Genomic DNA, 72,089 nt, shown 5'->3' on the forward strand with positions numbered 1-72,089 from the left:
GTATATTCTGGATATGTGTATTAGGTTGGGTTTTTTTTTATGAAGGAAGGGAGAAGAAAGATTTATGGGTTAGTGTGTAGGTGCATAAAGAAGTAGAGAGCAGCATCACAGCAGGCGAGGGGCAGAGAGAGGCAGAGTGACGGGGAGAGAAGGAAGAATATGAGAAAATATGTTTAATATGTTTAAAACATTAAGGGTGTGCAGCATTGATGATGAGTTGTGGCCACTGTTACAGAGAATGTCTTATAACACACACACACACACACACACACACACACACACACACACTCAGACTGCATGGCTTATAAGGCTTACAGGCCCTGGGGCCTTGCTCTCAGGCCCCTCAACTGGAATGAACAAACCTGCCTCTCTGATTTATGGAAATGCAGATGGGGTTTTTATTATGCCTCCTCCTGACACACACGCGCGCGCACACACACACACACACACACACACACACACACACACACCCTTCTGGGTTCACTGGTGGGTGCAAATGTGTATTGGGGACCTAGAGGAAGGACAAGGGAGGGTCAAATACTGTAAGAAATGTGTCAACTCTGCAGTGAAAATGGTGATTAAATTATAGGGTGTGTGTGTGTGTGTGTGTGTGCTCATGCTTGTGTGGATCACTCTGTGAATGTGTGTGTGGGTGCGTGTGTGCATTCACACGCTAATTGTGTTTAGACATGTTGATATTTGATTGCTTTAATTAACGTGTGAGGATACAATAAATTATTCTGAAAAGAAAGGCAATTTAAAAAAGTTATTTAATCAGTAAATAATCCGTGAGCGACTATGCGTTCAGGTCAGCGTGTATTGTATACATGCGGATATTCATGGGATTATTTGTGCGTGTGTGTGTGTGCTGTTGGGGAAGAAGATCAGAGGTGTTAAAAAAATCCAAATACGATGATATGCGCATTTGTTTCTTTCAACAGCATATTTATACCTCCAGGTCCTGTGTGTCAAGGTAGGGGGACACGGTGGGGGGAAAGGAATTAGTGCATGGTTTTCAATATAAGGGAGGTAATGTAGCTGAACATAATCCTCTTTGTGAGAGATACTCCCACTCCTTGTCAGTGCAGGGAGCAAGGACAGAAAGTGAGGAAACAGGATAAAAGAGAGCAAGAAAGGAAAAAGCAGAGGAAAGAAAAAAAGGAACAGGAACAGGAAGAGCAGAGTTGTGCTGTTCCATGTGCCTGAGACACCAACACTTCACACACACACACACACAGACATATACATATACATATACATATACATATGCCGGCTGGTCCACAGACTTCTGAGATGCAGACACATCATTCATCTCCCGTTCCCGTGGCGACGCCTCTGTCAGCCCCTCATCACACTCACAACACTTAACTATAAGAGCTCTCACCTCCCTTCCTCTATCTCTCTCTCTCTCTCTCTCTCTCTCTCTCTCTCTCTCACATTCTTTCTATCACTCTCTCCGCCTGCTTTCTTATGCCCTTTACTATCTCGTGGCTCCCTCCTTCCTTCATTTCTCTCTTCAGTCCCTTTCTCTTCCCCATCCTCTCTCGAGTGCTTTCCATCCCCCAGTCCTTAGCATCCTCCCACATCCTCCCTCCTTCTCTCTCTCTCTCTCTCTCATCTCTCTCTCCCCCGCCCCCCACCCCTCAGCGTTTAGTGATTAATGTGAGTTTTAATTGTCATGCTCACTTTTATGCTCATTAAAGTGTATTATGCAGCAGTTAGGGTATTAAAGTTCAGCGAGAAATTTCATGCATACTGATGAGAATGCAAATGAGCCCAGCATGAAAGGATACTTGTGTGCGTGCGTGTGTGTGTGTGTGTGTGTGTGTGTGTGTGTTTGAGATGATCCCCAGGAGTGAGCAAGAGTGTCGTTATCACCCGCACAAGCCATCTTCGCTGAGCGGAGAGAAGAGTCCAGCTACAGAAATCATGTTAATGGGGGTCTGAACACAGATATGTTGTGAGAAATGCTGTATGGGCTTTATTCAACTGGGGGACAATAAAGTCAGGTAGAGATAAAAGTCACCTTAAGTCATTCAAAAGTTTGGCAAACATATTTTATTAAGGGTTAAGGTTAGATCAAACCTGCATAATGGCTTTTACCGTGGACATACAGAATAAAACCGAAGAAATGAAGTTGGGTATTCTTACAAATATTCTTACAAATATATGGTACTAAGTTTGAGAGTATGTATTGTATGCTGTGGGGAAAAAAACAGAAGAAAGAACATGTTAAGTTTTATGAAGCACATATCCCTGAATATAGACATATACAGCATATACACAGTTATATATTTATATTTGTTTGGTTTCAGTGAGGTAAAGCATGCATGGGGATTTTCCCAGAAGTTTCTTACTGCATTCAGTGGGTTAGAATAATTGTCAAATAATGGAAAGAGGGCATGGTTTATTAAATGAGGTGTCTTGATGAAAAGGTATGTAGTGGCAAAAGAAGATAAGAACCTTATTAACATAAGGAGCGGTTGAAATGTAAATGTAGACAGTACAATGGAATAGAAATGCAACCTAAAAGATGAACATACGCTCTATTGTTCAGAGCTGGCGCTAGATTAAATTTGCAGTATAGGCTATTCATCGGAATTAAAGTGCATTATTGTTTTTTATTCATTACTGGAATTTGTTTCTCAAATGATTTAAGATTGTGTCTACTGAAGGTTAATGTGTACATTAGTGTGTGTGTGTGGGAGGAGGTGGTGTAGGTGTGTGTGTGTGAGCCTTGCTGTCTTCCCTCAGCCCACCTACTGTTCCTACCATGCTGGGAGAATAGGCTCAGTCATTACTGTGGGGTAAAATGAGACAATAGTAAAGATTCTCAACCAGGGGGCCCAAATCATTTACACAGCATGGAGCAAGTGTGCTAGAATGAGGATGCCGGTGCCTCTGTGTGGCAGGACCAGCAGGTGGTACTATAACTGGAAATGGGAAGAAAAAAGAGAGACTAACTCATTGTAATGGCAAATAGCTCGTCTCCCAAATCTATCCATGCAAAAACTCTTTCAAATCACGTCTAAACTTGTCCTTTGATGGTCAAAAAGAGATATCAAACATGATTGGCCAGTGCTGCTGGGATTATTTGTGATTATGTGTGGAAAGCAGCAACATATGGTGGTGTTTTTGAGCCTTGCTGTTTGTCACGGGGACTTATATTCAACATTGAATGAAAGACCTACTACATTTTATTCTGTATGGTGTTACAAAAATCTCAGAAGAAACAAAGCATCAGCAATTACAGTGTATGTGTGTGTGTGTGTGTGTGTGTGTGAGAGAGAGAGAGAGAGAAAAAGGGGGTGTTATGAAACGAGGACGTTTATATTCCTGCCATAGTAAACACTAAATTAGACCAACAAAATACAGAAATCTGAACTACATATTTACATATGTGTGAAATGACATTACATTTACTGCCCACAGATTACAGCCATCTCTACTTCAGTTGCAATTAGTTACATCACATTTTTCAATCAATTTTGCCTTCCCCTTAGGCTATGAAATACCAGTGAGACCAGATTAGTTCCTACCCCCCTCTATTTTTAAACCTGCTGTAATATTTTCATTGATGTCAATCTTAAATGATCTATATATCCCTTTATAAACCCCTGTTGCTCAGGTGTAAGTAACTTACCCAAGCTATATTATTTCCAGGGTGGAAGTAACAAATTACTCCTATTATTTTAAGTGAGTAGCTTTATTGTGGACTTGTATATTTTGAACTCTGTAATTTCAGATTTACTTAGTTTTGACTTAAGTATTTTGCTTAACTTCCTGAATTACATCCCTTACAGAGTACAAATTTTGTCGGCTCTCCAAAATTGCATCAGAAGATCTACTCAAGCATGTGGGTTACCTTAACTAACGAACAATAAATGCTCAAATGTATCCAAGATCGCATGGTTAACATTATCCAAATAGCCATTCATCCAGCTACATTATTATTGGCTTGTGTTAGCATGGTTATTGTGTAGCTTGTTAGCTAGCGTTGCTGGCTAGTTGAATAGCTAGTAGCAACATCACTGTAATGTTATTGAATAATGGGGATGGGCATTTTCATTTTTTTTTTTTTTTTTAATCACAAATCAAACAATGACATCAATTTAAGTCTTATTTGTACAATGCTCAACAGAGGATAGAAGAAGTACAATATCACATAGCCTATTGAACTCTGTCCTCTCGTCCTATTTGCATTGGGAAAAATCACATGTAACAATGTCCTTATTTTTCTCAGGTAACACCGAGTACATATTATGTGAGCTAGTTTTTACTGTTACTTAATTTACTTCTACTTCTGCAAACTATCAGCAGCATGTAGGAGTCGGACATTTTGGTTCTCTTTCCATCCGTTTGTTTCTATTCCTCTTTATTAGCAGCGTTTCCTTTGAACGCTTGCACATTCCAGTGGCCCTTTAACGTCACAGAGGGCGTCTCTGTGCTCGCTGCTCCCTCCCCTTCAAAACCACGAGGCCCCTCTGTTGACAGGCCTTACAATCACCGCCCAGACGGACCGTGTTCCGTCCGGTTTTACTAGTTAACCAGCAGACCGTGCAGTTTGCTTCAACCCTCCATCTGTAATATGTATGAACACCAATCAGTAACATTACGGCCTAGTAACGTGGGAAGAGAATAAACATCACGTCACATTACGTCTATCCGCTTCCAGTGCTCTTCCCTTCTCGAACATGTTCTTACAAAGGATTAGTAGACGTTCGGGAATTCCACCTTCCATTCCTTATTTAGAACAGAGCGAGACGGACAGGCCACGCCCCTTTCTTAATTTGTCAACAAAGGGGTTTGACAAGAGCGGCGAAGCCCCGCCCCTACATTTCCATAAAAGGATGATTTGCCCATACACGGCCAACAATCTAGCCGAGGGTAACCTTTTCCCTTCCTTATCCCGTTCATATGGTGCGTTGACTTCCTCCGTCGATGTTAAAGCGGAGCTATCATGGCGGAGCGCGTACAGCAGCCCCCAGCCAAAAGGCTCTGCTGTAGACCGGGATATAATGCAACATGTAGACAAGGCCAGCGGGCCGGGGGGACGCCGTGCGGCGGCTCAGCGGCGAGCCAGGGCGGATCGAGCAAAACCCAGAGCCCGGAGTCTCTCCTGGACATCGCGGCGAGGAAAGTGGCGGAGAAGTGGCCATTTCAAAGGGTAGAGGAGCGTTTCGAGCGGATCCCGGAGCCCGTCCAGAGGCGGATCGTCTACTGGTCTTTCCCGAGGAGCGAACGGGAGATCTGTATGTACTCGTCGTTCAACACCGGCGGGGAGGAGGTCGGGTCTAGCGGGGAGAACAGCGACGAGACGCGGCTGCCTTTCCGACGAGGCATCGCTCTGCTGGAGAGCGGCTGCGTGGACAACGTACTGCAAGTCGGTGAGTGATGCGACCGAAATAACGACGGCGAATAAAAACATCCTGTGACAATAAATCGTGAAGAAAACACCAACGTCACCAGTGTTAGTAGTCGTTTATGTGAATAGCACTAACGAGATAGATAAAGCTTCCTGGCTGCTTGGTGACAGGGCTTCACAACAAAGGATGAAATGATCAGGCGACAGACAGAAGGCTACAAAGGGGCTTTAAATCCGCTGGCTGTATGAATGGGAATGCGTGAGTAGGGCATTTAAACCCTATTCCGCCTAGGGTGGTTCGAAGTTGAAATTTAGTCCAAGTCAAATGCCTTGAAAATCACGCTGTGATTTTGACAAACCTATTATACTTAGCACCACGGTGTACTTGCATTTCCCGTTTCAACGCCTCCGGAGCTCATTTGGAAACTTTCTTTCTCCACTGACCAGCTTCTGTAGCAGTTGGTTAGGGGGCGTCAGTAAATTGATGTTTATCTATCTATGTACATTGCTTTATTGAAGGTCCCCAACCAACCACCATAGAGTCTGGTCTGCAGACACATTCTGTTTCTCTGCTCAGCTAATATGAGCTGTTGAGTTGGGGAAGATGTGAATAAGTCAAGTATCCAGCCTCACACTCTTCTAGTTAATCTATTTGTTATTACTGGAACATCTTTGCTGGGGTGCAGAGTAACTCTTACAGGAGTAAATGTGCACTGTTTTAGTCTCACGTTAAGTTCATAGCCTATATCACCTCAGAATCTTATGAAATGCAGCATATACAAACTTAATCAGTTTTCCTGTATTGAGAATAGACCTTCAGGGCTGCAGCATGTCTGCTTGTTTATTTTTTGTAACCCACTGAAAGACACAGTGGAGTTTTTTTTTTTAGCAAAACAAGAACAGGCACCTGTCTGCTGAACTGACAGTTCCCTGTCTATGACAAGCTCTTCCTGCACCAGCAATGTGAGCAGTGATTCAATACCATGAGATTTTATAATGTCAGGCATTGCAATCAGTTGGAATTTTCTTTCCGGGTGTAGGCTATATTTTATGGGCTTGGAGCAAATTCTTTGAGATTTTAAGTACTAAGCACGCATATCAAATAGCCAGCGCTCCTATTGTGAGTTTGGTACTTTGTTCCTATTTTCATGTTCATTTGTGTCTTTTCAGTTTCCTGTCACCTCCAAGAGGAAGGCAAACAAAAGCATCTTTTTATTTCTCTTCACTGCCCTCCTTAAATACAAAAGGTTTGGGACGAGGATTAGGAATGGTGATTTAAAGACACAACTGTGTTAAATGGGCCTTGATTTGCACTAATTCACACCTAATTGGTTCAGTTTGTGTCTCTGTGCCAATCGTTTATCAAAGAGACTAAAATACCTGGTTGTGAGTAACTTTAATGAAGATGGCTTTCTTCCATGTACTTTATCATTACATGGCCTACCTGGGATCTTTGATTGTATTCCAGTCTGTCACCCTTGTTGTGAGTTCACTGGGTTTGGGCCACCTTTGGAAAGCATTCAGGACTGTAATCCCATTACTCTGCATGGTTAATTTGAATTGTAATGCAATCTGAAAACGTCAGTTTCTGCATGACCCATCTGTCTTCCCCCACTTTTAAATGCAGGAGGTTCAGCAGTGGTTCGTCTGGGCTTTGTGTACTCACTGAGGGGCCAAGGGATACACACACACACACACACACACACACACACACACACCAGCCGCTGTCCTGGCAGAATCATAGGCCTATATATTCCCAGATATTGGGAAAGATAGCTTTATTTTCTTCTGCAAAGTTCAAGAGGCTGTGTGTTTTCTGTAGGGAAGAAGCTGATGTGGAGTCGTTCTTCCAGAGAGTGAGGGGCTCCATCTGCATGCTTACAAAGGGGAATAACAGTAGTGCACACACAAGGAGGCTTTCTTGGCTGATTGCACCCCAGCCTGGAATTTGCTGGAAAAATGGAGCCGATAAGTGATAAATAAAAGATGTAATCTCCCCACGTGTGGGCTATACTTTAGGAGGGAGGCAGACCTGGAGGAAAATGAATTGGCACAAGTTTTCTCTTGACCCTCTTACTCCACAAACAAAACCTCACAGTCAATCAGCACAAAGAAAAGGGAAGCCATATTTTCTAGACAAAACTAGAATAGGCGAGGTGTGTTTTTCCACCTTTCCACCACTAAAGAATAACTGAAGTATGTTGCTGCAACTACACTCAAGAAAATATAGCAAATTAATAACAAGCAATGTTTTTGTGATGAGCTTTATGATATGCTTATTTATTATTATTAATCCCAGGCTCCTCAGTCCTCACACACACTCAAAATGAAGTAGCATTTAAATTTTTTAAATAGGCTAGTTTTATAGTGAAGAGAAACAGGAAAGATTGGGGAGAGACAGAGAGTGACAAAGGTCTCAGGCTGGATTTGAACCCAGGACATCACAGTTACATGTGGTATGCACTTTAGACCACTGAGCCACCAGGCTACCCCCCAATGTGGTATGCACTTTAGACCACTGAGCCACCAGGCTACCCCCCAATGTGTTGTGTTTCAGTCTATGCAATCAATTCAAAAAAGTCTATTCAATAAAATAATCTTAGTCGATAAAACAGTTGAGACCGCGAAGAAGACAGTGTCATGTTAAATGTAAAATGTAAAAAAAAGCCTAAGTAGATGTTCACTAAACAAAGCATGGACCGCTCCTTATTGAGTCTGCCTGAAGATCCTTCATTATCCTTTTAAACTCACCAAGGGAGACCAGCTCTTTGAGTTTTAAATCATTTTGCAATGAGTTTCATGCAGAGAGGGAGCGGAGTACACGAAAGCCTTTTGCCTAATTCAATTTGAACTCGGGGTCAGAAAGCAAAACCAATTCCTGTGTGCAGAAACAAGTCATTTCCACCAAGATTTCTGGAGATATAAGAGCAAAAATAATAAGGAAGCAAACAGAATGGCTTTATGGGGGGAAAAAAGAAAACGAAGAGGGCAGGCCGCTCAACATGAACGTACAATGATTAGTAGACGCTTAATATTCTGTAATAAACCTCATGATACAGTGTTTATGGCACAAAGAAAAGGGGTGGAGGCACATGAATGTAAGACATCTTCATAATAAAGCACTGGCATGAAAAGCGGTGGTGACCGGTCTTTTGTGACCAGTCGCCGCAAAAGAAAAACACAACTTCCCCTAAAATCAAACCACGATTTCAGCTTCAGTTTCTTTACAAACTGCTGAATATGTGGCCCGAAGGAAAAAGCCGTCATCAGTTATTCCTAAGCACTTAAGAGATTCAACAGTCTCAGTCCCTTTTGCCTGCAGTGGTAACAGTAGGAGGAAGATTTTTAAGGCTGTCATTTATTTGGGATTCAGAGGTTTCAGTTAGGCTAAGGTACACTGTAGATTTAACAGAAATTTGGAGTTTGGGCATATTTTGGCCTAGATAATTAATATTGACAATAAATACAAGATAGCAGAGCCACTGGACTCTATCAGAAAGATGTGATTGACAGTAGCATATGACCTTCATAGCTTATTAGATCCCAGTACTTTGATCAGTAGAAGAGAGTCCTTCATTTTTAACCTTTCTCCCTCTCAAAAATATCACATTAACTGCTTCATCATAGACATTTTTGAGAGTCAGTGATCTGGTGTGCCTCGGATGTTTATCTTCAGTGTGACACTCGAAAGGTCAAGAGCCACTCCGTCCTCCATTTCCATGTCAAGGACATCAGAGGAGCCTTATCTCGGGCCTTGATGACCACTTCGCTGCGTGTCAGATACTGCAGGTTTTCATCGTAAACATGACGTACATGCGGCGCTTCCTATCTCTGCTCATACGCATCAGTGTGTCAGGATGTATCGGCTTGAGTTGGAGTATAGGCTTCGGTGTTTGTGTGTGTGTGTGCTGAAAATGTTCGTTTCAGACAGAGAAGCTGCAGTCTGTTTCTCCCCCTCCACACTGTCAAAACAAGGAGAGCGTCCTTGCTTTTCAAAATGGGGGGAAAAAAAAGTAAAGTATAAACTTACCTAAAATATTTCCTCAAGCAAAAGCAAATACAGGGTTTCTGTGTGTCCTGGAACAAACCCGTGCTGTAATATGTTTGTTGCATGCAGGCTTTTTTTTTTTTTTTTTTTTTTTTTACATCTAGCTGCTCACACATTACAGTAGGTCAAGTTCATACCTACGCCCTCTCCTTCACTTTGGATTCCCTCTGCTCTCTCTTTGTCTAAGCCCCTGTTTACGCTGTCTGTTTCCATCTGCTTCTGCTTTATTAGGTCAAAGGTCATTCAAACCTCAATCCTATTAGTGTGCAGTGTTTGCTATTGATGGGAAGAGGGGAATTGCCCCCCCCCCTGTTTCCTCCTCTTCTTACTTAAGTGCTGAGCCAGGATTTAAAGGGATTTTTGAAGATGGGCAGGGCGATGAGGGAATTAGTCTTCTGGTTATCATGCTATGGCAAAGGTGCTGATATCAAATGGTTAACTCAGACCATTTGGATTAATTAACTTTACTGTATCTATCTATAGGCTCGTGCATGAGTAAAAACTAACTGTGTTGTAAAATGCAACTTATTAATAACTTATTGAGTAACCTACATAATACGGTAATCCAGTGGTTCTTATATGTGGAAGTTCCAAATTTATGGAATAACTTGAGAACATGTTTTAAAGAAGGCCTTATATTTAGTACAATGTTTTGCATAATACATATCTTGTTATTACCCAGAGCTATATGTTGGCCCATACTCTGTTACTCATAATACATCCTAAATAGTCTAAGCTTACCACTTTGGGAATGGGAAAATCTGGATATGTAATATTTCAGGGTTAGGTTTACAGACGTGTGTGTGTGTGTGTGTGTGTGTGTGTGAGAGAGACTGTCTGTCTAGGATTGAGTGTGTGTGTGTGTGTGTGTGTGTGTGTGTGTGTGTACATCGATACCGATTAAAACCCAGACCGTTCCCCAAACGGCTGTATATCAACATTGCGGACGTTTTGTACACAGAAGTGCAGAATTTGAGACTCGGCCCCCCAGTGGGTCCTGAGCCTGCTGCTTCACAGGCGGGGGCCCGAGGACTCGGATGGGGAGTGATAGTCTGCTGTCACTGGAGTCAGCGGAGACTGGCAGCATCGCTAGCCAGTGTTGCGTATCTGTAGCTTTCCTCACACTTTGTCATGTGATATGTAAGAGGTCTGTCTCTACGGTGGAACGCTTGGTGTTAGGTTTGGTGCTGGCGGCAGCGTGGCACAGTGTCACCACACAAGTGAAACCTCACTGGGCTTTGATGCACCTCTGTCACCACTGGAGTAACGCCCAGCCCAGACTCTGCTGCCCTGAACTCTGCTGCCTAGAACACTCTTACTTGTTATTGGCACACTGTGAGTAATGCATGTACATAAGACACTTGCACCCATTGAGCTGCTGTGTCCTCGGGAAAGTGTTACTCCTTCTGCAGTCGTCATTTACGCACTCCTGGTTTGTGATCAGCCCGGCCGGTAAGTGCTTCAGTCGGAGAGCTCTTGACATCGCGGTCAAGTAAGCGGCTCCAATTCTGTGATGGTCAACTGCTTTCCGCATAGGATGATACCAGACCACAGTACACAGGTGTGGAGAGGATGATGTCTTTCTTATGTGTCTTCAGTGCCTGTTATGGAGAATTCAGATATGAACAGTTGCAGCACAAATCTACGTCCACACTTTTTCAAACAATATATTGTGTTGAATAAAATCACAGTATGCATCACAGAGCTGAAAAATGTATTGTGATATTAGATCTAACTATAATTTACTGTTTTGTTTCCGACATTTTGAGATATATATATATATATAGATATATATATATATATCTATATATATATATGAAACCCAGTATAGTATATTGAGTAGATACAGTATGTGAAACCCAGCATAGTATATTGAGTCAGGCTTGTATCATGAGCTGCTGAGCATATCAAAGACCTAATGTGTGCTCACACACACACACCGCTGTATACATGGAGCCTCAGGCCCTTGTATACACTGATTAATGCCAGCTAGCTATCTCATCTGCAATTTTATGAAGAATCAATGAATCAACACATACCTACTGAATGATGCAAGGCTTTGTAAGTATGCGTGGGGATCAAACACACACACACACACACACACACTGCGCTCAGCCTTTTAGGTTGTTGATCAGCATTAATAGTGAATGCATGGCAGCTCAATATGCTTCTGCTCTACAAGATCAATTTTTATTGGAGCTACATCGGTTGTATGCTTTGAAATGAACACTCCACTGAGTTTCACAGCCCGCATGTTATGAGGCACCGGCTTAGATGCTAAGATCGCTGTTTCACTACAGCGACTGTACTCTTTAAATGAAGAAATCCAGCGACAAATCGATCATATCGTGGAGCGGACAGTGTGGCGGTGGAGGTGTCAGTGTTTCACAGCTAACTCTGGCTTAGTTTTCCTGTTGTTGCTGGTTGAAGCCTTGGAGTTCTGCCCAGGTATTTTCCAGGTCAGTGTCAGACACTCCAAGGAATGTAGCTGAGTTTTTCAATTTGGTTTCCACATGGCTGGAAGGAGCTGCATGGATGTGTACTCATGTGTACACACACACACACACACACACACACACACTCCCTGTCTGTCTCTCTCTTTGAATTGGCTTAGGTTGTATAATACGTTTTGTTCTTGGCATAGTAAGACCTTTACAGCCTGGGTTAAATCTTAATATTTCATAAATGGCAGTCAATGTGTACATGTGTGTGTGTGGTAGTTAATATTTGGTTAATCGCTCTCCGCGGCCCTGCAGAGTTGTTTAGCAGTCTTTCCATACCCGCCCACGTCTCGCTGATCTGTATTCTTCTACCGTATCCCTTTATCATTAACCTTCAACTCTGGGGGAGAGCGGAGGAGGGAAGAGGAGGGGCGGCGGAAGAACAGAGAGGCGGATGGAGGAGGAGAATAACTAGTTTACCTCGGTCTGCCCTCAATTGGCTCGATAAATTTTTATTTTTGTTCTTATTAGCGCCGACCCCGTGTAACCTCTTCTCGAACGCACAAACACACACACACACACACACCGATGGACACAAACAGACCCACGATGTTGCTGCTGCTTCGAACAACTAGTAAATACACCGCCGCCTCTCAGAGCGGTAGAAACCAGTAGAGTGGCCTCTCGTATCGGGGATGTCTAGGGAGGCTTATTCATCCCCAGACTCTCTTAGCAAGTCAAAGCCTGCCGCTGTCCTCGCCCCGTGGGAGTCCCGGGCCCCGTCGTGCGCTCTCTGAAGAGGAGTGCCCTTCGGACCTCAGCAGCTCTGCAAACAGAGCACTTCAGCAAATAAGTGGTGAACTGCTCAGAGCTTATCAAACGCGTCAGCGGTGCTCAAGATTGTCTGAAGTCGACGACGCCAACGCCAACGGACTGTTCTTGATCTTCTAGATTCTCGTGAAAAAGAGTAGGTAGTGTGTGTGTGTGTGTGTGTGTGTGTGTGTGTCGGTGAGCGGCGCGGAGTGATTGTCTTTATGTAGAGCAGCCGGCTCACCTCTCCCTGCCTGAGTGTTAATCAGAAGCTGCTTATGAGCAATGCTTACCTTTTAATGGGAACTTAAAGGTGTCATCCATCAGAGGCCGTTACCCCGGCTCACAGCTATAACATGCTTAATGAAGACTGATGGCCTGGTCCTCTCCTCTCCTCTCCTCTCCTGTCCTCTCCTGTCCTCTCCTCTCCTCTCCTCTCCTCTCCCCCTCCCATCTCTCCTCTCCTCTCCTCTCCTCTCCTGTCCTCTCCTCTCCTCTCCTCTCCTCTCCTCTCCTCTCCCCCTCCCATCTCTCCTCTCCTCTCCTCTCCTCTCCTCTCCTCTCCTCTCCTCTCCTCTCCTCTCCTCTCCTCTCCTCTCCTCTCCTCTCCTCTATCATAACCTCCCTGCAAGTTATCTATACAACTAGGCTTATGCCAGTAGAGAAAACACGTCTGACAATAGAGACACCAACATCATGTGTGTGTGCCCTGCTGTGTGTGAACCTGCTCTGCCAGATAACGCTGCTGCCATCTGTTCTCAGTCTATACATGCAAGCTTAACCTACATAATGGTGAGGCCCGGGGACAGAAATGACCACAGTGTTTACATAGCCAAACATACAAAATGCTCAGCCTGTGTGTGTGTGTGTGTGGGTGTGTGACATAATGTGAACCCATTGACTGCGAATGGACATGTGCATATTTCCCCCGTCCAGTCACCAGACCTATAATCAGTCGCTTCCTGCCTCCTGCTTTAACTCTTTCCTCTGGGATCGCCTCTCTGGATCCTGTTTCACTCTATTCTCTCTCTCTCTCCTCATGTTCTACCTTTGCATCTACTTCTCCATCGCTAATAACAGGCAAATGATCTCGTTCTCCTGGTCCGACCGAGATGGGCTCGGTTGTGACTCCAGCAGCACGCCCTTCCCCTCCCTTCAGCAGAGTCACCAAGTCACTCTGCCTCGTAGATATAGCACTGCTGTTGGATCAGTGCCGCGGTAATAGAATTGAATCGAGCTTGATTTGCTTATAAGAGGCTGTATAAATCCTTGTGTAAAAAAACAAAAAAAGAATATAACCAAGTACACAAACCCTTATCCACAACAGGAGCAGCAATATACTCTTATTTGGCAATTTTCTATTGAAGAATATGTACACAATGTATGGGTGCCATGCTCTCACTATTAAATTAATTGTTTATTTAACAAGAAAATATTAAAAACATTCTGGTTTGGAGTGATGTTTCAGAGCTATTCAAGAATATGGACAGGATAACCAAGTAAAGCTAGATTCTTATTTCCTCATGTGATTCTTTATGTAATGATGGAGGCGGGAATGAGGCAGGAGAACAGATCTGAATAGATTCTTCCAATGACAATTATGGTTTAATAGTTAAATTACGTCAATACAATAATAAAAAAACACCCCTTGTCCGACGATAAAAACTTCAGCCATGTTTCAAGCATCATCTTGAAACTATCCAATGTGCTCATTGTCCAGAGACTTCCAGACAAACCACAACCTTGTTGCCACATACAAAAAACATTTCCCCATCTTCCTCAGTATGTAATTACTTATTTAGGGACGTCACCACGAACAAGGCTCTTCATATGTGGCCATTAAAAGCTCAAATATGCAGTGGAGATATATACACACTCTTACAGACTGCTCCCCTCTCTCGCACTCTCACCCACCCACACACACAAACACACACCCCAGGGATGACACATGCTCACACAGGCCCTACAAACCTATCCGGTCTGTCTCGGCACAAAAGACTATGCCTGGCATGCACCTACAAGTTGAGTCATTGTTTTCATCTGTGAAGATGAATAATATCACTTTATGTGATCGAAACGGAATGCGTTGCACATAACCGTATTGACTGGGCTTTAATGCAGTTTGAAGCAGGAAGGGGAGGGGAAGGGAGGGGAGGGGAGGGGAGGGGAGAGAAATAGATGGAATAGATGGTGAGGGAGGGCGAGCAGATGAGTGTGTGTGTGTGAGCAGGGCTGAGTGCTGAGTAAAGCAGAGGGAAGAGGAAATGCTGAGCTGGCCTGCTGATGTCACACACCAGGCAAGCGGGGCCGTACCCTCTGGCCCCCGACCGCATGCGCTCACACACACAACACACACACACACACACACACACACACACACACACACACACACACACACACACACACACACACACTCACAGCCAGGTCCTCAGATCAGATTATGTTTCATTCTGGTGTCCGCAATGTTAATTGAGTTGAGATGCGTATGTGTATGCTTGCACATGTACGAGAGTCCATATGTGTGTGTGTGTGTGTGTGTGTGTGTGTGTGTGTGTGTGTGTTTGTGGCAAGGGTACAGCAGCAATGTCAGCTCTTTCTTAGAGCGCTCAGCATCGATGGGCTTTTATCATTTTTATTTACCACCAGAGTGAGAAAGGGGGATTAAGGTGTGTGTGTGTGTGTGTGTGGTATAGGAGTGAGAGTTTGAGCAGCGTCTATGGAATGCATGTCTAATGCTATGACTGGTATAATCATTACCATAATTCTATCCCCTAAATATTTCCATGTATGTCTGTCTATGTGTGTGTGTGTGTGTGTGTGTGTGTGTGTGGGTGAAGCCATCAGTCATGCTGAAGATGGATAGGAATTGGATATGCAAGGTGGCATGACAAATCACATTGCCAAAGGAACAGGACGGCAACTCCAGCTGGTAAATTAGACGCGGAGAGGAAAAGGGACGGTTGGTTGTAGGTGTTCGAAAAAAAAAAAAAAACAGGAACAGGCGGATTGATTAGGAGGGCCTGAGAACGAGAACGAGAAAGACGGTGAGAGACGAGGAGGGAAGGGAGGCGAGCGAGGCGACACCGAGCAACATTGCTGTATTGTTTCCAGTCCAGTCAGACCTGTCGCGAAGAAGAGTGACTGTATCCCCAGAAATGTTGAGCAAGCCGTATTCTCTGTTTAGCCCAAATAGAGTGGAGGTTGAGGGTACGTTACTCTGGTTTGATGCTAAGCCATGATAAGGTGTGACCTGCATCCTGTTTTGACAGCGCGGGCCCCTCCTCCCCGGTGATGGTTTAGGAAAGTATTCTCTCCTGCTAGAGGCGTGCCGCTGTGACGTTAAGCCGACAGTTTAACGGTTGTTCTCAGTCGGCCGGGGAGAGAGACGAGCCCAGGGTATGTTGTCGGATTAGTTGTGTCACACACACACGCATACCGCATGCACATATGTATACACATGCAGGCCTAATCTCAACGATTCAGTTGGATGCTCTGAGTCACCCTTTGCTCAACAGCATTAAGGAAGTGTTACCATTTTGGTTTTCAGTTTAGCACATCTCTGGTCTCAGTTTTATGTGTATGCAAGCTCAGTTACTCATTACTTACTGGTAAGTGGCCCAACACTAGAACTGCCATCCTGTCATTTTAAAGTTTTTTGTTTGCGTATGTAATGTAACTTTGTTCAAATGAACCGTGCTGGTCACTAGTCTACGGCAACATTTCAAAAGCCCTAAGACAAAGATACATGAAAATTATAGGAATACATATTCCAGCTTAAAGATAAATTTTACCTGTGCCATTTTTGCCATTTTTGTATATAAAAATTCACATTTTGCCTTTTATTAACCGTATCCATTTTTTTATTAGTTTCTTTTTACTATCTCTATTATTTAAGGTTTTGTCTTAGTATTTCCTTGTTTGCTTATGTTGAGCTCTATGTTACTTTCTAGTCATTTATCAACATGGTGAACAGTTTTATTCCTGTTTTCTTTGCTTGAAATATGTTTCTGATTCATAGAAATACTCTGATAAAACAAATGTATTACTGTTGTGAGCGTTCAGATTTTTTTTTTGCAAAATCCATGGAATTAGGTTTTTGTGGGTAAACATGACCATGAGCTTAACATTAACATAATTTCTATACTCCCCTCAGGCTGCATCACAACATGCAGCACAGTGAGTTGGTAAAATACCTCCGTTACATCTGTGACGAAGTGCAGCCGTCGATAAACTTCACCCAAGTAGGGGGAATAGTTTGAGCAGGCCGACTCGTTATGCCTTCAGACAATAATGATAGGCAAAAGTCAACAGTAGCCACTCGCTTGCACACACACACACACACCTATCATTGTACATCCACACACACCCACACACACAGGCATGCCGTTGTCAGGCTGTTTATGCACTCAGGGAAGCACCTGTTAGGAGTTCAGAGGTGAAAGGTCACACTGGTGTTCCTCATGAAGAGAAAACTACACCCTTACACTCCACAGCAGGTGTGTGTGTGTGCGTGTGTGCGAGACAGAGGGGGGGTTTGTTTGGACAGATGCAGAGTAGAGGACAGGACTTTCCCTGTGTCCTGCAGACCTTCTTATCGATCATTTTGCATGAGTCTGTCTTTCCATTTTCATGATGTTTCACAGTTGTTTTTTAAGCCTCGGTTATATTACTGTAACAGACTGACACAATGAGGAGCAGCTCACATGTGAACACAAAGGCTATAGGAAAATATCATATAGCTCAACATCTCATACACATTTTAATCAATGACTTTACACGTGATGAATTCTTCTTTTTGTCAAAGGTCTAATGTAGAAGTCATTTGAATAGATCTTGCAGGTTTTTATCTTTGAAATAACAAACGGAAAATATGGCGACGCTCATATTTTGTTCAGTATCCGGCGATAAAAACATGTCCTGCCCTATGGCTTATAATCTCTGGTGATGGTGAGTGGTGAGACAGTGGAGGGGAATGGTGAAGCAAAACGCCGTACCAGCTGGAGCCGCACCGCCACACTCCCACAGGAGCCAACGAAACATTCAGGATACTCTATGTTAATTTCACCCACATCCACCCGGAGCCTCAGCCTTTCCCAGTGCATTTGTTCCCACAGTGCTTCAGTGCCTCTCCCATCTGCCTCCTGCTAGCCAGCCTAAGTGATGTGCTGGCCCTTCCCACATCCCACAGCTCTGCTCCCGGCGTTTTAGCATCCAGCGCTCTGTCATTTAGCCTTATAGAGCTGCTGCTTTTTTTTTTTTTTTACCGTTACATCTCCCTCCCCAACTCTCTCCCCCTTTGCTCACTCTCTCTCGATCAGACTGGCAATAATCTATTCAGCACCTGTGAAAAGATTGTCTAATGACAGAGGGGCGATCCAAGTGAGTGAAAGCATGTGTTCGACTGGGTTAGTGGGCTACCAGTGATAACAGATGGTCTCAAATCCAGATCTGGAGAAGTAGGGTCACAGACATATCAATTAAGTTTGAACTATCTCTGTTTTTTTCCCATCGTTACTAGTTATTTTGGTCCGTATCTTAGCTTATAACAGTGCTGGATATCAAACGCTTGCAATTTGGAACATTGAGCATCTGAATCTCTCCTGTTGGCTGTTTTCACACCCAGCACCATGCAGGCCTGTTGAGCATCTATTCAGCTCCTGTGAAGGGAGAACAGCAGGTATAAAAGACAGTGCAGTACCTTGAATGTATCACTTCTTGTTGCTCTTTACCCAAAAATGATGTGTAGAATACTGTTAGAAAACAGCAGTTTAACGAATGAACTACAGTCAACCTTGTGCAACATGTGAGCAAACCCGAAAACATTTTCACTAGCCTGTATTTTAACTCATATCTATTGGTGTTGTATTGGTAAAATGAAGCTGATATCAGTGTGGAATTTCCATCTTGGCGACCGCCTCTACTCCATACCAGCACAACCAGTGAGGATTTTTCTGGAAGTCGTGCTTTCTGTTAGCGGTGGGAACGGGATGCACTTGGAGAGGAGAGGCGTCTTGGCCGGCCTGCCCGTGGTCCTCAGAGGCTAAACAAATGACTTGCACCGAGCACACGGAGGGGGAAAGATGCTCTCAAATGCGGGAAGAGAGGGAGGGGAAAATCCTCTATCTGTCCTTCTCGAAGCTCGTTGCCAAACCTCAGACTGATGGCCCCTCCTCGTCTCAGGCAAGAGACACGCATGTAGAAATGCTGAGACCGCGTGTGTTTTTCTTTCCCTGGCCCTCTGTGGAGTAGGCTGTTTACTCAAGGAACTGTGCATAAACTCGTGTGTGTGTGTGTGTGTGTGTGTGCCTGCTTGTGTGATTTGGCCACTGTTAAAGCTGTTGCATGTGGTGCTGTCTCCACTAGTATGTGTTAATTTGTAGTGTGGAATGGAAGGAGGCATATTTGGGTTGCACATCGCTGCTCTCTGATTCATTGATAACTTAAATACCTTTGGCCTCTTTTTGTCCCTCTGTCTCCTCCTTTCTCCTGCTTCTTCATTCTGGGCCTATTTGGTTCTCTATTTTCATTAGTCACTGTTCTGTCCTATTTCTCTGAACCTCTCACTCCTTATGAGATGCAGGCGGTGTCCTCTAAAGCTACAATGGATAGCTAGGGGTGTGCAACCTTTTTTTGCACAAGATCGACTTTCCCTTGACTATTAGCACCAGTCAAGCAGATTTGGTGAAAAATGTGACCTTTCATAATCAGAATTAGGCAAGCCTGGAATAGTAGTAGTAGCTAATACTAATTCAATATTCATAATTAAGCTATTGTTTCTTTGTAGCCTGCAGAGTTTTCTTTAAAAGCATACAGTCAGCCAAATGTAACCAGAATAGCAAGCCAAAGATTATAATAGTGTCTAGAAGCTATGAAACAAGCAATGTTGTGATGTACTTCCATGTTTAGCCTACTTTGTCAGATCGACTCTCACACCATTAAAACTGAGGGAAGACTCTCGCTCACCTGATAAGTGTCACGCTGTCAATGGCTTATTTGAAGACAAGTGCATTGCCAAAGTGAGTGGTAAAATTCTTGGCATCAGTATAATATAAAATCATTTTTATATTATTATTATTATTATATTATTTTATTAAAAAATGACAGCTTTTTGGAGACTTTAGATGCCATATTCATTGGCTCTTTTGTCTTTGCAGTATCTGGCAGTGAAAATAGGCCAAATATTTAAAGGTCATGCTTCGCATTCAATACAAGAAATATTGCTGTTACATCACTTGTAGGCAGCTGCCTCTTATTACATGTCTGTTGTTCTACATCACCTAGTATTACATAAAAATAAACATGTTAGGCACTTTATTAGACAGAAGTGAAGACCCTCAGCATTTTCACATTTTCAACATCCAATGGAATATCTGTTGCCATCGCATTGTTAGTACAGGGTGAAATGAAGTAGACTGCACTACCTGTGTTTTGTCATTTCAAAACTGATGCTTCCTCCAGCATCACAAAGTGAATGTTCTTGTTTCATATTTGTTCTGAAATGATTAGAAACAGTGTTAAAATAGTGTATGGTGTGTTGTTGGCTAGTTTAACCTTTTTAAGGCAGTTCTGTCAGCTAGTCCATGTTAGTGCAGCCAAGACATTTGTTAATTGAACACAGTCAAACAGTTTCCCCCTATGTGGACCAAGTCTTACAGACTGGTCCACACCTTTACAGAAAGCAGTGAAGTTGTCTTGCAGCTCACTTGTGCAACAGCTTTGCAGCAGACCCTCAGTGTGGCTCACAGTAGGAACATAGATAACAAAACAATTGTTGTTTTAATGATCATTTTTGAGAATACACACCATAGGGTGCCATCATGCAAGTGATAATGTTCACCGGCAAAAAATGAACAATAAAGCAATAAACAACAGCTGTTATAATAGTATTTGCACTAAATGTTCCAACTCTGTGGTATTGGTGATAATGCAGTTATTGTTGTAGCCCTAGTTTCTGTTTTTGCTTGTGTGGTCGTGTAAGAACTTGAAAAACACGGTGTGTGTGTGTGTGTGTGTGTGTGTGTGTGTGTGTGCGTGCTAGTTGCTGAATCTGACTCTTCCACAGCCTTGAGTCGTTATCACTTAAATATATTATATTAATAATAGATAGAAGTGTCGCCGCCACTATCTGTGGTGATAACAAGCACTTGGAGGTTTCCCCCGGTGAACTCACACAGTTAAAAAGCCCCAACTCTCTCACATTGGCAGATGGAGCCGTTCTTTGAGTGCCGTGCCTCTTTTCATGGAGGGGCCGGCTTCCTCCCCCGGTGCTCACTGCAGGCCTGGCAGGCCTCGTCGGAGCCTGAATGGCAGCAATTAGACACAAAATTTCAGACGAGGTCCCTTTATTGGGCAGCGAAATGGACACCATAAAACAGCGGCTTCAATGGCGTCCGCCGGAGGAGTCGTTTTGTTGTCTGAGTGACGGGACCATTTGCATTTTCTCATCTGTTGTAAAGGCGGCCTCTTGTTTTCCTGACGGAGCCGAGGAATTTCTGTCCAGTTGGTTGTGAACGATCCCTTCCTGCTTGGAGTATTTCAGTGCAGTTTCAGTGCTATTTCTAGATGTACCAAAGAAAAATGCTTTGGGGCAAAACTTACATGACTGAATTATAGACTGCTTCTACTGTTGACCTTATTCAGGTGTTGGACAGTAGAGTGGCTGTAGTCTGTTTTTTCCTAATTACAACTGAAGCCATTTTAAGGCTAGACTGGTAGCCTAAAAATTGGCTTTAGAAGTGCTGCCAGGTATGACCTTTCTGTTAACACACACACACACACACACACACACACACACACACACATGCGCACACACACATCCGGAGAGCGAGCGTTAATTGGTATGTTCATACTGTGAGGAGCGGTTGGAGATTGCTTAAGAGGGACACAGATTGACCCAGTTAACTCAAATCCTCATTGACCTAATTTTGAGCTTGCGTGGCAGAGCATCCTCTAGCTCCTTACTACACACACACACACACACACACACACACACACGCAATCTGCATTGCACCCACTGTCTCCTACAGACAACACACCTCCCACCTTCCTTTTGTACTCTCTCTCTCTCTCTCTCTCTCTCTCTCTCTCTCTCTCTCTCTCTCTCTCTCTCTCTCTCTCTCTCTCTCTCTCTCTCTCTCTCTCTCTCTCTCTCTCTCTCTCTCTCTCTCTCTCTCTCTTTTACAACTCGCCTTTCCCTTCATACGTTGTATTGTTGTCTGTGGATCTCTGTCCCTATTGGCTAACTGGCAGAGGTGCCTCAATGGGCTCTTTTACATGATTGGCTGCCCCGTTCATAACAGATGCAAGGGGGGGGGATTCACTGATTTTGTGTCACATTGTCGCACTGGATGTTTTTCAGGGGTATCAGTTACCATGGCGATGGATGGTCTAATCAATAGCCAGAAATATTTTCCTCCTCGATCCCGTCTTTCTTTAGATCGCGGCTACACTACGATCACAAAAACCAATCGGCAGGCTTAACACTGTGCCTGTTTTGAGCCGGTGTTGATACTCTGTGTGTAGCGTGAGTGTAATAGGAAGCTGATCTGAAACCAGTCATTAAGCACAGATGGTAATCAGCGCTTCATATCTGTTGATTGGTCGCTTGCTTCTCCTTCCTCAGCCCCAAAGGTACCTCTGTGTCTCCATGGGTGAGAGATTAGGTTCCCCATTGTCATCAGAAGCACACACACACACACACACACACACACACACACACACACACACACACACACACAAAGCACACCTAGGCTATAAGAAGAAGCCCTCACTCACGCTTGACTGGCCAGCTTTGGAGGCCGAGATGAATGGAGGACTGGGGTGTGTAATGGACTGGGGGGTTTTCGCTGGCTTTTTTGTGTCCTGAGCTCCCTGTTAACTGAAGGCTTTGGCCACAGCGCTGAGAACGACCCCCTGCAGCCACAGTTTGAGTCGGCAGTGTAGCAGACAGCCTCTGGCATGAAGGGTCCTTAGACTGAACTCTGCAGGGAGCTGCTGCTCTTTCACAGGCCGAGGTCCAAGCCTCGCTTTGGACCACAAAAACCAAAAACACCCTCGCTGTTTTGCGTTAAAGAGCCATCCTCTTGTACCGAATCCTGTACTGAAGGCTTGAGTTCACTACCCCCAGGCTTAATTGGCAGTGAAGGGTTTAGGCTTGGTTGCCAGGCCAGTGTATTATGTTGTGCTGGCAGTGAAGGAGTTAAGTTTGGTTGCTGTGCAGTGCACAGAGCGGTATTATGCAAGCTGTGAAGCAGAGAGACAGAGAGAGGAAGTGCATTACAGAATGCTGAGCTCAGGGCTTTGGCACGCCGCCAAGCATATATTCTTGCACGTGCACACACACACACACACACACACACACACTCACACACACACACATATATAAACACACACACCCACACGGCACTCAGCTGAGGGCATTCCAATTTTTCCAGCAGCCCAGCGGTCTCCTTCTCTGTTTAGCAACTCTCTCTCTCTTCCCTTCCCCTACTCACTCAATGACTCTCTCTCTCCCTCTCTCTCTCCCTCTCTCTCTCTCTCTCTCTCTCTCTCTCTCTCTCTCTCTGTCTCTCTCTTTCCCTTACGTCAGTAGTTCAGCTGTGGGCCAGGCATGACTGGGGCAGGGCTACGCAAGGGAGAGCCTCATGCTTTTGTGTGCGTGTGTGTGTGTGTGTGTGTGTGTGTGTGCGTGTGTGTGTGTGTGTGTGAAAGACAGGATGTGGACTTGTGGTTGTGTGAAGTGTGATGCAGTGTTGTTTCATATCTGCCTGCTCAGTAGCAAAGAAAGCAATGAGAATCGACTTGGCTTTCTCTATATCTATATGTCTCTCTCTGTCTGATTGTTTTCTCGTAGTCTTTCTCTCTGTTTCTTTTCTCTCTTTCTGTTACCCCTCTTTTTCCGTAGTTCTTTCCCCCACAACTCTTGTCTTCAGATATCAGTATTATTGCGATACCTGATTCAGCACATGAGATCCTCTAGGGCATTCCTAGCCTGGTTAAATGAATGATCACTCCCACGCCTGAACCTAGAGATGTCATTCCAGACTACCAGGAAATGCCTGATGACTAGTCTCACTGACATACAATAGCTGACTTCAAAACTTGTGCTGTGTTGCAACGCTAACATGAGACCTGAGCAGCTATATTCAGTAGCTGAAACGACGGCTTTTATAGTATATCTGACTAGAGAACTCTAGCTGATGGACTCTGATGGTTTCTGGTGTTTGAATCTGCTTTAGCTTTTGCCCACTACACACTTCTTTGAAGATGAATGTGATCAGCTGTGTTTTGCACTACTGTAAAAAAGGTGCTGTCAGCTCCCAAATGATTTATTTACACTCGCCAAAACACATGCTTTGACCCAGAAAAGGCTCTTTGGTAGGACGTTTATCAAAACATTTTTCTTTGGTTCAAAATATCATCTAGTAGTGTAACATTGGCTAATGTTGCCTGTCATCTGTCACTGTCTGTCATCATGGCTTAATTGGCCTTGCAACTGGCCAGGTTATGATTTTCTCAATTCATACGCCAGTTCATATGCATGATGCTAAATAAATCACTGGGCGGACAACAAACAAATAATATAATTATTTTCTTTATAATACAATGCATTTCTTCTCTTGCCTGAAATTTGGGTGCGTAGGAAGTATTCTCCTTTAATCCAGGACTGTGTGTGTGCATGCGTAAGTTCCCTCTGTGTGCTTGTATCTGCAATTTTTGTGTGTGTCTCCTTGTAAGACAAATTGAGTTGCATGTCGATAAATGCTTTTTTTCAGATGCTTTAGGTCAGTTTAAGGTGTTTGAATCAGGGCAGCTGCATCAAAGGTCTTTGAATCAGTTACTCTTTATACTCTCAGTGAGTGTTTATGTTAGTGTGTGTGTGTGGTACTCATGATACTGAGTGATGGTCTAAATGTCACAGGAAAAGTATCCTTCAATCTTATGGGCTGCTGTCTTTGTGACCCACAGTGAAGTGGTTCAGCTTGCCAAGCTGGCATAGACTCTCCTCATAACCACACACACACACACACACACTCATAAATAACCAGAGTAGGAGAGCATTGCTGTGCTTCACAGTACCAAACGCCACTAGATGGGTTCATCCATTTTGCTGTGACTGAGCCTCTGAGACCATCTATTATCACTGGTAGCCCACTAACCCAGTCAAACATAGGCTTTTACTCACTTGGATCGCCCCTCTGTAATTACACAAAAATGTTGGTCATAAAGAATTTAATTTGCCAAAAGCAAGATCCAGTACCACGTATAGTCAACATCAGTCCATCTGCTCTGCTTCCTCTGGACTGTCACAGTGTATAGCCCAGATATCATGTGAAGGTGCTGTTTTATCAGAGCTATGTTTATCATGAGTTTGGTTAAAATGGACAGAAGACCGCATACTGACTGCTAGTTGTGTGCACAAGGTCTGCTGCTCCTCATTGTTCTCTTTTTACTTTTTACTCTATTTTTGGTCTTCTTTGAACCTTCTCATTTTGGACATGGTGTTTTCCTGTTGCAGTGGTCTGATTCTTCTTCCTCAGCCCACGGACATTAGTCTAGGTCAGCCAGTCTTCATCTGAGAAATGTTAAGCTCATATGCTAGGAGTTTGACTGCATGGCATGGTCATATCCAGATCCAAATCTGGCTCTCTGACTCTCTTCACCCCCCATCCACCTAGAAACTCATAGGTTCTTGCATGTGAGCTCTATTGCTAAACCAGGAGAGGGGGAGTAGGTGGTCAGGTAAGCAGTGGAGGTGCTGTGGAAGGGAAATGAAAATGAAATGAGAATATTTCTCTCTCTCTCTCTCTCTCTCTCTCTCTCTCTCTCTCTCTCTCTCTCTCTCTCTCTCTCTCTCTCTCTCTCTCTCTCTCTCTCTCTCTCTCTCTCGACTGGAGAAGAGCTAGGTTGATCCTAGCTGCCAGGGAATGCCTTGTTTCATGTTTCTTGAAAGTAGATTACAGACAATCCTGGCTACAACGTTGTGAGTGCGCTTGTATGTGTGTGTTTGCATACAGCCAATTAAGTATGTACATCGGTGACTATGTGTGTGGCCATTTGTCTCTCTGAAGGTGATGATTTGCTAATTCTATAGATAGTCATAGAAAAATGGGGTTAAGTGGAAAATTACAGGAAAAAGCGTGGCCCTCATTTGCAATTCCCATCTCCAATAATGTGTTTATTTTATATTTTGTCTGCCTTTTTAGTTAGTCAGCAGGCTGTAAAATGGTAGAAAGGAATAACACTGCAATGCTAACAGGTATAAAGAGAGACAGATAGCACAGATAGTGAATTAGCTGTAACCCAGTCATTATTCAGATAGCCTGTGTGTATCTATTGCATTAGGCAGTTGTCTGAATCGACCCCTGTGAAGAACAGAAACCAGAGACGGAAAAAGATAAACCGAGGGAGAGATGTAAAGAGAGAAAGGTAGAAAGGCAGAGTATGTGCCAGTGGCGGCCTTCTTCTTCTTCTTCCAGCCCATTGATATTTTTGTCATCTAAAATGATCTGTTTTACCTCTTTAGCTAGCTGCTTATTGATTGTGAATGTCACAACACTGAGTCATCGTGTCAGATGATGGAGAGGTTTGTCTTTTCTCTGTTCCTCCGCAGGGTTTCACCTCAGCGGCACAGTAAGGGAGCCGGCCACGGCTTCGGAGCCCGAGCTGGTCTGCAGCGTGAGCGTCAGCTTCGACCGCTGCAAGATCACGGCGGTGACGTGCGGCTGCGGCAACAAGGACATCTTCTACTGCGCCCACGTTGTGGCGCTGTCGCTGTACCGGGTACGGAAGCCCGAGCAGGTCAAACTGCGCCTGCCCATCTCAGAGACTCTTTTCCAGATGAACAGAGACCAGCTGCAGAAGTTTGTTCAGTACCTGATCACGGTGCACCACACCGAGGTGCTGCCGACCGCACAGAAGCTAGCAGACGAAATACTGTCGCAGAACTCCGAGATCAACCAGGTCCACGGTGAGTGGGAGGAAGAGGGTGGAAAAGACCAGGAAGGAGACTGGAGTTTGTTTTTGCTGTATCACAATGTCTGTGGCTCAGAACTCACATGAATTTGCATGGAAGTACATGGACACACTAAAGTACACAGAAACATAGGGAAAAGCAAAATGCCGGTACCTGTGTTAGATTCCCTCTGTCTCGCACCAGTGAAACTCCGGCTGGGAGCTGCCATCCTGGGAGAGAACTCAGGAAAAACAAGCTATTTCGGAGAACAGGAGAAAAGCACTTTGATCAGGCTGCAACGCATTACACACACACATATATATACACACACACACTTAAATCAGGCCAAATCTGAGTTGAGCACACTGCAGGAATGCATGTGTGTGTGTATGCTTGTGTGTATGTTTGGGCCATTGCTTTGTTGGGGTTCTACAAAAACCCATTAAGTTCCACAAAGAACATTAAAGTGTACCACAGAGTACCATTAAGTACCACAGTGTGGAGCACAAAGTATCCTGAAAGGCTGCAGGGAATACCATAACCCAAAGTATACCACAAAGTACCTATTAAATGTTCAAATACCCAATATTATAGTAAAAGACATGCAGTATATATGTAAGCCCCCTTGTTTTTTAATCTTACATGCACAGATTATTGATTGCATGTCTTCTTTACATATTTTTATCATGGTATTTTCACTCTGTTCCCGATGATTTAGAGCAAATCAGCACTAAATCATATTTTTGAGCTGTAACATGGGCTTCTAGGGGCAGAAAATCGTTGTTGCGCTGCTCTGTGGGCTGAAACTTTACACTGTGTTGCGCTTCTGGCCACACCTCCATCAGTGATGTCCAGGCAGGTATTTACCCTTTGGCGGAGTCAAATGCTTTGCCATCAGAAAATTGAAGCCAGTGTTAGTTCCAAATTGCGGTCAGATCCACAGAAAAATAGTGAATTTCCCATGAATGTGATTGCAAAAAGGAGACAGAAAAAAGGCGATTTGACAGACAGGCAGCTCCCACTGACTGACAAACACATGGTCCCTCCATATATAACTCTATAAGCCTGACCCTACTCCTCTATATACTCCCATGAATGACGTTTTTATACCAGATAGCTGATTGCGTAACTTGACATGCAAGTCACATTACCAGACATCTGAATGTGACAGTCCTGTTAACGCCATGGGATGCTGCCAGCCTGTAATAGCTGTGCCTCCTTCCATAGAGGAGAATCTTTGGTCAGCTCCTGCATGTTCAGGTTCTGAAATATACTAGTATCCACTGGCAGGAGAGGAAATAAGACAGAATACAAGAAAACACATGTAACCCATGTGAAATACAACAGAAGATCTGCACACAAAAATGCTCCCTTATGAAGAATTTAATAAAGAAGTGATGTTTCGAGCAAAGAGCTCTTCCTCAGACTTACATGCATATAATCCACGTCTGAGCCAAGTCAAATAAGTCCAGAGACCTAGACCAGACTGATGACGTTTTGGACTTGAGACTGGTCAGTGACAACACTGAAGTGAACCCCCACACCCCAGCTAAAGAGCAGTAAACTCCATTCAGGCAAGGTGCAGATTGTTAAGAAAATTCAACAGTTACGTTTACTTTTACGTTTTCACATCATCTTTTAAATTTGGAAGACACATGGGTATATTGTTGAGAGAGAAAAATGAAAACTGGTGCTCCATATACAGAATTCTGCACTTTTGCAAGGTGTCGCTCCATGGATTTTCTGTCGCCATGTCAGAAAAACAGCCCTGATTACAGATATGAAGTTTGTCTGAAAGCAGTGTGTTGAATAAAAATAGCCTAAACTTTATGGATTCGGCCCCCGTCAGCTGACCTTCAGTAACGACTCAGCCAAAACAGTCTGTCTCCCTGAACATTTAGCAAGAATACACCAGCCAAACCTTTAATGGTACGATGGAACTTCAGAGTATATTATTGTACACGCTGGGGTGCCTTTGAGGTGCACTTCGGGGTACTGTGTGTGTTGTGTAAGGGTACTTAAGGGTTCACTTTGCAGTATGTTGGAACTCGGAAAGCTTTCGGGGTAGTTTGTGGTCCTTTGAGTAACTTTTAGGTACTTTTGTGGTTCACTTTGTCCTGCACTGTGGTAAACGTTATTGGATACTTTGTGGTACTTTGATGTACTTTGGTTAGGGTTACTCTTAGTTACTCTGGGGTACCTAGTGGTATGCCTTGGGGTACTTTGTGACATCTTGAGGTAGCTTGTGGTACTATGTGGTTCTTTAGGGTACTTTGAGGTACACTTCATTGTAAATATGTTTCGGGGTACTTTGGGGTTATTGCCAGTTGTTCTTGGTACACTAATGTCATTTTGTGTACATTGTGATACACATTGTAGTAGATTGTAGTTGCTTTTGTGGTACTTTGGGTACTTTGGTATAACCAATACAATTCATTGTCCTTTGGGTTCTCTGTTGTGTTATGCTTTTGGGGACTTTGAGGTAACTTTTGGGATATCTTGTAGTTGACTATGCAGTACATTGTAATATTTTGGGGTACACTTTGTGGTAGACTTTGGTGGATTTTGGTCCAACTTTGTGGTACTTTTGGGTACTTCACGTTTTTCATAGTGGTACAGTATACTGTATATGGTTCCTCATTTACATGTAGGCCTACACTCATAATCCAATTAAACTGATTAAAGCAATGCTCTAAAAACTGTCATGTAAATGCCTTATTCTGATTATATTTATCAGAGTACGGTCATAATTGACTTTTGACTTAATTGGTTGTAAGAATGATCCAGTTAACACACCTACATTTCTGCTCAATCTTTCAATGTATTTAGCCATGTAAACACTTTAGTGTGGTTTCATGCAGTATTTTAAATGTTTGCATGTGTCAGAATGGTCACAGAGGAAGTCGACACAGTAAGGATGCGTGCTGCAGGCAAAATTATATTATGAGGTACATAGTGGTACTTTGGAGTAGTTTGCGGTACATTTTGGTAGTTGGGGTACAATGTGGTACTATTTTCTGGTACATTTTGTGGTCATTTGTGGCTTTTAGTGGGGTCCATTTCACTTGAGTCTTATGGATCCACTCCTCCCCTGTGATATGTGTTGAGTGTTTAAAATGTGTAATGTATTCCTTGACATGTAGGCCAGTTATTTTTGCAGATTTTGCACATTTTCTGTTATTGATCAATTTTTAAGCTTAACCAGCACTGCATTAATGCATTAATGCAAACACAGCAAGCAATGAACTTTGTTCTTGTGCATACATATTCATGTGTGATGCTCTTCCTTAAAAAGCCCCTGTGATTTTCATTTGATTGTTTGTCAGTTTATTATTATTACATTTCTGCATATCAGCTGACTTACTGACTGCTCTCTGTCTGTTGTTGCAGGAGCTCCAGATCCGACGGCAGGGGCCAGTGTGGACGATGAGAACTGCTGGCATCTGGATGAGGAGCAGGTTCAGGAACAGGTCAAGCTCTTTCTCTCCCAGGGCGGGTACCATGGCTCGGGGAAGCAGCTCAACTTACTCTTCAGCAAGGTAGTGGCACACAATACAATTAACCACGCCTAAACGCCCGCTCCTCAGCAGGAGAGAATCTTCTGGAAATCATTACGCAAGATGCAATGCTATTTTATATAGCCTTTCACTACATGTAAAGGGGGTAATCATCACATTAGAAACATGGTATTGAATTGTGACAGTTGTACCGTTGTCTACTAGCCGTGGCCACCCAGCTCCTTCACCCAGTGTCTTCTCTGTCTCCAGGTGAGGGAGATGCTGAAGATGAGGGACTCCAACGGAGCCCGCATGTTAACACTGATCACAGAGCAGTTCATGGGCGACCCCCGACTGGCACTGTGGAGGCAACAGGGAACCACCATGACTGACAAGTACAGGCAACTTTGGGACGAACTAGGTAACAGCAAACACACACACACACACACACACACACACACAAAATTGATTTTAAAATAACTGAATCGGTATCCATTTATTTAAAATACAATCCACTAATTTGAAGTTCAATTTCTTCACAAAACATTTCATTTTGAGTAAAAATCAATTTCAAAGTATTGTAAAAACGGTTACCTGGTAACTTTATTCAACACTCACCGCTATTTCAATTCATTTCAGTGCAGGTTAAAAATAGCTTAAGAAGAATGCAGGCCCTTGGGAAAAGTAGATCATTAATGTAATCAGCCTGCCAGAGGAATGCCTGGTAGGGAGGCATGAGTAGTAGAAGCTAGTTAAGTATGCATGAGTAGCCAGGGTGTTCTCCTGTAGTTTCACTCCATACAGCCTATAGGACACTGCTCTCCGTCTGGCTTGAAAAACAAATCTAAACACGATCTTATCTAGTGTGTGTCTGTGTAACAGAGAGGAGGGGAATACATCTACCAAAGGCCAATACTGGTTTAATGAATCTGTCTTGGAGCCTCACGAAGACGGGAGGGATGTTTGAAACATAGTCTTCATTTTAGGGGTGAAATACAGGATTAATCCAGAGACTGGTTTTGTCTCCTAGAACAAAGAAGCTGCTGTAGGAACGGACCCGCTGCTAACTGTCTGATATTTGTTTTGCATACACCTCTCCTTGATCCTCTTCCTTTCAGTAATAATAATAATAATATGTATAATACTAATAATAATAAACAAATGATAACAATAAACTTTACTTGGATATCACTTTTCAAACAGAGTTACAGTTTTTACAGACAACAACAGCAATAATAAATAGTCAGTTATAAGTAATAAATAAGTATGTCATAAATTACATGCAGTATTAAAAATGAGTACAACAGGAATATACACCAGGATTAAAGCCTGTCTATAAAGACGTGTTATAGGAGGTGATTTAAATGATGAATCTTATGTTACTGATGCTCCTCAGGCTGGAAGCCTGGGCCCCGGACAGCGGAGGCCTGTTCATTAGGGATTCATAATGGGACCTGAAATCCCAGGTTTTCCCCACCCACATTACCTCCATCGACCTCTTGGGAGTTAAGTCAGGTCCCAGGAAACATAAGTATTACATAAATCTATGTAGTGTAATACTAAATCATCAGTGCATTCTGTAAAAGCAAAAGGACCAACAAAACAAAATGAATGTGTCAAAATGTTCTTACTCTGGTTTCTGGTGTCAGTGGTTCCCAGATGTGGTTGTGCCAGTTCAGGGCTATGTTCAGTTTTGTGGGACAGGTTTTTCTCTGTCTTGCACATAGAGACTCACACAACCAGTAGGCAAGTTGCGTGAGATATCTATATGAGGTCCATAGTCTGACAGTTGATAAATATGTAAACTTAGACCTAGTCGAGCCTGAAAAGCAATCAGTAAGACCAATTCATTCACAGGCAAACGGTGTAAAGAGACACAAATAGGTGTACAAGTCTCCCATTAAAAGGTAAAACGGATTTAATTGTTGCAATATTTATTATTTGGTAAACCAGCTTTTTAGTACGTTGCCCAGTTTAAACATGAATTAGAGCTAATTGCTCAGTGCACCATGTATCCAGTAGTAAGTTGAACATACTAAAAAATGGAAGGAAAAGGATTTTTCTTTGTTTGCATGGAAGTAGGAAGTGATCAGAATGACCTAAAAATGTTAGTAAAATTGTTAATTACGACACTGGACACATACACACACTCAGAAAAATCAGGCTCCCCGTTTTTATGTAGTTTGTGTGTGTTAAAAATATGATTTGTCAGGACAGAATTTCTGGCCAGGTTGCAGCTGCAAACAAGAAATCTGTTGAATAGTAAATCTTTTTGGAGAAAGTCAAAAAAAAAAAAAAAAGAAATCTGATTTGTTTGTGACAATGGTTCCTAGGGCAAATGATGTTGGTGGTTGACTGTGTTTAAATATTAAATATATTAAATATGTTCCACTAATGTGAAATGACACTTTGAAATTAGCCAGTAGGTTCCAATTTTCTACTTTCCCACCTTATTCCTCCCCCTGCTTTTGTTTTATCCCCCTATTCACTTCCCCTGTTAATCCACATCCAAAGTATTGCTCTCCCTGTCTCTTCACTCCCATCTGACATCACTCTCTCTCTCTTTCCTCTTCTCCTGGTTGTTGTCCTTGATGCAGCCCTAACAAAGACACGGAGGATAAAGCCTCTCTTCTCCCGTCCCCTCCCCCCATCTCCGTTCTCCCTCCCACATTCACTTCCTCCTTCTCTCACCTCTCCTCCCTTCTTCCTCTTCTCTCGCTGTGTTTTGTCATTCGTCTTCCCTTTTTTGTGCTTTTCCGTATTCACTGGTCATTCTCCATTTATTTCTCCCTCCCTCCTCCCTCCCCTTTTCTCGTTTCATTTTTACGTCCCTCTCTCTCTTTGTATTCCTCTCCCAATCTGTATCCCCTCTCATGTTTTAGCCAGTGCTGCAGGTAATTTCAGTAGGTGCGTGTGTGTTTGTGTGTGTGTGTGGGTGCAAGCGTTGTCCAGCCTTATTCTCAAGCCAAAAGTGGAATATTATGTTTATGTCTGTCTGTGTGTGCAAGAACAGTATTCAGCACTATGCCACTGCCTCTCATTCTTATATAATGAAACCATTCTCTATTGTCATATCTATTTTAATTTCCCTTTTATTTGGGTTTAGACTGATATGTATAACAGTCGATTACCTCTCCTTCTGTTCCAATTCTGTTGGCATAACTGTGACCAGTGTTGCACTATTCATTACTAGTGTTACTTAACTTATCACTCTCGGGGAGCAGTAATTCATTACACTACTTGTATTTCTTTTTTTCGTTGCGCCCCCATAATTGGCGATTGCTTCCTCTCTCGTCTTCAAAAATCATGATAACTCGGTTCCCTCTCCTGTGAATGATCAGGGAAATCAAACAGCATTGATGTGGAATGTTCTTGTTGTCCGTCAGTGGGAATACTTCCACCCAGAGAAAGGAAACTTTAGTGTCATTTTGTCATCCAGGCTAGCTCAGGGCCTGCGTCAGCTGAAAGAGAATCAGAAAGAAAATCGGGGGAAGAGGATAATCACGATTTCTTATAATTCAACGTCTACCTCATATTTTAAGGGGGTGATAACAACAGAAACCAATGTTTTGTGGTTGGTGACTGTAATATTACTACTGAAATTGAAATAGTAATTTGTTACAGTACACATTACTGGAAAAAGTACCAATATTACTGTAATGCATCACTGCCATACTCTTACTGTGATCCTGCATAGCACTGTCAGATAAGAGAAAAAGAGAAACCTATGTGACTGTTTTTATCTGTGTGTGTGTGTGTGTGTGTGTGTGTGCAGGGGCCCTGTGGATGTGCATTGTGTTGAACCCTCACTGTAAGCCAGAGCAGAAGGGCTTTTGGCTCCGGCAGCTTCGCAGGTGGAACAGCGTGGACGTCTGCCCCTTGGAGGACGGTAACCATGGCAACGAGCTGACCAACCTGACCAACGCTCTGCCCCAGGGCCCCCCTGGCAGCCCAGGTGAGAGAACACCCAGTCAAACGCAGACACGTCCCCTCTTTTATACCTCCGAACTCCTTCAATTTCCCCTTCTCACATCGCCACACACCATCCTCCCATTTTCTTCATCTGCTTCCTTACGCGGTTTCCATTTATTCCCGCTCTCTCCTGCCGCCTCTCCTCTTCCTCGGCTCGACTTCTTTGTGTTAAGTCTTCTCTCTCTCCGCCCTCCCTCTCTCTTTTAATCAAGTCTCGTTCCCCGCAATCTCTGTGCCTGCGAGCTGCTCTTATTAGCTTTTGTGTGGCTAATAGAATGAGCCCAATAACACAGTAGAGGTCCTCCAGCTATTACTGGCCTCTGCTCCTGTCTGTGCCTGCGCTAAATTAGAAAAAATAGACGCCTTAACATTTCTATTAGGCAGTAAGAAGAATGTTTTGAGTGAGATGGTAGCCTGCTCAGGTAGAAAACACAATGTGTTTTTGTCAGTAATGGCACTGAATTGTTGTATTGATGTTTTTTGCGTCTACTAGAAGGAGGTGGACTTTTACACACACACACACACACACACACACACACATGCATAATGCTGCAACTATCTGACTTGGGTGTGACTCTCTCCCAGACTCGCTGACTCGGCCTCACCGGACAGTGTTCACGCGGGCGATCGAGGCCTGCGACCTGCACTGGCAGGACTCCCACCTGCAGCACATCATCACCGAAGACCTCTACATCAACTACTGTTACCACGACAACCACGACAGCTCGCTCTTCGACGCCCGAGGGTGGCCCCTGTGGCATGGTGAGAGAGGGACGGGCAGGCGGAGAGGGACACGGGGTTAGAGGAGAGACTCATGAAATTGATAAGAGAAATAGAGGGAGGAATTGAAATGTCCCGTGTTTCCCCCCCCACAGAGCATGTCCCGACTGCATGTGCCCGGGTCGATGCTCTGAGGTCACATGGTTACCCCAAGGAGGCGCTCCGACTGGCCATCGCTATAGTCAACACGCTGCGGAGGCAACAGCAGAAACAGCTGGAGTTCTTCCGCACTCACAAGAAAGGTCAGCCTTGCCTCTGCTCATTCTTACATTTTAGGAGTCTGATGCTGTAATCCAGAACATTATGTTTTATTATTTGCTATTCAGTCTGTAGCTCTGAACCATAGAGAAAGTAGTGCTAGTTTATGTTGTTATTCATCCTTTTTTAAAATCATCTCACCTCTATTTTTTGAGTTCTGTAATTATTCTATCTATGGGCCCACAAAAACATTTTAAGATGATCGATTTAAGATGTTTTTTTTTAAAGATTTTTTTTTTTGCACTATGGAGCTACAGAGCTTTTGTGCCCATTTCGAATGTTATATCAGGACTAACTTTAAACCCAAGCCCAAACCACAGAATGCCATTTTAAAATGTATAACATGTTCATTGGCCTTTTCTGTGTTATTATTATTACTTTTAAGGGCATTCAACCTTCCAAATCTGCAAATCAAACATAAGCAGGCATACAAGTTCTCAATTTACTATGCTACTAACTTCCTTATCCCCTTACAATGCTCTATTCAGCATAGCACCATAGTAACACACCAAGGTGTATAAATAGTATGTTAACAGTGTGTGTGTGTGCTACTCTAGAGCTGCTCCATAAAGGCATCACCTCAGTCACCAACCTGGAGGGCTGGGTGGGCCACCCTCTGGACCCCATCGGCACGCTGTTCAGCACCCTCATGGAGACGGGGCGGGGCAGCGAGGAGGGGGGCGCGGCCTTCTTCGACTTCTCAGGTACACGCGCACACTAACGCACACACACATTTCCCTGAGTGCGCTTCTGACTGGAACAGCTACACTGCAGTGATTGCATCTTTCTGGTAGAGCCACAGGCCCTCAGGTTCCAATCAGCAGTGATGACACGGACGTGCTGATTGGCCTCCAGTCATCCTCCAATAACAGCTCATGAATAAGAAATGCAGCAGGAAAAACACTCCAATTAAAATGCATTAAATATGCAGGGAGCTCAGTAAGACAAATTTCACATCGCTAGGAGAAAGGACAGCCACTTCACACCCTCAACTGCATTTAGTCACCAGTCTAAAGTAGGTGACTATGATCTGTTCATGCTGGGTTGAAGGTACTGACTTGCTGGCTACCGCTTAAGAGAAGAACTAGAATCGTGAAAGTTTTCAATTAAGACTAATAGCATTGTGGTGTTTTTCCCTTATATCTGTGTGTGTGTGTGTGTGTGTGTGAGTGTGTATGTGTTGCTTCATTGGGGACTGTTAATCCTCCTGGGATGAACTGTGAGGCCTGCCAAGGCATCATTAAGCCATTAAAATACATCATTATCATCCTCAGGAGAATACACACCCTGGAAAAGAACACCAGAAAGAACAAATAGATCAATAGATTTATCAATACTCAGGTCAATCCACAGCCCAAAGGGACAATTTTCTTCCCGTTTCTCTCTCGCTGTCTCTTGCTCTTGTCTCCTCTTCTGCTACCTTTTCTCATCCTCATCCTTTTCCTCCGCTCCCCCAGGCTCCCTGGGTCCAGTGAAGAGGACGGAGCATCCCCTCTTCCCAGCGCAGCGCTTCCTGGAGGAGGGTGAAACGTTTGCGTCGCTCGCTGTAGAGACGGCTCTGATTGGCTTAGGGCAGCAGAGAGTGATGCCCGACGGCCTGTACGCCCAGGAGAAAGTGTGTCGCAACGAAGAGCAACTATTGGCCAAGCTTCAGGAAGTGGAGTTAGACGACATGTTGGTGAAGATCTTCCGCAAGCAAGCCGCTTTCCTGCTAGAGGGTGAGTGAAATGTGTGAAATGCGTATGTACACACGTGTTTGTATTGCTGTACTCGTGAGGACCTTCACTGACTACATTCATTCCCTAACCCATGACCCTAACCTTAACCCTCTCCACTACATGCCTAGCCTAAACCTAAATCTAATCCTAATTCTAATTTTAACCTTAAACCTAATTCTAAATGCTAATCCTAAACTAGCCCCTTGAAGACATGAGGAATGGCAAAATCTCCTCACTTTGGAGGATTTTCTTCACCCTTCTATCCTTGTGAGGACATTTGGTCCTCATAAGTATAAAAAATTCAAAACATGCACACAGAGGCATGCTTATTATTTACATACATGCAGTGAATGTAGAGTCACTGGCAAGCTCTGATGCACACATATGGAGGCAGTGATGATCAGCTGAAGACACTGTAAGGCTGTTGCTTCAGCCCATATGGATGGTTGAATGTTTCCATGTGATGGTCAGTCCGCAACCCATTACACTATCCACAGACACAGGAAGAAGCCCAGTTCCCAGGCTGTGTGTGTGTGTGTGTGTGTGAGATGTGTCTCATGGTTCAGGGCTGCTGGCTGAACTCTCACATATGGCTTCTGCTAACACTTTAGAGGCCACAGTTGTCCAATAAGTAGCCCAGTTGAATAAAGTAGACCAATATAAGTACATAAGGCATAAGGTATGCGATTACTAAGTGCACCGATGATTTCTTTCGTTTTCAAAATATCTCAAAGGGTTGCAAGGATCAAATAATTTGATTTGATTGATTTAATCAATCAATCATGATTTAAATGCATAACTGATGCATAACTGAGTACTGCTGGTCATGTAGACAGCTATGTGTGTTTAATCATCAATATCAAACCTAGATCAAACTTGATGAAGTATCAGACAGAGAAATTAGCTGATACACAAAGTCATTGTCCAGACAATTATACACATCTATCATGCTGCACTGCATTCAATTCTGAAATCTTCTTCTTAATCTCTCTCCAAGTTCTCTCATATATCTGATAATGTTTAACAATGTCTGTTTTTAATTGGCCTACCAGCAGTGGTCTCTAACAGTGTCTGTTTGTTATAGTTTCTAGGCCTAGCTGGTCCGCGCAGTGGTCTCTAACAGTGTGTGTCTGTGTGTGTGTCCTCTAGCTGGTCCTTACAGTGGTCTGGGGGAGTTGCTCTACAGAGAAAGCGTCCCCATGCACACCTTTGCCAAGTATCTCTTCACCTCCCTGCTACCTCATGACGCCGAACTGGCGTACAAAATTGCACTGAGGGCCATGAGGTAAGTAGCCCCCCAACCTCGCTTAGATAAACCAAATCTGTCCCCCCCCCCCCCCCCAGTCTTCTCTGTCACTGAGGAATTTGGTGGTGAGAGGAGGAAATAGAGAGCGGGTGGGGAGAAAGAGAGGGAGACAGTCATTTACCCCTCACTGAGTTACTGCCGTGGATCAGAGAAAGCATTTAACTTTAACTAGCTTCTCTGCCTCCTTTGAGTCTCATATTTGGTTTGTGTGACTTTGTTTGCATGTGTGTGTGAGTGTGTGTGTGTGTGTGCAAGAGAGAGAGAGAGAGAGAGAGAGAAATAGAGAGAGAGGCAGATTTAGGAGCTATCTGGGGCACTGTTTAATCACAAAGCCTCCTTTTGCTGGAATCCTCGCTAAATAATTCAACGCTGCTGAACAGGAGTTTTATAAAAATGTGTGAATAATAAATATATGGTGTTGGTTTTCTCCCTGACCGCCGAGGGTGTTATGAAACTTTATTTCCTCTCGCCCGAATTAAACCCCTTTGATTTTTATGATATGTAAATCTTTTAAAAGTTCTTTGCAATTTTCAGACTCGAATTACAAATCAGGGAAATTAAACTGGTGAAAGATGTTTAAAATCACAGCAGCTGTAGCAGGATCTCTTGAGTGTGGTTGTGGGGAAAGAAGGAATTGAGTCGTTCTTTCTGAGACCGTCGTTATTCTCAGCACAAATGGCCTAAGGCGAAGATCCACCTGTGTTTAGATGTGGAGGCACGCAAAGGAAAACTATTGATTTGGTTCTATAAAAAGAACACTGCACTCTGATAACTTCTTCACTCCTCGGCCTCAGAGCCGGTATGTGTATCTTTCAGTGTGTGAGTGCAGAGATCTGTACCTGTGTGTGTGTGTGTGTGTGTGTGTGTGTGTGTGTGTGTGTGTGTGTGTGTGTGTGTGTGTGTGTGTGTGTGTGTGTGTGTCCATGCTTGAAATAATAAAGGTTTCCTTCTGTTCTGTGTTCAGGTTACCGGTCCTAGAGTCCACTGGCCCCTCCGGTGACTTGTCCAGGCCTCACCATATAGTATCAGTGGTGCCCAACCGCTACCCTCGCTGGTTCACTCTCAGCCACATAGAGTCCCAGCAATGTGAACTGGCCTCCACCATGCTCACTGCTGCTAAAGGTAGGCACACACACACACACACACACACACTTACTCTTCTTTGCAGGTCTGTAATCTTTCCATAAACTGCTTTCTCTCAGTCCATCTATAAACAGTGCAAATTTTTCCATTTACATAACAGTTAACATTTACATTGCATTTGCATTTTAAGCAGATAGCTGACACTCTTTTCCAGAGTGACTTACAAGTTGGGAGTGCAAACATCAGGGCTTTAATGCCAATATTCCTGTGGCCATAGAGCAACCCTGTACTGTAAGAACGATGGCTAGGAAAATAAATAGAATAGAAGCTAAGGAGAGAGGAAGATGGGATTATTTAGAGTGCAAATAGAGAAGGGAAATCATTTAGTAAAAAGATGAGTTTTCAGTCTGACTCTGCTGCTCTCTCATTGGTTCATTTGTTGTGTTACCAGGTGATGCCCGTAAGCTAGAAACAGTGTTAGAGTCCATCCAGAAGAACATCCACTCCTCATCCCATATCTTCAAACTGGCCCAGGATGCCTTCAAAATCGCCACGCTCATGGACAGCCTGCCGGACATCACACTGCTCAAAGTCTCCCTGGAGCTGGGCCTTCAGGTAACACACACACACACACACACACACACACACACACACACACACACACACACACACACACACACACACACACAAACACACACACACAATCTAGCCTACGCAGTCCATGTCAAGCACACCGTTCTATCAGCTGATCTTTCGTCTCCCGTAGGTGATGAGAATGACCCTGTCTACCTTGAACTGGCGGAGAAGAGAGATGGTGCGATGGCTGGTCACTTGTGCTACTGAAGTTGGTGAGTTAACCTTCTATTAGACCACTTTGTCATTGGTTATCAGTCATTAAAGACTAATCATATCAAATCAAATTAATTTACAAAGCACTTTTTACAGGTCGAACAATTCACTTGAAAGCAATCCAAAAACTCAATTACGTATCACAGTTACAAGATATAAGGTGTGTGTGTGTGTGTGTGTGTGTGTGTGTGTGTGTTTGCATTTGGAGATGTGAGAGATTCCCTGAGAAACACCAGGGCAAACCTCACAAGACCTAAAAAGTGGATTTCAGAGGGCCCTCAAAGGGAGGGGAGGAAGAGGAAAGGAATGAGTGGAAAGGTAGTAATTATGGAAGATTGCAGGCTGTGCTGATTAAGTGGGTCTTACGTTTGGACTTGAATACTGAGACACAATGGCTGATTCCCTGAAGTGGACAGGAAGCCGGTTCCAGAGGGAGGGAGCTCTCTAGGGGGAAACTCTTCTCCCAGATGATTCCTTTTGAACGTAGGGGAATGACAAGGAGTCCTCGATTCTGTGAGCAGAGTTTGAGTGGGTTCACAGAGAACAAGTAAATCTGTGACGCAGTGTGGGGCCGGACCACCAGAATATGCAATCATTTTGTTCCAATACTGTGATCCAGTGAAAGGTCGAAGGCCATTGCGGTGACATGTTTCTGCTTTGTTTGAGTATTTTGTTAGCCGAGTTCTGGCAAAGTTGAATGTTTTTGAGAATTTGGGAGTTGGGACAGCCGTAGTCCACTGCTGTAATATATTGGAGTTGGAACAAAAGATGAAAGTGGAACAGAAGAGGGAGCGTCTTATCTTGGAGACATTTCTAAAATGAAAATCTGCTCTTTTGGATATTGCTTTGGATGTCAGTTGGAGGTCAAGACCAAAGATAAAGCTGAGGTTTTTAACAGAATGACTTGGTGTGACTGGACATCCATTTAGATTGAGTGAGATGTGATGGGTGAGTTTAATGGTCTGTAGGGTCTAAAATGAGCATTTCAGTTGTGTCAGCATTAAAGAATAGTTATTTGTCATCCATTTTCTAATATCTAGAATGCAGGATTTTTAACTGTGTTGTTTCACCAGGTTTTACACAATGTAAAGTTGTGTGTCATCTAACTATGAGTGAAAGAGGACACCATATTTATCGATAATAAAACCAAATGGAAGCATGTAAAGTGAAAAAAGAAGAGGACCTACGATTGAACCTTGGGGGACACCAAAATGAACTTTAGGCAGCAGGATTTCCATCAACTAGGACAAATTGGAACCTGAGACTAACACTTAATTGTCGTTTCCTTTCCTCCCCGGCTAGGTGTGTACGCGCTGGACAGCATCATGCAGAGCTGGTTCACCCTCTTCACCCCTACCGAAGCCACCAGCATCGTGGCCACCACCGTCATGTCCAACAGCACCATTGTCCGCCTGCACCTGGACTGCCATCAGCAGGAGAACCTGGCCAACTCCGCCCGCACTCTCGCCCTACAGTGTGCCATGAAGGACCCCCAAAACTGTGCCCTCTCCGCCCTGACGCTCTGCGAGAAGGACCACATCGCCTTCGAGACGGCCTATCAGATTGTACTGGACGCAGCGGCGACAGGGATGAGTTACACGCAGCTGTTCACTATAGCGCGCTACATGGAGCACCGTGGTTATCCTATGCGGGCGTATAAATTAGCGACGTTAGCCATGGCCCACCTGAACCTCAGCTACAACCAAGACACGCACCCGGCCATCAACGACGTACTCTGGGCGTGCGCTCTCAGCCACTCGCTGGGGAAAAACGAGCTGGCCGCTGTCATCCCCCTGGTGGTGAAGAGCGTGAAATGCGCCACCGTGCTGTCGGACATTTTGCGGCGGTGCACGTTAACAACCCCGGGCATGGTGGCGCTGCACAGTCGCAGGAACTCCGGGAAGCTGATGTCTCTGGACAAGGCTCCCCTCAGGCAGCTATTGGACGCCACCATCGGGGCCTACATCAACACTACGCATTCTCGGCTAACGCACATCAGCCCGCGCCACTACAGCGAGTTCATCGAGTTTCTCAGCAAAGCCAGAGAAACGTTTCTCATGGCGCACGACGGACACATCCAGTTCACACAGTTCATAGACAACCTGAAACAGATATACAAGGGCAAGAAGAAACTCATGATGCTTGTCCGAGAGAGGTTTGGTTGAAAAACGATCTACAGACCAATTCGCCCTTTTACTTGAGTCTCCTTTTTTATCCTTTTTAACTTGAAGCGAAAATCCACCCTAAAATAAAATTCCCACAAATCTTATTCCTCTGATTTCAGACTGTTGGGTCTAATTTGTTGAGTTCTCCTGAAGCTAAACAATTACAATTAAGACTCTAATCTGTGATATTATAAAGTGATATTCATTGAAAATGAATTGGAGATTGACAGAGATGAAAGGAATCACTCTCCTATTCATTGTCAGTGTTATAAAGTGTCACATGAGCACATCACAGATTCTTGAATGTCTGCATTCTAGCTTTGGAAGAGTCACAAGTTTTATCTGAACTGCCCAAGATGATAGGAATAAGATGTGAAATATGTTTTAGGATACATTTTCTCTTAGAGAAATGACAAAGTTAAAATTGAAGAAAAAAAAGAAAGAAAATGAAATGACTGTAAACAGTAAAAGCCACACTTGGTATTGACGTGTATAAAAAGCTATTTAGTTTGCAAAAAAAAAAGAAAATTGTCATGTCGTGGAGGTTTGTGTGTTTCCCTTTATATGTATGAAAGTGAGAGAAAAACAAACTCTTTTGGTTTACACTGAGTATATGTTGTCCAGTGGCAAAACGTCCACCTTGCACTTCTTTTCCCTCTGCTAACGCTCACAGCCTCAAAGAGAAGAGAAACGGCTTTAAACCAAATGGAGCAACTCTATCTGAAGTGACAAGTACCTCTTATTAAGGAATCCAGCTTTACTCCTCCCCCCGGTCCTCACCCATCTACTCCACGTAGTTAAAGTGTGTGTCAACAATTAAGAAAAAAAATCAGAATTGACAATCAGAATTCAGTTTCTGAGTCAATATTTCGGATTTGTTTTTATTCTCTTAACAGTGACCGCCATCTCCAGGCTGATTGTTTTGGCTCTGCAGTGTTGTTCATACAGACTTCTCACGTTAACAGAACATCCAGTATGCTTATATTCAAGACACAGTCTCACAGAAACACAATACAAACTGTCATAGTGCTCGCGCTTGTGGAAACTTAGCGACTGTCAACATACATTCTCAGGGATTTCTCTAAAAAAACGAAGGCAAAAATGAAAAAAAACAACAAACGAAAGCATTTTATTGTACTGTATATATCATAGTATATGTCTGAATATTGAAACAAATGTATATGTTAACTAATTTATGACAGAATATTCTATGTAATGCAAAATACTTGAAGCTGCAGTACCTTTGGTTTTTTTGAAACAAACAAGAAAAAAACATATCAGAAGACTTCAGACGTTCGCCTTGCGTTGCATCAGGGGCCGGCTCACATGGCAGTACGTGTCGGCTGGTTTGTGGACTGTGCAGGTGCATCCAATGAGCTGCACCGCAGAAACCGGCCTATGGCAGGACAGGGAACGGACGTGTATTTTGTATAGTCATGCGACATATATGTATTCTCCAGTGAACACAAAGGTGTATTGGGCACCAGGGGAAAGAAAGAGACTTTTTGGAGCAGCAAGCCTTGGGGCCCATCGCTTACAAAACTGCATAGCATCCACTAGACTCTACTAATCGGCACAAAGTTACGGTGAGGCGGAGTGACATCTGGCCTGACCGCGCCTCACGTCTCCTTCCACAAAAACAAACTCCATTTTATACCCAAGAAACATGTACATGCCTCTTCTGCTGACATCTCGACTTTGTGCAGGACAGAAAGTTGCTAAATGGGTCTCGACTGTTCCACTTTTTTACGCTTTTTATGTTTTTTTTTCTCCTTTTTCGATTGTTTTACTTTTTTTGTTTCTCTCTAGAATTCCTCACACAAGAACAGCCTTCTTTCTTGCCTTGTCTTAATGCTTTAAAATAACCAAATGGGAGTTCTAACTACCAAACTTTGTTCATTAAAATGAAAAAGCCAACCGATTTTGGTTACAACCTTAGTGTCTTTAATTTTAGCTGAATGGCTCTGTATTCTGTGCTTTAAAAGCTACTTTCATCTGTTTTTCAGTGAGAAATCATTGTCTTGTGTCTCTTGTTCCCTCCCTCATTAGAGGTCTGTTATTAGCTCCTTCGTTTAGAAACGAAATATGCTCCATTTTATTTATTATATAGGTGAACGATTGTACAACCATGTCAACATGCTCATGAAGTTGAAATTAAGATTTGATACACCAATATCAATTTATTTATGTAACTAAATCACTGTTTTATAAACTTGTTAATGATTCAACATTTTGTTTTGATTAAAATTAGTTTTTTGAGAGGATGAAGTCTACTTTCTTTCTTTATCATCGAACCTCTTGCTTGGCGTACTCCTTGATGAGAACAACAGAAGCCTGTGCTTGTATTTCTTTCCCTGTAACGTACCTGGGAAATGACTCTACCCATGTTACCCAGGCAGTATGTATTGGTGTGCTTTGGTCCTGCTGCAGAGTGTCTGGGTTATGTCACTTTTGATCTTCAAGGAAAGATCTAAGGTGCCCAGATGCCTGATGGGATTTCTGAAGGCGGCGATCTTCTTACACTACATGATCCACATGTGGGAGTCATGAGGAATACTCATCAGTCCTCTGTCCAGAAAGGGTTCACATGTACAGAATTTCACAAAATCTAAATCTGATTTTATTTCTTGCTGAACAGCCCATCTTTTCCTTCATCTGAAAAACAATGGTCCCTTATAATTCTAGTATATTTCCTGAAAGGGGCCTTTATTATTTACTGCTCGCTCAAATAAAACTACTAGGCTATGTCTAGTTCTGCAATTGCCAGATACACCATCAAATTGATGCCAAAGGCTATCAAATTCATAATGATAACAAGAGACAAATAAAGAATGAGGATAATAGTATAATGAGAGCAACAACAAGTTATCAGTTAAATACAAATTAATTTTGTCAATTTGCCAATCATACTTTCTTAGGCAGGTTGGTCCAAAGTTTAGAAGCACTGATCGCACATGCTTTATCCACCTTTGTCTTAAATCTTTATTTGGATATAATTAAAACACCTTTGTCTGTTGATCTTCATTTACTCACTACTACGCGTCAATACATATGGAGGGAAAACCTATAAGCTGGGGTCAAGAGATTGCTGCTTTAAAAGTAACCAATAAAATATTAACTGATTCTAAAATCAACTGGAAACTAAGGTAAGGTATACAGAATACAGAGTTAGTTCATCTTCTCCAAGTCAGAGAAGAATATCGGAGTGACCTAATTTTAAATTCTCAACTGTTAACTGTTTGCATTTATAATTCAGACCAGAATTAAAAATAATGTTTTCAAAGGCTGTCAGTTGCCAGATTTCAAATTTTACATTTGGTGTGACACAAATAACTACCTCAGATTTCTCATCATAAATTGAAGAAAGTTTTGAGACGTCCATCAATTGCCTGCATCAAATGTCTGCAAGACATTCTTTTTGAGATTTTCAGAACTATTTGCATCAGCAGCAAAGCAATGAAATGAAGAGCAAAGAAGATGCTTATGAACGACTTAAATAGCAGTGTCTGTAATTATCACAAAATCAATTAATGATCACTTCAAATGTGATCAGCAAAAGGTCAAAGGCTATGGTCAAGTAGAACTAGAATATAAAATTCACCATTGCAATAAATTATTTGTTCATGTAATCATTCATCTGTTTGTAAACAACCTTTTTCAATACTTTAAACAGACACAGTTTAATAAAAAGGTATTCAATTGCTGAGAATGGAGGGTCCAGGCTTGGCTTTTTAAGAAAAGTCTCTTGGCATGTTTGAAATATAATGGAGCAGAGCCAGTGGCCAATGAACTGTTTATGATAGAAAGAATATTAGAGCAAATGGTCTCCCCAGCCTCTTTCAGAAGTCTGACCGGTGTAATATCTAGAGAACATAATCAACATTTCATATTCTTTTAGTTCTCTTAGTGTGGCCGAGCAAATGTTGAAAGTCACTAGACCCTGTGACTGTAATGGTCCTTTCTGTAATAGAATCGGAAGATATTTTCAAATGTACTTCATCATTTGGGCTGTATGTAATTAGATAAAATCTTGGTACAAAACAAAACAAAACAACTGAAAACTTAATTTAAGTTCTGCTGAAGACAAAATGACCACAGGCACTGCTGGCTCTGAGGCCATATTGGACCAAATCACATTTTTAGAAATTACATTTGTGATCCTGTATTGATTTCTGAGAAGGGGGAAGGGGGAAGGAGGGGGGGGGTCCAAGGGATGGTCAAAGCACAGCATAGGGTTGGGACCTGGGACCTATTTCATCCAAAATCCACCGGTATACTAGAAAAATGGTCTAGGCAGCTGGCACAACTACATGCCTTCTGTTTGGATGTGGTGCTCACAAGGAGGAGGAACTGAGCAACTCTGGATCGGGGATGCAAGGCCCTGGAATCTGTGGAGGTGGTGTGAGGGAGGGACTTGATATCTCTGGAAATTTGATGCGTGGAGTATGACAACACTGGATTTAGGTCAAGGGAGGGACCTGCCGTGTCTGGAAATAGGATGGAAGAATAGATCAATTCCCAAAGGATCAATTCTCAAAGTCGGAAGTGGGCAGGCCGTCTGCTCTCTCATCCTTCCTTGATGAATACCAATATTCTTGCGGAAAGCCACAGAAACATTTGCATAAATCAGCATGAATACAAAGAGGAACGTCCAGACAGAATGAGTAGAGATGGCACTTCTTACTCCAGGATACTTTTTGGTTTTCTCTTGAGCGTTACTGCCTGCATTGCAGGGGCCAGAAGTGTTTTTAGGCTTTATATCATTGTTCCTGCTGTGTACGGTGTTATGTTCAGCTCCTCTAAATATATCTGCAGAGATAATTTTCAAGACACTTTGTGGTGCAGGACACCGGATTTTCCATAATTTTGCCGTAGCATTCCCATTAGATTCATGAAGAAAATATGTTTCAGACAAAATCTTAAATGCCATTAATGGCATCAGAGTTGGAAGAGCAGTTTATCAACGTAGTAAGAGAAAGAGAAGGAGAAGAGAAGAAGAAGTAAAGACATCGTCATGGGTAGGAGGATGATTGGAGGAGTACGACTCTTTGTTTAGTGAGGAAGGAGAGACTCCACAAAAGAGTAAAAGTGAGAGGAATATTTGAATTCAACATGCTGATGGTCTTATCGCTCCATTTCAGCTCTCTCTTGACAACAGACTCTCTCAGCATATCCTTCTTCTAATCTTCTTTCCTCTCCACCTTTAGTTAGTTAGTTCACCGATCACACTCAACCTCTTCATTGGAACTTCATGTTGATCTTTGGTCCAATACATGTGAATCCTTTTTCCTAAGTCCTCAAAAGCTTGTAAGTTCGACTGTTCACCTTGGATCATAACTGCCCCATTGAAATGCAGAATTATGTTTCATACAAATTCCTATGAATGTAAATTTGTCGAGCAGCAGGGCATAATGCTGTATTGTAATGAACATAGTAGACAGATATATCCTAAGAATCATATTGCTCTTGACAGTTCTGTTGCAATTTTTTGTTTTTGTGATAAAAATGAAAAATCAGCTGAACAGAAAAATATCTCTAAATACGAAATTGAATTGTTTACTATTCAATTTTGATTCTCTTTGAAATAAAAGTCGGAAATAATTAAATAAATCCAATAAATACCAATGGAACCGCCTCAACATCAGTCTTCCTCTATGTTGGTCAGTCTTGATGATATTCATTGGTCTTGTTCATAACAGCAACAACAACAACAACAACAAAAACTCAACAACAAAACATCCACCGGCATGAAGTCAAAATGTTTTTGATCAAAATTGTGACATTTCTCAGGAGCTTCACCGCTATACCTTTCAGAAACAGGCACATGCTCAGGCTTTCAATTATGTTGTGTGCTAGTTTTTGTCTGAGTGTGGATAGACTCACAGATTTATGTCCATAAGGAAGTCATAACTTCTCCCACCGCTTATTTTACTTCCCGGTAAGATGATGATGGAATTGGAAGCTTTCCTTATCCCGCTTCCGGTCTCTCATTGTCAGCAGCAGCCAGGGTCCTGCAGGCAGGAAGCTCTGGGAAGAGGAAGTTTTGTTAAGGAAACAAAGCAGCACTGAAGGATGGATATATGGTCCTATAGCTAAAGATAAGTGTTGCCTTTAGTTGACTGAATTGCTGTCAAGTTATTTGATGCATTGAAGCACATTTTGCCATCAGGTGTGTTGCATCATCTAGTCACACGACTATTGAATTTCTACGTTTTTGGCTGCTGAATGTTGAACAAACTTTATTCCATAAAGTTGAAAAGTTGAGATTCAGTAAATCGTTGCCAACTCAAAGTGGCTTTGCACTGTTTTGGTTTCCTACCTGTAAATTTAATCTGGTGCTGTTGGCTGTGATAAATCCCCCTTTCTGAACAGGAATCTCATTAAGTGACGGGGCCTCAGTAGCGCTTGGTAATGGAAGATAAGATTTCTCCCACAAACTAGCCCAGGCCCGCCTCTTCTATGTCTACGTTCTCGATGGCACTACCCTTGGCAGAGAGTCAGGCATTTGCAATCATGTCAGTCTGTCACGAGCCAGGAGGTCACTGCATGTTGGGTTTCCCCTCAGCATGAAACACACTCATTCATTCAATGGCTTTCGACTCCCGAAGCCAAACTCTGACATGTTTCGGGGTGGAAGCAATCTAATTCAGGATCTTATCAAGTCCACGTTCTGCTTCCTTCAAAGAGCGCTGTTATTGTATAAGTGAAATATTGATTGCTTGCAGGAGCACACAGTAGCACTCTGTTCTCTCACTTCTATTTCTAGCTTCAGCAACAGGTCTCCTACCTACAGCAGGATAACTTGAGGCTCTACTCTCACGCCAAAACCCTCACTAGCATCTCCATCTCTCCGCACTTAGACCTAGATGCCATTGTTACTTCGGGCTGTTTTGTTTCGGGACGGCATTTAACACACACACACATACACATGCACACACCAGAACGGTATCTACGTCAATCAGAGCATATCCTGTAGCCAGGCAGAAGATTATTTCTGTAACCCCATCTGTGTAACTGGCAGCAGAGATAAATCTTATCACCGTTATCACACATATCCTGGGTGGACCGGCCTGTGATGCCGCTCCTGCTGCCGTACCAGTAGAGTCTCTATCATCCATCCACACATGACGATCGCTCAGTCCGGACATCTGTTGAGCAGAATAAGATCCCAGCATTCAGAAAGACTGAAGTACGAGTGAGATCAGATATCTTCCACGCTGCATTTGAAGTGCTACTGACAAATGAAATGCATCTTGGGCTTGTTCTAGGTCACAAATCGTATTTGATTGAGCTGAATATCAAATATCAGTTTTTTGGAGGCCTGCTCGCCCCGCTCCTGATCGAGCAAAGCAGTTTAGATGCAAGAGGCAGAGAGTATTCATTCCACTATTATAACCAGAGTCGTGGTGGGTGACTGGCTCCTTTCCACTTCCTTTCTTGGCAGGAAATGACTGTTATAAAAGCGGTGTGTTAACAGGCCTCTGCAGCCTCGCGTTTTGTTGTGTTGCAGCAGTGACTTTGATCCTTTATCGGGGATCCGGCAGACCCTTAAACACATTAAACACATTATTATTGTCATTTACACTCCTCTTTCACACACATTAAAGCTGTCTCTTGGCCTGTATAAGAAGGGAATTTGGACTAGGCTGTTTTTAAAAAAAAATCTCATTAGAAATTCAGAAATGTTTTAATTTACAGTGTCCATCTTGAAATCCGCAGAAGATCCACATCAAGCCTCTGCTGGTGGGTAATAGAGGCCGCTCCTTTTAAATCTGTAATACCAATCTGCAATAAATCAGTGACCCTCTAAGGTGATAAAAAATAATGCTTTCCCTCAGAATAATGCACAGAATCTCTTTGCTTGATCACTTCAATAGCTGCGTATGATTCCTCCATATTTACAGATATTATCTCTCTCTCTCTCTCTCTCTCTCTCTCTCTCTCTCTCGCTCTCTCCCCAATTCATCCTTAGGAGATGTCATCGGATCGATTTATACAGTAGTCTATTGTTTGTGCTTCCTATGTTTGTAAAAGCTTTGGTATTTGTGCTCACCAACCTATGAACTTTTCACATTTCCAAGTGCTTATAAAGCTTTGCTTCTCTCACAACGCAACCTTCACAGGGTTTGTACTGTGGGATATAGGCCAGCCTTTCCTATGATCGATATTCTTGTTACTTTAAAAAAAAAAAGTCATCAGTTGCATTACTGGCTATGAAAACAGAATATGATGATTACACTCAGGGTGCTTCTTTGAAACTTAATTTATCCAGGGAAAGTTTTTCAGCAACACCCAATCTGGATTCAGCAACATGTAATCTGGATTTACAAAACAATAAAAACAACAAAGAATAACTGACATAATGCACGGTATTCCAGAGTCTGTACAGTAGCCCTGAATAGAGATATGGACTGACAAACTGACCCTGGAGAGGCAGAGCAGTAGATCATCGCCTTAAGGTTCTAGGAAGAAATACGAGGTTGGACAAAGCACCTTGCTGAAGATTACTAGACTGCACCAATCATCCATCAAGCTCAGGCCTGTCCTTGGAATACATAATGTAATGATAATCTGATCCAGCATGTAAATGAAGGCGCAGTGGGGTGACTGCAGGAGGAGCAGTCCACCTGCCCAGCAACACCTTCTGGCTAAAGCCCAAGTAGCTTTTAACTACAGATCCACAGTCAGATTACACACTCCTCAGTCCTGGCAGTGTTCTGTAGTCATGTTAGTATGATAAACTGCATTGTTTGGGGGTAGTTGGTATGACAGTTGTTGATGTATTAAGGGTTTGGAAGCCATTTGTGCCATTCCTCCTGTCCCCATTACCCCAAAACACCATAGACATACATAAATCTGTCTTTCTTAGATAAATATTGTATTATGTAAAGCTAGAAGTGGGACTTTTCTGTCAAGGAGCCCTTCATCAGACATCAGCTTGCTGTCTGCCTGTCTTTGTATGCGTATGAGAGAGAGAGCGAGAGAGAGAGAGAGAGACAGAGAGAGAGAGAGAGAGAGCCTTAAAATCATTTGTCAGTAGGCGGCCAAGAAAATGATAAGAAACATATGTACCAGATATAACAGATATAAACACATGCACACAAGATTAGAATAATTTCTGATAACTCTGCAAAAAGAAGAACTTCTAGGTTCTTCTTGGCAAAAAGCAGAACATTTATTCAACATAAAGAACAGGTAAGGTATTTATATCCACTCCTCACGTGTGCCTTTGTTCGAGGGTGAAGAAACTTCTGATGCACTTGTGACTGAAAACTTAAAGCAACAAAAGAAAGATTTCAACCTTTCAATATTTCTTTGTGCACTTCAAAGAGGAACCGCCCTCGCCCCGCATTTCATGTTAAACCTGTGGAATTAAACAAGACCCGAGAGTCTCTCTCCACCCTCCTAAATATCTATCGATATGCATCGCTGTGTATCGGGATATTTATGACCTTTTCTTTAAGGATGAAAGCACCATCACTCTCTTTGATTTCTTTTTTCCCCCTCTCATCACCCCCTTTCATCTGTGCCGACGAGGCTTGGGGATGGGAGTTGCTGTCATGTTCATTTTGGGGTCCACGGCCCATAAAGTAGAAAACCTCCCATTTCACGGCTTTAAAGGGAATCCAAAATGTCACAAGCAGGAACAATTGCTGTCCATAAAGTTTTCATAAATGTCACAGTGAGAGAAACAGCCAATAGCAATTAGGTATTTTCTGAAAGGCCACAACAAAATTCTTGTTTTTGAGGCACAGCATGAGAGAGCCTGTTGAAACATTTGCATTAACATTACTTGAACTAACTATACTAACAATAGGTTGCAGGACATTGATGATTTCTATTTCAATAAGCAGTAATTATTTTATGATGTTTATATTTCTTCTGACATACAACTAGACTTTCAGCATTTTAATATTTATCAATTCAGTTTGATCAGTTTTGATGTGTTACGGAGCATAGCAGAAAAGTTTGACTTGAATTATGGATGTCTTTATCTGCTGTATGTTTTATGACATTGTACCCCAAAAATCGGATTCCTCTCTTGAACATCCGGTTTATCAAGATTTACCATCGTAGGTCTGTGGATTCCGACAGCCGTTTCGTGCAATTTGTGCAATTTATTTGAATCAGAAATGGTTATTTCTCCAGTAGTATCATGAGTAATTAAACCCATGGTCAGCTACACCGGGGGGGGGGGGGGGGGGGGGGGCAGTGATGGCAGGCCAATCAGAGTCTCCCTGGACTGGAGGTGGGAATATATTTTCCCCAGTCTCCTAGCAACAGAGCGGGCCTCTCTGCTTGTTGATTGGCATTAACAAGTGGTGGTGATGGTGGGGCTTTTTATCCCCAGTTTTAAAGTCTCATCTCCTCACTGTCCCCTTTCCAGATGTGAATAATGATTTTAAAGATCTGAACACTTTAGATATAATTAGATAGAAGCAATACCTTGTTAACACTTAAGCACGGCCAGAGATTCATGTGATGTATTTGTTTTGGTACCCTCCTTTTTCAGAGTGCACACATTTATGAGTATGTCCTTTAATGAAATACAAGATGGCTGCCCTTGGGGTTAGAATGTGACTCCTCTTCCTCTCTGTCCTTTCTCCTCTGTTTACCTGCTCCCAAGAGAATATATGCGAAAGCTGAATCCTCCACTTTTATTGATATTTATGGCTGGGGTTTATAATTAAATACTAATTAATACCGCCGCAGCTTGTGCCAGAGCGGCGGTTTTCCACATCGTTCCTGTCAGATGATTAATGGGCTCCATTTATTAACTTACCTAACAAGCCTGGGAATCCAGCTTTCAATAGAATTAAGAGATCATTTCACTCCAACTCATTATCACACAAAAAGCAAAGGCCTGGATTTAATATCAACATTGCCCCTCTTGATAACGTTCAACCTCTCTGCAATAATTCCTCACCGCTCGGTGTAATAGATCCACTGTAAGATTTATGACAGATGAAGAAAAATTAAATGGACATTAATATATTGATAAGTTCATTTATATGCCTTTGTTAAAGCAGAGGCATTTTTACCAGAGGGCATCTATTAACTTTTTATTGTATTTTAGGGCGAGGGGCGGTCGCAGGGGGGGGTAATTAATGAGCTTGACCAGACTCGATCCACCATCTCACACTCAGTGGGCTGATTAAAGAGAGGTGATGTCTTGGGCATTGCTTTGCACTTTAGTAGCTTTAATGTCTGACCATGTAATTACCTGTTAAGGTGATTTTTTTTCCAATACACAGGATCTGATCTGAACTCTCCCTTGTGTTGCTTAGCGTGAGAACATATGTAGAATCTGAGCTTGGATGTTAGAGGAGAGAGGAGGTGAGAGCAGGTACAGTAAGTCACTGGGGTTATCAAGTGGGAACTTCCCATCACCAGTGGTGGAAAGAGTACTAGGATGTCCTACTCAAGTAGAAGTACTGTTACTTTGCTGATATTTTACTTAAGTAGAAGTAAAAATACCAGCGTAACAATCTACTTAAGTAAAAGTAAAAAGTAGCTTATTTAAAATATACTCAGAGTAAAAGTGTGGGTTAGTTTTTAGAAAAGAGAACATTGTTAGCTGTGATCTTTCCCATGCAATTCTAAAAGGACGAGAGGACAGAGTTCAAATTTAATTGGAAAATTTGGAAACTACAAAATAGAGTGCACAAACAAAGCAAAGCCAGATTACTCTGATACATTGTACATTGCAATGAATAATTTCACTGCGCTGCTGGACAACTTTGCCCTCAAAAAGGACGACTCTACACCAAACCTTACACATAGAGGCATATGCCACTAAGTTTCTCTCTTAATAATATCGGGAGATGCATAAATGGTGCATACTTTCTTCTCTTAGTCATGAGATGGACTTCCATTATTTTGAGCCCAGCTGGTGTCCTTCCTGCTCTGCTCACCTGTTTCAGAAGCTGGTGAACCTTGGTGTCCTGATGTAATGATCCCTGACTATGAATCTAAACAGCAGTGGAAGTGAGTACACATCTATAGCACCAAACTACACTTGCTGTCCAGCCTCCCCATTTACCTGGTAACATTGACGTCTGTATGCTCTCTGAACAGATCCTGGTAGACTTGTCTGCTCATGAAATAAACAAAGACACCAACAGAAGATTCTTCTGTTTCCAACAAGGGAATTACACTGACAATTTCAGAGAGACATGGAATTTAAATCCATACAAAATATTCCACTCCATAATCAAGAATGTAAGATAAGGACCAAATATACACATACTTTTGTCTCAATCTTCAGTGTAGCTTTTTGTTCTTTCTGGTCAGCAAAATGATCATAACCTCTGGTCTTTCTATCTTTTATGACCTACATTCTGCTCTTCCTCTCTGCTGCAGGATGAGAAAACCCTGCCTCTCTCTGTTCGTCACGAGCAATGTGTCACTCATTGCATGTTCCTTTACCTGAAGTGTCATTCCCAGCTTGAGGAGCAAAGGATGAAACAAGGCTTTGGTGTCGGCCTGTCAGATGCGGAAGACGAAGGCAGAGACACAGGCCGAGGTGACAGGAAGACCAAAGGAGAGACGCCGCCTCACGGGTGATTCAACACCCCCAACGCCTCTCACCGCCTGACACTCCACCTCAACCTGAGGGCTGCAGCAGTGATGTGACAGAAAAATATGGTGAATAGATGCAGATGTTCCTTACATACTGTTGCTTCCTTAGCCACGCCATTCTCCAGTGTTGTGTTTCTTTTGATTTCTGGAATCTAGGCAGTCTAGGTAGTGTTGAAATAAATCAGTGTGTCCCTCACCCCGACGCTACATTCTGAATCCAGGACACTTCACACACACAGCCTTCAGACTGACTAACCACTCAATCGCTAACCATCTATTTAATAGTCATAAACAGCACAGCGGTCCACATTAGGCTTCATTTAGAAGGCATGTGAGTGGGGGAGAAAATGCTTGACCGGTATTACGGTAAAAGTGATTACAGTGAATTAGTCCAACATCTGCTGGCGGTTAACATTTCCCTGGGAATGTGTTAGGCACATTCTTGTTTACAAAGCAGCCAAGGCCATTTTGAGCGACAGGAGTTTTATAGTTATAGTAGATCGGCTAGTGATGCCTTTTGACCTTTTGAGGTTAATACAGACTACACTAGGGATTACACATTTATCTGCTGGGCTTATACACAGTATGCCACAGATACCTGTGGTGACAATTATATGACCATACACACACACAGCCAGACGCACTCACATTCATGCACACACACCCACCCACACACACTTTCTCTGAGGTAGCCTTCATTCTCCACGTTATTACTTCAAATGATTTCTGACCCTGAAAGCTTAATCCCTGGTCCACATGCAGTCCAGAATAAAACACACACACAAACCTCGAAAGACCCACTGAGGTCCAAATCACCTGAATGTCCGAGAAAACAAACAGAGGAGGGGGTGAATGAGGCACTGGGGGGAAAAAGACGAGGGAGGGAAAGGATGAAAGGATGAGAGGAGAGGAGGCTATGTGACAAGCAGGGAGTGAGAGAGGGGGGGTGTGGGCCTGAGAAAGGTTATACTGAGTGTAATCAGGTAAACAATAGATAAAGGCAGGGGTGGAGGAAATGGTGTGGCAGATAATGAAAGAAGAGAGCAATTTGAATGAGAATTGGTGAGAGTTGGAGAACTAGAGAGGAAGAGGAGGATGTGCCAATCAGACAGCCGTATAGCAGGAGGGAGAGAAAGTGTGAGGAGGAAGAAGAGAGGACAAGAGAGCAGAGACTGGGTTTACCGAGGAAGAGGAGACGCACATGAGAGTGAATGAGATGTGGTTAAAAAGGGGGAGGAGCAAAAGAAAAGACAATGAGAAAATAGTCTTAACGCAGGAGCGCTGAGGCACGGAGTTTTGCCTCTCTGCATCTTTCCTTTCCTTTCCTGCTGACATTTCAGCCATTATTCAAAAAGAGACACACACACACACACACACACACACACAGACATTGCTTCAGGGATCACATTAGACCATATCTATTATACTGTTGCTATGGAGATACAGGCACAAATGCTGATCAAGTACAGTATGAGACATCTGTTTTTTACCCAGTACCTCCATCCATGAGGCTGCTTGCATGCTCAGATTTGGCACACATCAGACATGGCTGAGATGAGAGACTGGGTCACTGCCGTACACAGCCAACATCTTAAATGAATACAGACGTTTTTGGGAGATTGTCCCCGTTCATCAGCTTACCGGTTGTGTGATGAAATGATGAAACCAAAATCTACGGAAGATGATCTGATCAAAGCAACAGATTTTACTGTAGTCAAGGTAAGACACAGGCAGAAATTGCAACCACGATCAGTTAGGCTACCTTAAAACAATGTTTGATATCTTGAGATAACTAGATAATTAATTCATGATGACATTCAACATCAAGGGCAGCTAAGACCAGCTGCTCAAAAAGCTCCTAAAGATTTCCTGCCATTCTATAGCCCAGCAAGTACTCCGCTCCTAACCCTTTAAACTACAATCAGTTGATCCTCCTTTGTTTTGACGAGCTTCCTCACTGCTTGCTCTTCATGCACCATTCTGCCTGTTAACTTACAATTGCAAATCCTCATGCGGTTCCCTTCAAGCTGTCCTGGCTGCACTGAGAAGCTCAAGCACAGCTTCAGTTTAGACTGCGGGCAGACCTCTTTCTAGACTTCATCCAACCAGAAAGAGGAACCGGAAAGCTCATCAAGTCTAAACAACTCTCACCTGCTGGTCTGTCTGGTTCTCTGCAGTAAATACAGTAGTTGTTAGTCAAATATTGTCAGCCTCCTATGAGCTGTAATTGATGCACGGAGCATGAAATTAGCCTCACCTCGCTTTACTAACTGACTTGATTATCTTCCCCTCTCTGTACAGGCTGATAGTAATCAGGAAAATCAGGAAAAATGAAAATCAATGAAAATTCATTGCTTAAAACAAACTTGACCATTACTCATGGTATTCATTAAATCATTCATTTTAATATATTTCAGCTTTCTCAGTCCGTACTTGATCAGCTGCCTTAATGTCTTTTATGCAGAATACAGTATATAGCAAATTAACCGTTACAATATTTTTCCCCTTAACTTAGCTTATTACATACAAGCAGTGCTTATGCAACAATGTGCTTTATTATAAAATATTAGCTTATTTGTTGTCATAATCATAAAAAGATTTAGCTGTACAGATTAGCATGTATCACTGGATTGCAGCAGCTTGTGTGCAAACAAAGTGACGAAGAAACCAGAAGTATCTTCTTGCATCGAATGATGTTATGTGAGTTTCATCTATACCAGGCATCTCTGGTTGGTGATGTTAAATGATGGCAATGTAGGTCTAAGATTCCTTTGACAAATTATTACTCACCCTCATGTACTCAACCAGCAAAATTCATCTCTACTAGAGCACCACTGAATTAATATACAATATAATATACAATTTTGGTTTTGTGACCGCATTAAGCAGATCAACAGGCTGGGGAAAAGGGCTTCAGTCAAGTGTAGTTTGTGTGTGTGTGTGTGTGTGTGTGTGTGTGTGTGTGAGCCCCCCACGCACTCATTGGAGAGATCAGCATGGAGATGCTATTTTCTTGCAGATTATTCCTTGAAGGAAGCTATCAGCGGCACGACTGTGGTAAATGATCATTTAGTTTGCAGGCGGGTTGATGGCCCAGCAAGAACTAGTTCAATTCCCCAACAACAAAATGACAAAATCCCCTGAGTAAAAACATTATGTGTTACAGCTACATAATGCTCTGAGATTTAATTTCCACCTATGGGGACATATGAGTAAAGGGATGGGAAATTGAAATTCATAGGTGAGAGTAATAAAAATATAAAACATTACTACACAAAAGCTTTAGTGTGGCAATAAATAAAAGTGAAAGTGACTAGCTGCCATCTTTGATGTTCATCAACCACGTTACATTGCTGCATTGGCGTGATGCAATGGATTACACTGCTGTAATATGTAACAGATTACAGGTTAAAGTAGCCTTTCAAATTCTACCTGCACACACACAGACACAGCCACACACGCACACACACACACACACACACACACGCACACACACTTGCACCTGCATGCTTTTCTACTTCATTCCACCAGCCACCTCCAGCCATGTTGTTATAATATTATAATATATTACAAACACACTCACCACAGATTACTTCCTTTAATCTCTTTGAAAATAGCTGAAACAAAACAGATGTGTGCGTATGTGAGTGTGTGTGTGTGTGTGTGTGTGTGTGTGAGGACCCAGTCGCAGCCACAGCTCACCAACAACACTCCTGCAGAATCCAATTTGCAAAACCAATGAGGGATGTGACACATAATGTATACTAATTTCACATCAGGCAAACGCACTCTTGGGCTTATATATTCCTCATGTACACACCCATGCATATGTAAATGTCCCCGTCATTGGAGGCGCCCGAAATGAAATTCTCACCTATGAATTTTCCACTTATATACTCATATGTCCCCAAAGGTGGAAATTAAATCTCAGAACATTAGGCAGCTAGGAAATTTCCACTTAATTTCTGCATGGTCTCACAGCTCTGGAAATAAAAATGCATGCAGTCTTGACTTCCACATAAATGAATAGCTCACTTGTGGCTACGCTTACGATTTCATGCTGTAAGTATAACTTTGGATTTGGAAAAGTACAAATATAAGGTCAACACAATTAAAGTGATTACAAAAGCATATTATTAGGAAAGTGTCTCTTCGAGCTCCATTCCAATCTCTGCAAAAACATTCAACCTCCTTCTCAATTTTCTCTCTCTTTCATCTATCATCCATCCATCATCATATCCAGATGTTAAAGTGATAATCCACAACATTTTCATATAAATAAATACATATTTTAGTAACAAATATTATACTGATATACTAAATACTAAATACTGATATAGCACAATCGTTATTCAACCTATAGCCAGTTCATGGAAGTTTTTCATTTGCTGTTCTGAAATCTTTGAAAAAAGAAAGTCAAACTCCAACAGAAAATCCAAGGAAAATGACTCACAAATGACCACTTTAAATCCTTCAAATCCTTCATCTTTGTTTATATTCACTCCCTATCTGGTGTGTCTCAATAACACACAGTAGAGGAATGTACCCCCCTTCATTTGGCTTGAATATTCCCAGCACTTTATAACCTCATAGTCAGTCATACTTCCATTTTTGCATTTCTCCCATATCAGGTGACTATTAGTAACACTGATGCTTCATTTACAGTATTTACATTTTTCCCCCAGTCGTACCTGAAGCTTTTCTCAAGCTTTTTTGTCAGTAGCTGGTTTTTTATGGAATCTTTCCGGTAATGTTTCACAGATACACATCTCTGATTTCCTTGAAATATTTTTACAGGTTTGCATGAAGTGACTGTGTGTTTCTATCTCTCCAGTTGGCAGTGGGAGCACAGTCTGTCTTCTTTGGCCGGCGATGTCCTTGTGTAACGGCCTCCTATGGCAGCCTCTCTCTGGCGAGAGTTGTCACCGACTGAACTGTGCTTTACTAGGCTTTATTTTAAGATAGACTCCAAGTTGGTACTCGCTCTACAGATGATCATAATTTCTCATGCTGTTTTTTCCTTGTGCCAATAATGGGTATGCTTAATTCTGTTATTCTTTTCAGTTTGTTTAAATATAGTTTTCTGGGTAGAGTTCAGGTCCACATTGTTCTTCAGAGCCTGTTAATGTAAGGGGGTCACACTCTGGGCAGGAGCTGTTAATGAGGAATGCTCTGTAGTGGAAAGAGTTTTGTTCTCTCTCTCTTCTCTCTCTCTCTCTCTCTCTCTCCCCTCCCTGATACACACACAGTAGCTGGTCATTGTCTTTTTCCTCCTGCTCATTGGTATGCAGCGTGCGTGCATGTGTTGGTGTCAGTGTCTATTATTTATGTGAACTATATATATTTACCGTATGAATGTGTGTGTGTGTGTGTGTGTGTGTGTGTGTGTGTGTTTGCTGATGACTGGGTCAGACGCAGTCTATATGTAGCCCTGCTAAATGACTGTAATTATTTCCGGAGCTGCGAGCGACTCATGCATGTTTTATTCCCCATCTGGACCCAGACTGTACACAATGGTGATGATTTTCTCTCATCTACTACATTTCATTTCTCTCTCTCTCTCTCTCTCTCTCCCTCTCTCTCTCTCTCACACACACACACACACACCCTCACTCCCTCCATCCATTTAGCCCGCCTGCCTTTCTTCTCTTCACACATACATGCAAATCCCTACACCTCCCTAACATGCAAGCTTTTTGGAAAATATACACCACACCCTTGCCCCCTTCCAACACACACACACACACACACATCGTCCAGTTTCCCCGACCCCAACCCCCATCCCATTCCTATTCCTTGCTGGGTCAGATTTGGGGGCTGCGACCCTCCACGTCTTTAAGAAGAGCTAGTGATCTGTAAACTGACAAATGAACTCTGAAGCGGCCTGCCTCTGGTGGAGACACAGTAGAGGCGGAGGGGACGGTCTCCTTTGTGAAGTCCGGCTCTGCACTCTACGCTGCTTTGCTCTCTCCTCTCTGCTTTTGTTTACGTCCAATCATTTATGTAGCAGATGAGCCTGATTGTTTAGGTGGCCGGCTGTAATGAGCATGTGGCATGTGTGTCCTCCTGGGCACAAAAAAATCACATGCAACAAAAAGACATTAGCCAGCTGCCACTACCTGCCATACCCATATACCAGAAGAGAGTGATAGAAAGCATCTCCGAGAGAGAGAGAGAGAGAGAGAGAGAGAGAGAGAGAGAGACAGAGAGAGAGAGAGAGAGAGAGAGAGAGAGAGAGAGAGAGAGAGAGAGACTGGTTTGTGATGAAAAGGACAACAGCAAACATTAGCTGTGTGTGGGTGTATGTTTGTATCTATTAAGCCCTGTGCAGTTGCTGCATAATTGTCTATGGTATGCATGTAATTGTGTTGTTGGTGGCATGTCATGTGCGTAATGAATTGAGTTGCTGTGAGTGTGAGCTTATGTGCAGCAGAGAGGAGAAAGGTCAGCAGGCAGAGAGAAGTCCTGCATTTATGTTACAGCTGCAGATTTGAAGCAAGTCGCTCTAGATCTACAGTACCTTTGTGTAACAACTCTGTGTGTGTGTGTGTGTGTGTGTGTGTGTGTGTGTGTGTGTGTGTGTGTATACATGTACATGAACAATAGCGGCTATGCAGCTGCAGCAGTGGTAATTGATGAATGGGATGTTTAAAGAGCAGAATATGAATGAAGAAGAGCGGGCCACGGGGGAATACTCGACACCATTGTAATCAAAGCCTTGATAGTGTCCCCGCCTTTGACTAATGGCCCCAAAAAGAACCCTCTTACAGCGCTGCCTATTCAATTTACCTCTTCCCTTCCCTCGGTGTCACGCAGACCTCTAGAGAGAGGAGGCTAGGCCATGGAGGGGTTGGGGGGGCAGGAGGGAGACTGATGCCTGATCTCTCTCCCCCTTGCAATCAGTTAAATATGGGTGAGATACTTCGTTATGACCAATTAGAGAATAATGTTTTCACTCTTTTCTCCTGTTCTGTTTCCATCCCTCTCGCCCTTATCTGTCTTTGTAGCAAACACGTCTCAGTTGGAGGTGGGTGCCTGCTCTGTGGCTGTTGATTTATGTAGTTCTCTATTAAGCCATTCTTCATGGCCTGGTGAAGGTGGAGGTGGAGAGCACAGCTCTGATGAGGGATGGAAGGTAATAAAGCTCTAATGCAAAGAAATCCATGCACATGCACACACACACACACACAAACTAATTAAGCTATACAAAATCAAATGGCTCAAGTTCATACATTATAGAGCAACTATTAGAATGACATTCGCTAATACCACAATGCCCTCTGGTAAAGTTGCAAGAACTTATTAAGCTGTTCCCTTACAGTACAGTAACAAGGCATGGTAAGTGGTAATGGGATAAATTACACTGGTAGTAGCTCTGACTGACCTTAGCTGTAGTCCTTTTGAGAATGTTATTGCTTACAGAGAGCACTAGTAGCGTGTGTGTGTGTGTGTGTGTGTGTGTGTGTGTGTGTGTGTGTGTGCCATAGCTGCTTATTATATGATTTAAGTAAATCAATAACACAGTTTGTATTGACAGAATCCGCCATAAGAACTGAAAATTATCCAGTTAACACAGTGTATTATCGACGAAATGCTAACTCTTGATTTTCACTATAGTTTTAGTTCTTATAGTCATTATCTTACACAGAAGTGACTATATAGAAAACGTGTGTTGCAGTTGTTGTGCAGCACTGCTTCAAGTCCAGTGCAACAATATAGACAGGAGGAGTGTGAACACACAATAGCAAGTTCACCTTTTTCTCTTAAATGTCACAGTGGTAGAGAGTGAAGAAATATGAGCTAGTACACACACACACACACATACACACAAACACGCAAATTATAAATGTACGGCATTACTCCTGCACTCAGTGTGTTCATGTGGCCTTTTGCAGGCGTCCTCAGAGACGTGGCATTGACAAACCTACAAACAGTAATTGGGCCATTATGACTCCCTGGGATGGTATTGATTCCACTGTTTTAGGTCCAGGCGAATAATGGCTGTCTAGACAGAAGGGTTCATATTGCAGGCAGCGGGGCCTGTGCAGTGTTAGATACAGTAATCTTGATGTTGTCCATGACTCAGGTGTGTTGTTTTGTATATCGCGGCCTATTTAAGAGGCCTGCTCCTCTTTGGAAATTATCTCATTTAGCAGCGCAGCAGCACTTCTGAGCGCTGAAACTAATTGCACAGTGTTTCTGTGTGTTGTGTGTTCATTTTACTGCGAGCTGAAATGATGAACGGTACGCAATATTGAGAAACAGACTCCATGTGAGAGATAGGGAAGGAGAAAACATGAAGACTTAAGATGGAGTCCTCTTGGCTGCAGAATGCTCTAGGATGCTTCCCATCTCTGGAATCCAGTCAGCTGGAGAGCAGAAAGCAGGAGAGGGGGATCTCATCAGAGCCTCGCTGTTGATCAAAATCAAATATTACTGAAGCCGGGTTTCCATGGCGATATTGCGCTGCCCCTTCGATGACATTTGGGGGTTGAGCTGCGAAGGAGCCGGCCTTCCCCTCGTCCGTCCGTCTGCCTGGTCTGAACGTGAGCGGCATAGCTGAGTGCGGAGGGAACAGCATCATGACCACCTTTTCACCTTGTGTGATTCTGCAGGCTTGTGTGCATGGCGGTCCCTCGGGCTGCACAGTAACATCCCGCCTTGTGTGGCAAACACAGACCCGGCGCTGCAGAATAGGTCCAGGGAGAAATACCGGGGCCATCGATCGCTATCTCCACTGTGGCACGACGCGCAGCCCGTGAGCACACACAATGCCGATGGATATGAATTGTGTAAAGATCTCTTGATCCTCTAATTCAATATTGTAAAGCTTCACAAAAGGAGATATGGCAAAATAATAACTCACACAATTATTTTTATTTTTTGCGATATTTTGCGAATATCTTTCCAGGAGAGCTAACATCCTTGATCCTTGATATTTATGTATGATTTCATATTAATCTCTTGCAACATTACATGAGTTGGACACACAGCCATGCATAATAATGCCTGTACAATCACACACAGACCATGAGCTGTATTAAGCAATTAAGTTAACTCAGGAGCCATTTCTGGAATACATAATGGCATATTTCTGAGTAGCACTGAGAACAAGGATTTATTAGGAAAAACCTATACTTTCTAATAAATCTTACTAGAAATCTTACTAGAATAAATCTTAGTTAATGCTTAATAAGTATTAACTAACCCTTAATTAACAGTTAACTAATGTGTAATTTACTAATGGTGTTCATGTTAACTAAGGTATTAATTTATACATTATTTAATAGTTTATAAAGATGACTATTAAATAATGTATAAATTAATACCTTAGTTAACATGAACACATTAGTAAATGATTACCAGACACATTAGTTAACTGTTAATTAAGGGTTAGTTAATGCTTATTAAGCATTAACTAACCCTTAACTTAGTGACCCTTATTGTAAAGTGTTACCTACTATTTTACTAATAAATCTGTGTTCTCAGTGCTGCAAGTGTTGCTGAAATTGTCGGTGTTACTTTCCCACTCTATACCATTTCAGCCAGCATATCTCCACTATAAATGTCCTGCTCCATGCCATGAGTGTGGCTACTAGTCCTATCACCACCCCCTGCTGCCTTTCCACCTTCTGTCTACAATATTCATCCGGGGGAGTGCTGTCATGATGAAACACACGTTTTAATGCCTACAAGAGCACTGCCCTAGGCTCTTTTCACGGCATCAGTTGCCTACCATCAAATCAGAGCTGCTTTTGAGGGGTGAGAGTAAGACCAGGCCGCATACGTACTGTACACAGAACTGAGAAAGACAAAATAACACGAATGGAGCACGGCAATTGTTATAGCTATTGAACTGAAAGCAAACATCCGGGTATCGGCTCGGTGCGGCTATGTGTCATGCTGATGATCCAGTTTTGACACTTCTGTAGCCAGCGCTCTGGTCCTTTGTTTAGTCTGTCACAGATGTTGCTGCCTCCATGCGTACATGTGTGTGTGTGTGTGTGTGTGTGTGTGTGTATGTGTGTGTGAGAGGGAGGGAGGGAGTGTGTGCAATGCTTTCCACCGTGGTCTACTGATCTCTTCGCTACATTAAGCCGGGTCATTCCAGTGATTGCTGCCAAAGCTGCCAGTGGGCCAAATGAATGTCTCAGGATGAGATAGAAGCCTAATAGGTGCATGGTATTTCTAACAGGCGAGAGCAAGAACAACACAAAGCTGGAACTGGACTAGAGTTGCAAACAAAAATGTAGCTTATCTACATGAAGATTTTGTCAGCTTTTACGTTACGCAGCAAAAGGGGTTTTATTATTGCCCTTGCACAATGGAAGTTGAACCCGAAGCCCCGCAATCATTAATATGCATAGAGCAACAACATCTCATCTGCCTCAGACATATGCTGCCATGTAATATAACTCAGTGTCTACAGCTATTCTGTGCATTGAGAGACCTTTGTGGAGGTTTGGTGGATTGGTGTTCCATTCTGCTCTACTTAACTACTCTATTTGCATTTACTCTTTTTGGGCATTTGGGAAGACAATGAATGGGAGGATGATAAAACGACAACGGATAGATGGCTGTAATCTCAGAAGGAGCTGCAGTGTTCACAACCGACTGGAGGGGAGTCAGACGGATGAAGCGGATGGGAGGATTGGGGGTTGGGGGATAGGGTGTGTGTGTGTGTGTGTGTGTGTGTGTTGGAGGGGAGGGCAGTATAAGTGAATACTCAGAGGGCCTCATTCTGTCTAGTCCATTGTCCTAATTGTCATACTCCTCTGTTTTGCAGACACTGGATGAGTCCTGTAATCAGTGGAGGAAATGTGCATGTGCATGTTCGGTGGCTGGCAGCACCGCTCACAGGTGCGGGGCTGTAAATGCAGCGACTGTGACTAGTTGCAGTCTGTAGAAAGGCTAACCTCAGCAGTGTGTTTTAAAACTTCACTCGCCGCATCAGAAAGTGCGTCAGGAGCTGAGAAACCGAGAAAGAAGAAAAGCCCAGAAAGAGGAAGAGAATAGCCGATTGATCATTTATCATTAGCAAAATGACAGGCTCGGGGTCTTAAGGTGGGGTTGTCCGTCAGTGTCCAATCCTTCCCCCCAGAAATAGGGTGTCTGGGCTGCTTAAAATTCTCAGAGGTTTATGGTTATTAATTACAACCATTCAGCCATCTTTAATCCGGGTGTAGGTGATTAATAGGTGGCTGTGAAGTGGAGGACAAGGCCTTCGCAGGATCTACCTCTGTTATAAATCTACACTTCCCAAGGAAAGACAGACAGTCCAGCATCCAGATGCCTCTCTGTCTAAATCTATATCTATCAGTCATACTATAAAGTATGTGTTTTTTTACTTTGGGAACCGCATTTAGAAATTTGAGCCCTTCCCCTTGTGTTGTAATCATTGATTTATTCATGTATTTTCAGAGCCAATCCCATAGCCTATTACACAGAGTGTGATTTATTATAGCTTTGCTTCGTATGGTAGCTTTGTTTTGTGTATCCGCGTTGTGCTGAGCTCTGGGATACGGGAGGTTGGTTATGCAAGAGAAGAACTCTCCACTCTCCACTTCATTCAGTGACATGTGAGTTTGCAGCAACCAAAGGCAGCTGAGTGATGAATTATTCCTCACTGAAGATCCACGCTTTGATTTCTGCCTAATCGAACTGAAGTTTACTGCGCAGAAGAAGTTCTCCGGCATCACAACACATGCATTTTTCATAAAAGAAGGATCATGGAATGCGGTTCACAGTATAAGATAGTGGTGACATATTTTCCGCTGAACACACCATGCATATTTCATAGAGAAAAATGTTTTCTCCCCACCAGCTTTGTCGATGCGTGGACTCGGAGGATTTGGGGGAGATCAAGAACTTTTCCTCCGCCGAGCAATGTGAGAATGTGAAGTAATTCATCTGAGACCATTTGCTAAGGGCTGCGTGGTGTTTGTACTACAGCACCACAACAAGAACAGGGACAAGGTACATATTCACTGAGGCTTCATCTTCAGCACAAGATTCACACCTTTGGCCTAATGCTCACCATTTGTTTTTGTCCCTCCTCAGACTAAACTGAATGCTGCTTATTCCATTCCTACACTTATTTGTTGAATTTCACCCACTCAAGTCTAGTAGTTGTAGATCTTAAATCCCATAAATAATATCCCATTATTATACCCATGCTTCCATAATCTATAATTCATCAGTAAACCATGCTCACATACACACATTTACATGTATGTGAAATTAAGCGATGGATCTCTTTTATAACGGCAAATTCCCTTCTGCCAACAGTGCAGCGCTATCGCTCCCCGTCATCTTTCAACTGTCATCTGCTGCAGTTTGTCACAATCCATAGCATCCCACTGATTCACAGGCTGACAGCTCTGGGGCCCCACTGAGGGGAATCAAATGGATTCTGAGCACAGCTACGCGTGCCAATTTGAATGGCACACCCGTTTGTGAAATATACATTTTCAAATAAAAATTGACAAAGAAATTTAATCTCGGTTCAGGGAGCGGCTGAGGCGTAGTCACTGGAGAAAATTAATTGCTACCCGCTCGGCGACGGTGTGTGACAGTTTTTGAATAGGTTAGATAATGGCTTTATCATCTAGCCATGAAACAGCCATATTGAAATAAGTGACAAGCAGCGTAGCAGGAAGGGCACACTCGCTAAAGATAAAGGACGGGTTGGCAGAGGAAAAATCGATGGAATCACGCTCAAAACAAAAAGAACATCATCTGACAAGACATCAATTTTCCATCTGTTGACAAGTCTCAGAAGTAAAACGATAAGATTTCATAGCTGACAGAGACAAAAGACTCCACTAAATTTAGCCCAGTTTATGGCCTAGTTGACGGTGGATGGGTGGAGAGGATGGCTGGCTGTATTGGATTTCTGTGCCACGCGGCTTTAATGCATCTCATTACGGAGCTAGTCCAGATAGATTCTGGTTTAGATTGTGTATTGGGTCAAAGAGAGATGCAATAGATGGACTCAATCAGCTGCCATAGGAGTGTCTGATTTTAGAGCAAACTCCCCATTTACAATGGTTCTGACAAGTTAATTACAAGTAATTCTGACAAAATAGTCAAGAAAACAGGCCAAGAAAATCAGTTAAATATGTTAATATAGTTTCTGGGGAAAACATGTAATTATTGTGTATTACTTAATGATCTAGTATCCTCTGACATTTTTTGAGTCTTGTTACACTATCCATAAGCACTGTTGATGGATATTCAACTGAACAAAGACACTGAAAGGGAAAGCATCAAGACAATATCCAATATTCCTCTGACACGACTCGGACAGATGCGGTTGTTATAGAGAATGCCAAACGTCTGTGTAGTATCGTTAAAAAAGGAGGTGACTTAACCGATCTCCTCATTGTCATTAGGGTGACATAATCTGAACAAAATGCAAGGAGGCAGGAGTCCTCTGTCAAGACCAAAGAAGAAGCATCTAATGTGGGCAAATGAGCTCGAAGGCTCGTTATGTTCAAGGTCTTTATTAGGCCCAAAGAAAACAGACAGAATAAGGGATCACAATAACAAAATCTAAATATCAAGTGGGTTCAAAGGAGGGTTTTTGATGTGAGCCATGTCAATCCATGTGAACAGCCAGTCTGAAAACACATGAGCACCTCTCCCTTCATGCCTCATACCTATTCCCCCCCCACCCCGAGTTCGTTTCTCCTGGGCTCAAAGATCCTACACCAGCATCCACCGAAACATCCCATGAAAACATAATGAGCAAACATCACCGAAAAGAAAGAGAGATCGACTCGAGGATGGGGGGGGGGGGATTTTGCACTGCTCACAGTCCCACCACACACTTCAAAGTGAAGCACCCTATCCCCTGGAGAAGTCTCTCTCTCTCGCTCCCCCCCCCCCCCCCTCCTTTACCCTCCTTCTCTGCAGCATCCTCCTCCCCTTGCCCTCTTCTTCTTCTTCTTCTTCTTCTCCTTCGCCCACATTTACAGTTTCCACCTCTCCAATTAAGGGGTCTGTGGCCTATTCCCTGACAATCACTGTAATGTAGAACGTTTTGGCAGCTCGTTTGTGGCTAAGAGATGGCGTGAGTACAGACACAGCTCTCCTATACTGTATGTCATTTATGAATTTGAAAGGATCTAATCTAATTTGGTTATTTCACATTCTGCGTTGAACTATACCAGTACACAGGGACATTGTTTTGCTGAGTGGACATACAGTAGCCTAGATCTTCGGTGCGCAGGAGTACAGTGCGTAAAGCATAACTTTTCTCATTTAACGACATGCACACATCCAGACAAGAGAAACGATAGCTCTAACTCTAACTGCCAATGAATCCCCGGGGGGATGTTGCAGCTCCAATGAACAGGACTAAGGGCCCCATCGTTGCCAGAAACCATTACCCACTAAATCTGTTCCACTGCCACTGCCTCCACCGTAGACATGGAATCAGTAAAATGGACGGTCTGATTCGATTGCCTTCCTTTGTCCTCACACAGCGCTGCTCAGAGAGCTTCTCAGTCCATGTGTGTTTCCTCCAGCTCACATCTGCAGCTGTGACAATGATAATTAGCGGTGGGACGGGGCGGCTGCCGTGTTACAGTGCGCACAGTGGATGATATGTGCTTGGCCGGGGCATCTCGGAGTCAACAGGCCCGCGCTGCACACACAGTGGAGCTGTACTGCGGGCTGAGCTCTGTGGCGGCCATGTTGGGAAGGAGAAACTGAAGAGTAAGGATTCACTGTTAGAGCCAAAGCAGTTAGAGCAGGGATGAGTGAACATAAAGCCATGTGGTGATCATGGAGAGGAAAGTCTCTCTCTCTCTCTCTCTCTTTTGGTCTCTTATGCATGCTACAGTAGTACATCAAGCCAAGACCCCTCTGATTCCGATTCCTCCGTGTTACAGATCTTGTAAAGCTGTCAGTATATGACATTACCTGTCTGCAGAATATGAAGTCAAATTTTTAGCTCATGCTCTATAGGTGATAGGTCATACTGCCTGGCTGAAAAGAGCAATAGTTGCGAAAAGAGCAATAGTTGTGAAAAGAGCAATAGTTGACTTGCTGAAAAAAGAGCAGCAAGGCCTATACAAAGGGAGGGTTAGATGAGTGGAGTGGAGGAGGCTGCTGTAACTGGAAAAAGGGGAATTCACCAATCCCAAACCCCCTTCAAAGGATTTTCATATGCACTGTCTGTGCAGATCATGAATTATCCATGATTGCAAAATAGATCCCTCGCAATAGCTGCAACACATGAAATATTGGTATGTAAAATAATGCGAATGATCTCCAGAAATGAGTATGCATGCATGGTTGCTCTGGGCTTATGGGCTTACAGTTCAGTCAGTATTTTGCACCAGACAAATCAGCTCAGGAACATGTTTCCTATGACAATGATGTAGCGGTCAAATGTCATATCTCTTAAGTACTTCATTTGAATTAAAGGAGTTTCCGTCCTTTTATGGCATCGTAATTGTGCTCAAAAATGTGTTTCGTTGCATTGTATTTCATTTTCATTGTACGGTGCCTCAGCGTAAATCCCCACCACCACCACACACACACACACACACACACACACCTAGACACAACATCGGCACAATAATGTGTGTCCATTAATCCTCTAGAAACCAAAGCAAACAGAAAAAAGCACTCTCTCTCAAATCTGACAGGGGAGGCTGTGGTTGCTGGGGAAACGCTTGTGAGAGACAGTGATGGCGGACACCTTAGGGATGGGATGAACTGATGGGTAGAAAGGGGACGTGTCAGTGCGTCTGTCTGTGTGTGTGTGTGTGTGTGTGTGTGTGTGTGTGTGTGGAGACCGAGGGAGAGGGAGCGAGGCGCAGTGAACATGTGTTGCTAATGAAAGAATGAAAGGGGGGGATGTGTGAGGAAATTGGGGAGGGTGTCTGCGAGTGAGAGAAGAGTAACTTCATTCATCTTCGGGGACGGATGGCTGTTACACGGGGGGAGTGACAGCTACAGCTTAGGGCAGGCTTTGGGGGTGGTGGGTGGGTGGGTGGGTGGGGGGGGGGTGCTGCACCGGTCTGACAGATGTTTGGATGTGCCGCTGTGGGTGCATCTCAATAGTCTCATAGTTCCTTCCCTTTGTCACTCTTTCTTATTTCTCTGGAGTAAGCACAACTCCGAGAGGGTGGAATTTGCATAATAAATGAGATTTTGTCTTGTTATCAGAGTGGTACATATGAAGGCCTCGCTCAATGAATACAACTTTTTGTATGGACTTCTGTTATTCTTTTACATTGATTTTTAAATCAGATGATTAGGATGATCATCACCATTATTGAGACTCATCAAGTGGCCTACTGTAAGAAATCATCATCCACATCTGATGTGTGTGGTGATAAACTATCTGATTCTGGGACTATGGATAACACATGGACCACTAATCATCTTATTGCCAAAAATAGTTATAAATAAAATGTGGCAGGTGAGAATTACAGCAAGAGTATGACATTTGTTCCCAAAAATTAGATATAGTATAGTATATTGTACTAATGTATTGTATGTATTGTATCATACTAATGCCTCTACTTATTCAGTTTCACTTTTTAGTTTAGTTTAGTTTAGATTAGTTTCCTCCAAAGAATCATCTCACTCTAATGGGTAAAAAACAAGAAACAACAACAAAAACAAGGAACCAAGTAAAGACACAAGTGAATTGGAAAAAAGAAACTACATGACAATTAAACACAACAAAAGGAGGAAAATAGTGCAATAACTGTAGGCTACTGTACAATCCTGATTTTGTGTTGTACGCTGGGCTGTTGGCTGTACAGCAAGCCTCTGCTGCCATCATGTGTTCAATGGAGAGTTGTTACAACAATTTAGCTCATAGTATTCTTCACATACAGTGAAACAGAAGAGTAAATTGAAGAAATGTATGCAAAGTTATAAATTTAAGCAGAAAAGTTTAGCAGAAAAATTTCATTTGAAAAAATTACTCACCCATTTACTATTTGGATAAATTACCTAAAGGCAAAAATAGCGTTCATATCCATATGTGTCAAAATTATCCTATTCTGCCAGATATCAGGTACTTAAATCTAATCTAATCTACAATGTCATCAACAGATAAAATGTATGCATTGACAATGAATTGGAGACTGACTGTGGATTCATGGAATTATTTAAACTTTTACTTTCAAATAATTTGCTCTGTGGAAAGAAGTCCTCCTCTCAGCTCAGATTTAGTAACACTTTATTTGAACTGCAGTGTGATGCATTACAAGCAGATTATAAAACAATTAGCT

At 42.9% G+C, this 72,089-nt stretch overlaps 1 protein-coding gene across 1 annotated transcript; it reads left to right on the plus strand.

Annotated features, from left to right (window-relative positions):
• Window positions 1-4,948: 4,948 nt before the first annotated feature.
• On the plus strand, window positions 4,949-44,491 carry LOC139911604 (zinc finger SWIM domain-containing protein 6). The gene is made up of 14 exons (XM_078288563.1): window positions 4,949-5,387; window positions 26,277-26,633; window positions 30,009-30,157; window positions 30,386-30,536; window positions 33,891-34,070; window positions 34,673-34,849; window positions 34,963-35,109; window positions 35,683-35,829; window positions 36,583-36,843; window positions 37,993-38,128; window positions 39,114-39,271; window positions 39,684-39,847; window positions 39,999-40,080; window positions 41,384-44,491. Exons 1-14 carry the CDS (start codon window positions 4,961-4,963, stop codon window positions 42,244-42,246), a joined length of 3,399 nt encoding a protein of 1,132 aa, XP_078144689.1. The 5' UTR covers window positions 4,949-4,960; the 3' UTR covers window positions 42,247-44,491.
• The last annotated feature ends 27,598 nt before the right edge of the window (window positions 44,492-72,089 follow it).

Source organism: Centroberyx gerrardi, chromosome 2, assembly GCF_048128805.1.
Source record: "Centroberyx gerrardi isolate f3 chromosome 2, fCenGer3.hap1.cur.20231027, whole genome shotgun sequence".
In the NCBI taxonomy this organism is placed as follows: Eukaryota; Metazoa; Chordata; class Actinopteri; order Beryciformes; family Berycidae; genus Centroberyx; species Centroberyx gerrardi.

Excerpts from the sequence above, each read along its gene's own strand:
- LOC139911604 (XM_078288563.1), top strand. The coding sequence starts at position 4,961 with ATGGCGGAGCGCGTACAGCAGCCCCCAGCCAAAAGGCTCTGCTGTAGA. Across the intron at positions 39,848-39,998 it reads CCCTGGAGCTGGGCCTTCAG|GTGATGAGAATGACCCTGTC; the intron begins GTAACACACACA and ends CGTCTCCCGTAG. Across the intron at positions 40,081-41,383 it reads CACTTGTGCTACTGAAGTTG|GTGTGTACGCGCTGGACAGC; the intron begins GTGAGTTAACCT and ends CTCCCCGGCTAG.